Source organism: Camellia sinensis, chromosome 11, assembly GCF_055761805.1.
Source record: "Camellia sinensis isolate YWXY chromosome 11, ASM5576180v1, whole genome shotgun sequence".
Taxonomy (NCBI): domain Eukaryota; kingdom Viridiplantae; phylum Streptophyta; class Magnoliopsida; order Ericales; family Theaceae; genus Camellia; species Camellia sinensis.
This window is the reverse complement of record NC_138971.1, coordinates 104219445-104291533: the sequence shown is the minus strand read 5'-3', so window position 1 is coordinate 104291533 and position 72089 is coordinate 104219445. Positions and strand designations below refer to the sequence as shown.

The window sequence follows — 72089 nt, the reverse complement described above, 5'->3', positions numbered from 1 at the left end:
ATTAGATAATAGAAGCAAAAAAATATATTTTTCCTAACTTTCAAAGAATTTGATTTTTTTCCAACTTATTTAAGTTAAACTTTCAAATTTAAAATAAGTTATAAACAAATTCATTTAATCTAAGGTAAATTATATATAAGTCTTATTTGGAAGACTTATACAAAATATGGTCATATGAAAAAACATATAACCCAATAGGTCTTATGGTTTTCTTATGAATACATCTACTCCAAATCTTTTAATTAATAACATGATTAATGATAATATCATATATGAGAAATTCAATGTTACCATAGATTGTGATCATATCTATATGGTTAGAAATTTAAAACTCAAAATAACCTAATTAATGACAATACCATATATGGGAAATCCAATATTACCAAAGATTGTGATTATTTCTATACAGTTAAAAGTTTGAAATTCAAAATAACTTAATTAATGACAATACCATATATGAGAAATCTAATGTTGCCATAGATTGTGATCATATCTATATGGTTGGAAATTTGAAATTCATAACATAAATGTAACATGTAATATCTCAAACTCAATGTGACATTCCCAAATCCAACATGACATTTCCATATGCTTATGAAATTCAAAATAACTTGATTAATGGAAATACCATATATGAGAAATCTAATGTTACTATCATATCTATATGGTTGGAAATTTTCAAAACAAAAATGTAACATCCCAATTTCAATGTGACATTCCCAAACCCAACGTGATATTTTCATACGCTTCTCATTCCAAACCCAACGTAAATATAACATGTAACATCCTAAATCCACCGTGACATTCCCATATACTTTTCATCCTAAACCCAACATGATATTCCAATACTCCACCATTGAATTATGAATAATGTAACCTCCTAAATGTAACATGTAACATAACTCAACCCATGTATTGAATCACCATCACTCCAAACCCATCGTAACTTCAACATCAAATGATGAGATTTAATCCACATTCAATTACAACCCCAAACCCTTAATATACTGTGATATGTATGTAAACACTGATTACAATAGAGACACAATACAGATTCAAACACATATACAACCGAACAAATACACAAATGTCATCTACTACATGGTGTATGTGGATTAACGTTACATACTAAATGTAACATGCATCGTAACACAATTATCTAGATCCCAATGTACAATTTCCATTCTACGACGCGGTTCACATTCGACATCCAATTAACAACCAAAACCAAATACCCCTAACCCAACTTTTGAACCCATACACACCACCCCACACATCGAACATATCAAAACACATTAGCTATCACAATGTTAAATACACACATTCAATAAAAACATTGGCCAAAGTGTGCCTATCAATAAGTGTAATAGATTGTCAATGCCCTATTAAAAATGAACAATTTCATCCACACTTCAACAAAAAGCAACACACTTCATCAAAAAAAAAAAAAAAAAAAAACCTCTTCCTCTCAATCGATTAAAGTCGAAATTTGTCGAAAGAATCAACACACAACTCTCAAACTTCATCATATCATCGACCATATCCACATCCATTTAAGTAACATTTTGAAAATGCACTGGAATTCCCGCGATCAAGGTGAAAAAAACTTTCACGGTTGTTGTCTATAGACTTGTCTTTTTTAAAAGTCTTCCCAAACGTGATATGATGAATGAGAAAATAAGGTACAATATAGAAATAAATTAAGGGTATAATAGTACACCAATATCATTCATTTACAACACATAAGACCTTATGAAACACATTGCGATTTAAATAAGATTTCAAACTCTAAAAGAATATTCATAAGGTTTTACATTAAATAAGTCTTCCAAAAAGGACTTATAATTAATTTTCCCTTTAATCTACACTAAATTTTCTCATTAGAATTGTCATTTTAAGTGCTCATGGATCAAATTTTGTCTATTTTATTATTATCACTGTCATTATGTATTATGGATGTGCCTGAGATTGATATTTAAAAAAAAAAATTCAAGAATTATTATTTTTAAGTTCTACTTGACTAGACGAAACAAAAAAGTGAAAAAAAAAAGAAATAAAATAAAATAATTAGAAAAAAAAAGTTAACTAAAGAGAAAAAAATCAAAACAAAGCTAGATTTTTTTTAGTAAATTTTTGTTTTTTGGATTTTTTCAAAGAGAAAAAAAAAATCCTTTAACACTAGAATAGATTTGGAAAAGTAATTTTTTTTTGACAAATTTGATTTTTTTTTTTAATTTATAAAAGAAAAAATAATTTAAAAAGAAATAGGCCTTTTTTTTAAATAAAAAAAATTGGGATCCCAATCAAGCAATGCTAGGGACTATATAAAAAAATAAGTATTATATACAAAATTTGATAATTTTACGTTGTTTATGTAGTGTGAAATAAGTCTTATATTAAATTATCGCGGTATTTAGTCTAACATTCCTTTCAAACTTTTGGTAATGACAGAAACTCACAATATATATATATATATATATATATATATATATTTGTAACTTAAGATCTTTCACCTATTTTTGTACCTCTAATCTACTCAACTCTCTCGCTCTTTGCCTCGTCGATCATTTTCTCTCTCTCTCCCTCTCCATTCCTTGAATCAATTTCTCACTTTACCAATACTTATTGCAACATCATCCTCCTCCAACTCCACCTTCATCGAGTCATCTCCCAACTCCAACTTTCGAGACGAATCCCCAATTTCCCTAATGTTTTCTCTCTTTCTACATATATATATCTACATATATAGTTTAATTGTATGTTGTGTTAAGCTTGGTGTTGTATTCAGGAACACCAAGTTCGGTAAGCACATGATCTCTCCCTTCAATTTCAATGTGTTGAACAGAGGGAATGAAAGTTTGGGTTAGGATTTCAATGGGTTTTTGTTTTTCAATCTTAATTCTTGGTTTGAATTAAAGCTTTGTTGAATTGAAAGGGGATTGATCAATCTAGGATTTATTAATGGCATCATTTGGTTTCTTTCTTATCTGTATGCTCCATTCTTTGGTTGAGTCAAAACATAATTTTCTCTAATTTGGTCAAAACACAGAAAAAGTTGCAAGCAAACTAGAGAAAATTATTCAAAACACAGAGAAAATTTTGAGTAAACCACAGAGAAATTTGTGAGCAAATCAAACAAAATTCAAACTAGAGAAATTTCAAAACACTGAGAAATTTGTATGTGTTTTGAAATTTCTCTAGATCAAAATTTCTCTGGAAAAATATTGAGGCACCCCAACTACTATGAAAATATTGCATGTCATTTATCCTTGAAAATTTTAATATTAGGGACTTAAAAAAATTTTTCCTAAATTATTAGGATGTTATCTAACACAAATTTTAGAGATATTATTTTTTTTAAGTATTTTATCAATGAAAATTAATTTTTTTCCCCATTAAATGTTTTAGTAATGTCTTAGCAATTTAAGGTTTTTATTTAATATTGCATGAAATTAAAGATTTTTTTTTAAATAATGCTAAAATATGGATGGTTTTTGATAATATATATGCAAAACCTTGGGGGAAGTAAGTGTAATTTACCTATGTTGATAATGAATGAGTTGGTTTATGGGTATTTTTATTTTTTCACGTGCAAATTAATAGTCATTTTCACACCCAACTAACGTCGTTTGTACAAATTTAACAGATTGAGCGAATCTTGATAATAGTTTCAAAAATAAGGAAGGTTAGTGTAATTATTAAAACCATATGAGAGGTCTCTGTAATTGTCAGAATCTTCAAGGGAGGCAAATATAATTTAAGGAGACTTACGTGTAGGTTCTAATAGATAGACTTATTGTCCAATAGGTCCTATGATAATTAATAGCATTTTTCATCAAACCCTACTAAAAAAGTCACTAATTGTTAATTTTCAACGACAATTTAAAAATTTTGTCACAAAAAATGTTATTAAATTATAAGTTTTAGTGATAATTTTTTAAAAAATATAACAAAAAAAGTCACTAATTTTCAATTGTTAGAGACAATTTAAAAAATGTCACAGAAAAATGTCACTAATTATTTTAACTAGACATATTCTAATTGTTAACTGTGGAAGATTCTATTTATATCTAAAAAATGTTTAAGTAAGCCAAGATTTTTAGTACACCTTATTAAATTATTTAGAATTACAATTTATTCTTAGTACACCCTATGTTTTACCCAAATTACCCTTTTGAGGTACACCCAAATAAAACAAATTAAAAAAAATCCAAATTACTTTTGAAAAATCTTTCTTTTGTTTACGTACGTACATGGGATACGATCAGGAAACCTGGCATCGATGAAGGTGACACCAGCGAAACAGGACGGCGAAGTAGAAAGAGAACAACAAAGGAGGACGATGAATATTCAGTATGGTCTTCATCATTATTATTCGGACTTTTAGAATCGAACAAAGTGAATTTGTTTGGACTTTCAAAACTAAACAATTTCACTTTATTCGGCAATCTACCGAACAAAGTGAAATTGTTTGATTTTGAAAGTTTGAATGATAATAACAAAAAATAGGCTGAATATTCACTTTTATGTGCAAAAAAACATAGATTTCAATAATTATAATTTGATATTTATATGACTACTTACCTCATCTTTGATGAGTTGTTTCAAAAAATTATTTTGATTATTACTCTCATTCATTGTTTACTTTTATTCAAATTTTCTTCTATTTACAAGTAACAATATAATAAAAAATAATTAGTCTGTTTTGTTTCAATTTTCTGGATTCAATTTTTTAAAAATTGAATTTTTTTCTTTTTCATATTTTTTTTTGTATTTCGTGAATATTTTTAAAATTTTAAGCAATTTTTTTATTTTTATTTTTTATTTTTAGATGCACCTTACTTAGATGTATCTGTGATGATCGGGCACGTATCCCTTCTTGTTTTTTATTTTATATTTTATTTTGATTAACTTGTGTTAGAGGTGTCAGGGATTAATTTGAGGTCTTGTCGACCGTTTAGGTTCATCGTTCTTGAAACCTTCTTCAGATTATCGTCTTTATTTTATTCTAGAGTTGAAGTTTTCTTGTTTCGGAAGGCGTGAGGTTGGATTAGGGGTGTCTCGGGTTCAGCTAGTAAAATTTATGGTAGGGAGATAGGACTACACGTGCGAAAGAGGGACCACACATACGGGAGGTAAGGCCGCACGTGTAGTGATGATAGGTTGTCAAGGGTGCAGTACTGCTTTTATTGCATGAGCAAGGACAAGTGTGGGAAGTGGACCGCACATGCGGGGAAGGAGGCCGTACGTGAGGTGAAGGATTTGCCGCACGTGCGGAAGAAGGCCCGCACGCATAGAAAATGCTGAGTCCGAATTTTCTTTTCCTTTTCTCCTACTTGGGCTGAGTGTATCTTACTTTTTTCTCATCTCTCTCTGTCTCTCTAGAGCATATTTCTCCCCATTCTCTCTACTTTTCCCTCACCAAACTACATTAAATCCTTGATTTCTCAAAATCAATTAAAGTTTTGACCCCAGTTCCTTCATCAAAGTTGGAGAACTTTTCGAGGGCTACGTTGTGTGCAGTGGAGATCGGGTTTCAACACCGTTGATTTTGGGGGTTTCTTCCCTCTTTCTTTCAAGAACTTGAGGTAGGAATTTTCTTGGAGTTATATATATATTTTTGCAAGAATATGTTGATTTTGGAACTCCCTCTTGTAGTTTTGAACTTGTTCTTCGTTTATTAGTGTTTGATGATTTAAAAAAAAAAAAGTGCGTTTACCCTTTGTTTTCTAAAAACTCTTGAGGGATTGAGCTATATTGTTAAGGAGGGTTGTTGTTTTGGAAAACCCTTTTCGAAAATGAGGGAAATATCTAATTTTGGTGAAAACCTAGAAATTGGTGATTTTGGGAAAAAGGTTGAGTTCTCTTGAGATTTTGTTTTGATAAGGTATTATAGTGATGAATGATTGAGGATTGTTATTATTTTTTCATATAATGAGAAATCCCATGGAATATGAGAAATGGTTGGTTTTAAGGTTACTGTATAGCATACTATTGATTGGTCTCGAAATGACCAAGTTGAAAATATTGATTAACATGTGGAGAATATATGTAATGTGGAAATGTGATTTATTCCTTGATAGACATGTGTGTGTGTGTGTGTATATATATATATATATTGTGAAATTACATTGAGAAAAGAGGTGGAAACTTGATCACAATAGAAGATTGTGTGGTGGAACTAAATATGGAAACATTTTGTAATGCATCGATACATGTTGCATTGGCATTCCTTTTCATTTGATTATTATGAATTTCAAATTGAGATTTGAAAGCTATTACATTGAGAAAGAAATTGTTTATGAAACAAGATCATATTGAATTGTTGTTGGGGTAAATATGTTTGGTAAGTCCGGATAGGGGGTCTAGATTGATATTGTTTAAGTTGGGTTGAGTGTCCAGGGTGAAAGACCAAAAACACGCGTGGAGGAGGTACTATGTGCCTTCCGATTAGCTACTGGTAAAGTGGGGATTTGGTAGTCTGGTTATGCCTACTTGTAGACAACAACCCAAGGATTACCTGAGTCTTATTTACCGCCCTTTGAACTTTATTGAAACCATTGAGTTGTTGAATTTTCAAGATTTCATGGTACAAAAAGGTTTTCAAAGGATAAAGATATGTGTTTCTGAACATGGTATGGCATATGCATTCATCCCATGAGATTGTATAAAATGTATATACTTTGTTAAGATTTTTCCTACTGGGCTTTATGCTCACCCTATGGGATTTGGTGCATGAAAGGATGTGGTGATTCTGCCGAATTAAAGGCGTGGGATATATTTTGAGAGCACAAGGCTCTTTGTTTTGTTGTAATTATTTTGCCAAGCCGAGGGCTATATGTGTATGGGTTCAAAAAAAACCACTTTTGTGTAACTGGACAAAAGCCTTGGAAACTGTAGCCCTTGAGGGAATTTAATTGTTTTTGAACTTCCATACCACATGCTATAGATTCACATACTAGGGATGTTGAATGTATATTTTCATGCAAAGTATCTTTTGTAAATCTCTTATTGATTAATGAATACAAACGATGGAGATTTGTAGATGATGTTAACATTGAGCACTTACTCTTATTAATGTCTAATAATGGGAGTTGGTGAATATTTATCGAGAAATTTTTTGAGGTGTAACAACTTGGTATTAGGGTTACCAGTTTTGAATACTTGGGGCTCATGGGAAGTGATTGTTTTTCCACAATGGGTTCATTTCATTAAACTAGGGGATGTTTCATGCTTTAAGCGTTATGTGATAACATGTTTATATGACTAGATGGGTATGTGATTGAACTTTTGGGATGTTGTTTGCGCCTATTAAATCCCTTGAAGTCTTATTAAAAGGGCACTTGATCAATACTCATTCTGATAAGAACTCTCGGTATTTCGTGGGACAAATCTCATCGGAAAGGAGTAATCTGTATGTGCTTACATGATTATGTGCATACATGGAGTGAAACTAAGTGATTTTGGAAATTATGAAATTAATATGATGTGATGTGTGAGACGAAGTTGTGAGCACATATGTGTTGTTGTGCTAAGTTGTCTATTGATGTCTTTATTTAGGATGTCAGAAGGAGGTCGTGTGCGTGGTAGTAGAGGCAGGAGGTGTGTTAGGCCTCGTCGAGGTGTTCATGAGGTACTGGTTCATGAGGTTCCGGTGCAAGAGGAGGGGTTCGGTCAAGCTAATGTTGCCAAACAAGCAGGCCAGCTAACGTGGCCGAGCAAAGAGGGCAAGCAAGAGTCCCCAACCAAACGGGTCAAGTTGCTATTGGTGCCTTAGCTAGAGAGAGGGTGGAGGCTTTGAGGGGATCTATGAACATGTTGAGGACGGAGAATCAAGCCCGGGAAAATGTCGAAGAGACGAGAGCGGCTATCTTTACTTAGGAATTTTTGCGGGTTAAACCGGATGAGTTTCATGGGGGTCCGGAGCCCAAGAAAGCGGATGAATGGTTGGAGCAAACAGTGAAGATATTTGAGATGCTTCACATTGATGATAACGAATTGATGGTGACTCTAGTGAGTTACTATCTCAAAGGAGATGCGGACCAATGGTGGAAATACGCCAAAGGTAGAGTAGGACCGACATGGGAAGCTTTTGTTACTACTTTCCAAGACAAATACCTACCTCCCACTGTTAGGGAGAGATTGATGCAAGAATTTCAAAACCTCAAACCACTAAACCTATTTGTGGCAGAGTTTGAAGCGGCTTTCACTAGCTTGTCCCGATTTGCACCGGAGTTAGTAGCAACGGAGGAGCTCCGTTGCATAGAGTTGGAGAAGAGGTTGAGAATTAAGATTTTATTCAAGGTTGATGGAAACATTGTAGCTTGCTTTTCATGCTTTTCGAAGGGGTTTAGTCTCCTTGGATATGATAGCCCTACAGTTCGAACTCCCGCGGTTCTGAATCTGATTTCACTAGTGCAATGTGAAATAGATAAACACAAATGAGTCCAAATTCAGCAAATCTTTTGGAAAATTGATTTTTGATCAAAACTTCCAAAAATGGACTACATTGCCAGATTTTAGAGTCGCAACCTAAATATTTTTAGGAAATTTAGAAAAACCATGACTCGTGCCAAAGGCCACTTATCCGTCATCACCAAAGTATCTTAACTTGGGAACTTAGGTATGAGAAGGGAAGGCCATGAATTGAGCACCCCACTCACTCGATCAAAGATCGGCCTCTACTAATCATGATGTGATTCTTATTTATATTATATGATCTTGTTCTGATTATTATGCTATCTTTATTATGTGATGCACACAAGTATAAACTATGTCACAAAATTTGGGACGCTTTGATTTCATGTTTGTTTGAAAATTGTTTTGAATATGTACCATTTGAAAAAGTGATCACGTACATACACTAATCAAATCATCCCAACTTAAGCAATTAGCTTTCATCCACGGGCATTCAAACAGGTATATCACTTAAGCACTCAGCCTCATGGTATTTATGCTTGATATGGAAACTATCAAACGTATGCAACATGCTAAAGTGAAAATGCTCACCTAGTACTCAACCGAGGCAAGCCAAAAGAAATAAATTAGTTAGAAAAAATGCATGACCCTAACGATGTAAAATGACTAATGTAATGCATACAACATGTAACTAATGGGCTCGACAACTAGTATGGCATGTGAATCAATTCAAGATATGCGACGAAGCACATATTCAAGTAAGAATTTGAAATTTGACATTGGTTAGTATGATGAGCCGAACCCTTATGCATGCAAGACAAATGGATGCAATCATGGAAAATTTTAAGTAAAACATGACACTATATGCTATCCATCATAAGCACGTAAATAAAGGGGAGAAAGAAATAGGGGTTGGAAGACACGCAATATTACATATTTGCCTTCGTGTAGGAGGGTCCGAATGAATGTCCTAATTAGCTAACTATTACAACACCAAAATTTAACTAGCTATTCTAACTAATTATTACAACACCAAAATTTAACTAGCTATTCTAACTAATTATTACAAACTGAATGAATCTAATTACTTAATTACAACACGAGACAAATTTAATTAACTAAGTAATTAGCTATTACAAGTTCAAAGGGATTAACTAATTTAAGTACGACATACTACTATTTAATTAATGAACGACAGGAAGCGTGGAATCGCCTATGCATGAACAAGAATTTCCACTTGAAAACCCTTCTGTTTTGCTCCCAGAATTGCTCTGTTATGTAGTCAGAAAATTGAACTATTTTTTACCCCAGCCTCTGCTCTGTTCTGCCATGAAAATGGCATTGCTGGTCTAAAATGAGGTGGCCGGTCGGCTGGCTGGACGGCTAGGTGGTCGGCCGGCCACTATTTTTGGGCTTTGCCTTGCTGCAATAGAAAAGAAACAAGGCACAAACAGAGTATTTTTAGGGGATGTTTTTCCACTCTACCTCTCCTTATCATCAAACAGATAAAAAGAGGGGTAGTCTCAATTCATAAACCATCTATGCATCGAAGGACAAAGTCTTAATAAATGACAATGAAAGACCAACAAAACCTCCTTCCTATCATGGAATTGATCAAGGGAAGTGGTAGACCTTGAATCTTGAACCATTATCATCACTAAAGAGTATGAAATGATTCAAGACTCAATGAGTTTAATTAACGTCTGATTGAACCCAAACCATTTTTATTACTCTTGTTACCTCTTTTGGTCCATTTTATTAGTCCTTTTTTTTTAATTACTTTTCCATTCTTTAGTCATTTTAGTCCAAAAATGAGAATTAAGTCTACTAATGGAGAGAAGTGTCAAATAAGGAGTTGTTCTTAGCATGAGAGAGATGTAATGCCTTGGTAATAAACCTCTGAAGAGATTAAACCATTAAGCATGGAAGGGTCTCTTTCTCAAGCTTTGAGTAACACTCACTTGAAACGACTCTCAAATAACGAAAAAAACAAGAAAGGAGGGAGGTTGTAGAGGTAATTATGCAAAGTGTGAACATATGTAAGAAAGCTATGAAAATAAAGGCTATCAACTCAAATAGGTTGGTGTTTAAGGCCTAAACCACAAAACCTATGAGGACTATAACACTACAAGCATACTATACAAAGCATAAATGACATAAACACCCCTAAAATAGTCCTAAAAACAGCTAAAATAGTGTTGTTTTGCCTAAGAAGGGTGGCTAACCCCTCCACTTTTTGAACCTCAAAACCACTTTTTTAGCCTCTGGAAAACTCTGAAAAATAGTAGGAAAAAGTTGAAAAATAGATGGGAAACGCAAGGGCAAAAGCTTGGAAAATAAGGTTCAAAGAGGGGTGGTTAACTCCTCTACCTTTGATAGTTTTAAGCCACAACTTTCAACCCATAAAAATAAGATAAAAATAGTGTAAAAATTGCAAGTAAAGCTAGGGAAGAAGTAGTGTAAAGAAGCTAGAAGTTATACCTCTTGAAGAGAAGTAACACTTTGATTCACAAACCAACAAATTCTCACTTTCAAGTGCTGAAATTTAAGCTCAAGAACCTCAGCAAGGAGCCCTAAAAAATTGGTTTAGGGAGTATAGGTAGGGTGTATATAGGTTGCGAGAGAGAGAGAGAGAGAGAGAGAGAGAGAGAGAGAGAGATATTTTCAAGAATTTGAGCTTTTGGAATTTTTTCTAACGTAAAAACATAAGGTATGGCTCTTTATATATAGAACAACTGGTTGATATCTCGAAAATATCTATATTGAGCCAGCTGGTGCAGTATATGCACATGGAAAGACAATTGGCAACAAATATTTGCTCTACTGGGAAACTTGGTCGGCCGGCCAAGTGAGGGACAACCGACCACCAATTTCTGGGCAACCAGCCACCTTTTGGCCTGCAGGCTTTTGGGTGGTCAGGCTTTAATTTTTTTTTTTGTTTTGGTCCAAAAGTGGTGCAAGGTTTTAGGCTTCTGACACTCAAAACCGAGGCTTTCTGCTGAAGAAATCGAATGTTTTTCCAGTGTAACTTTTCATTATCGAGTGATCAACCTAAGGCGCCCAAGTCTTAAGAGCGATCAAAAATGGGGTGTCTACAATTGCCCATCTTACAGAGCTCAAAGTCATGAAATGAAGTGAGTGAATGTCAAAGCCCAGAGATGACCCATTTTGACAAGGCTGTAAGACTTGGGAAAGCAATCAAGACATAAAAGTAAATTGGTTGAACTCAAAAGTTGCCTACGTATCCTTTTGCAAGGAATCAAACCAGCGTAGTTCAGGAGCAAAATACAACATGAGAAATGATGCAATGTAACATGAGAAATGATGCGATGCAACAGTGGAGAACACAAACGAACATACCGCCTTAAAAATAAGAAAATGAGATTCAAGGCAATGCAACAATGAAATTAACAAATGAGAATTGTTACCAAGAAATAATCTTAACTACACTTCCGCGTAGAAAGATTAACAAGAAACAGTCCAAGCGACACTACCGTGTAGAGAGGTGATCCTAACTACACTTTCGCATAGAGAGGACACAAGAAAAACCAAACTACGTTACCGCGTAGAGAGGTGATCCTAACTATACTTTCGCGTAGAGAGGACACAAGAACAACCAAACTACACTTCGTGTAGCAAGGTACAAGAACAGACCAAGCTACACTTCCGCGTAGCAAGGTACAAGAACAAACCAAGCTACATTCCCACGTAGCAAGGTACAAGAACAAACCAAACTACACTCCTGCGTAGCGAGGTGATCCTAACTACACTTTCGCGTAGAGAGGACAAGAACAAACCAAGCCATACTTCCATGTAGCAAAGTACAAGAACAAACCAAGCTATACTTCCGCATAGCAAGGTACAAGAACAAACCAAGCTACACTTCTGCGTAGTGAGGTACCAGAACAACCAAGCTACATTTTCGCGTAGCGAGGTACAAGAACAAACCAGGCTACACTTCTGCGTAACAAGGTACAAGAACAAACCAAGCTACACTTCTGCATAGCAAGGTTAAAGAACAAACCAAGCTACACTTCCGCATAGCAAGGCACAAGAACAAACCAAGCTATACTTCCGCGTAGTGAGGTTAAAGGGGAAAAGCCCAAATCACACTCATGTGACAAGGGTGGATACAAGAATTGAAAAGCACGACGCACATGAATGCAACATAATGCGATATAACTGATACGAAGCATAATATAATGTATGTTCAGTGCAACGAAATAGGTATGCGAAATAAGATGCAATTCATGTTCTATGCAATATAATAGACATGTGAATTGAAAAGACAGACAGAAAGTGGTGTTCAAAGACACCTTGCAACAATATCTGATCTACCGCTCGGAGGTTCCTCAAAATTCTCAAAAAGGATACAATTTGCTCAAATTTGGAATTGGGACATGTTCTCATCTTGTAGTGACAACGGGGCTTGAAACAACGCCATCGGAATCACATTTCAGGATTTTCTACGGCGAAAACAAACCCAACTTCTGTAATTCTCCACTCTAGGAAGAATACAGGACTCTTCATGCTTAGAATAGGCAAAACCTTAGCAAAATCAGCTTTGGGCCAACTTTTTGGCTGGCCGGCCACAAAAACTAGACGGCCGGCCACTAACTAGCCGGCCGGCCAACCGTGGTTGTTTCGGGGGTAAACTCGACATTTTGGCTCATGGTCTCATTAAAAAGGGCTTCATTTTACACACACACATCCGAAATCACTCCCCTCTCTCTTTAGGCACTCCCCCTCTCTCTAGAATCGCGCTTTATACACGTTTCCCAACGCCCCATGCAAACTTTATTTGAAACGCCTTTAGCCCTCTTCATTTTGAACCGACTGGAATTTGTTTTCGTTGATTTTTTTTTTTGGGTTTTCATCACTTTGGGCTTATTTCCATCGTGTTTTTCTTGGGTTTCACACATTTTCTAGGATTTTGACTTTTTCTCTCTCATTTCTCTCTCCTAGGGTTGACTTTTTTGGGTTTTCCCTATTTTTTTTTCATTTTCCCCATTTTCCACTACCTTTTCTCCCACTTTCCACATGGCGGATGATATCCCACACGACGACGTGCCTCCTGGAGGTACCGGCACTTCCATTTGCTGTTGAGGTTGAGGAGCCTATAGCTGATGAGGTTGACAGCGCGGTGGAGGACATTGCTGCAGACTTTAAGGCAGGTGAGGTCTTTCCTCCAAGACTTGAGCTCGAGTTACTACCATTGAGGTTGAGGCCATTCGACTCGGCCACTTACCACCCTCGGATCCATGCGATGGCCCCCGGTAGGATATTGCAGTTCAAGGACTTTGTTGGTGGCATGCTTGAGGATGTTTTGTTGAGAGAGCGGACCTCTCATCTTTCTTACGACGCTGTTGAGGTACAAACTTGCTCTCATGCACTTTACCTGTTTTGTCATTCCATTACTGCCTTTTATTACTTTATTTCATTCTGTTACACAGATGCTTGTTACACAACTGATGTTTTCTTTCTTTGCCAATACAGGGTGATGCCCGCTCTTGGAGTGGATATGGGGCGGTGATAGCAAGGGACTGGTATCATGAGCTCCGCGCTCGGGTTCACGATCTTGTTAATGAGGCGTGCTTCGGCTGCTTCTACTCTGGACTTCCACGGAGCCTTAGTGGAGAGGTGGTGGGACACCACCCACTCTTTCCACTTCTCCTCCACCGGGGAGATGGCGATGACCCCTTACAATTTTTTTATGATCACTGGCTTAAGAGTAGGGGGTGATCTGATCCCTTTTGACATGGACATGGGCCGATGAGAGGTTGTATGGATTCACCTACTTGGGGCACGCCCTCCGCTGGACAGACCTTCCATGGTTCGATACAATTGGTTCTACGATGGCTTCCATAGGAGCTAGTTAGAGACACAAGAGGAGGTGAAGCAGTACACGCGGGGCTTTCTGATCTATCTCCTTAGCGGAATACCGTAGGGCTGTACCTGTTGAGTGCCCTTGTGACATTGCCCCGGGTCTGGTTCTATGACTAGGGTGGCGCTGGCCTCGCCACCTTGCACGGGTATATGAGCTCCGGTTCCCCTAAGAAGGGGAACAAGGTTGAAGGCTATTGGAGAGCCTGGGAGGTACACACTGCATTTTCTTTTAATTTCTACTTGCTTATTATGCTTTTTGCTTTGCACTTTTTGCCTTTATTTTTGCCCATGTATTTTGCTTTTTGCTTTGCACGTTCTGTATTTATCACTGTTCATACATTGTGCCTTCTGTTTTTCACTTTCTGTTATGTTCACACATTGTGCCTTCTACTTTGCACTTTCTGTTTTAATATCTATTCACACATGTTGATTCAAAAATTATCTTTGCCTTACAGCTTTGGGTCTATGCCTATTTCCCGGCCCTTGCTGCAGTGTCGAAGGATGAGATAGCGCCGGTTGTGCCCTATTCTTGGTGTTATGACGACAGGTGCCACCCTAGGTATCGCGATGACATGGCTTTTGCTTACTACCGCCGATACTTTGATACGGTGGCAGTCCATGAGGTAGTTCGCGGCCCGTATTCTCTTCTGCTTTGTTTCCATTGCTACTGCTCTAATCTATACCTTGACAACTGATAGTAACTAACAACACATTCTCCATTTATAGATTGCATGACAGCCATGGGCAATGATGCCTGCTGGGCTACGGGACCAGTATGCCGAATCTTGGGTTACCTCCTAATAACAGATCTTGCTGGAGGGTCTATTCTGCCAATCCTGGTATCTAGGAGAGAGGTTTGTGCACCAGACCCTAGGCCTGCGTGCTCCATTCGTTCCTGCTCCTTCTCCGGCATCCATGAGGACAGCGGATAGCCTCCCAGTTGAGGCTATAGTTCAGTACATGGCGGGGTTAGACGTCGATTTCTTCAGAGGGGTCGGGGATTACACGACCTTCATCCAGACACACCTCATGCCGCCCTTGACCGGAGTTTGCGCGGGCTATGCTGCAGGTGCTGCTTTGGCCGGAGAGACTGCTCATGCCGCCAAGGCTGATATTGGAGGGGCCCCTCCTACTGTGCATGTAGCTGGTTGGCCAGCGATTCCTACCACGATTCCCTGCTGGTGGCCGAACGGGATGGTCTATCAGATCCTGATAGAGCCGCCGGAGGTGGAACATGGGTATGTCATGGCTCTGGGCACACTACAAGTATGGACCGCGCTTTACATCTTACATCTCACATTTTTCTTTTTTGGATACTGATTGTTCAACTTCACTTGCAGGCGCCTACAGAGTACATGGACAGTCTCCTCCAGTTGATTGCCTCTCTGGTTCACATGGTACAGAGGAGAGAGAAACTGTTTGCACTCCACGATATCCAGGTATCCTCCCTTCTTCTCATGCATTTCTTTACATACCCATACTGTTGTGCACCACACTGTATCGACATGCCATACTCACACTGATGTACGATACTTATTCTTACTCATACTGACATGCTTTTTGATACTGCCTCACATTGTACTGACACATTACACTTATGCTGAATTTGCCTTCTGTATCATACTTATATTGGATATTAAACTTTGCCTAATACTCTGATGCTTGTTTTCAGATTCCACCTGTACCGATGGCACTAGCGGCATCGACAACACCGGCGGTATCGATGGCACCTCCTCCAGTGGCTGAGAGGAGAGGTAGCCAGGCCCCAGCAAGTGGCCGGGATGATCGTCGAGGTCGGAGTAGAGGTACGGGTACCTAGGGTCAAAGCAACGAGTCCCAAACAGATGAGACCTTCTCTTCTTCGAAGCCAATTTTGAGTAGAGATAACACTGAGACTAACGGCACCGAAAGGTTGTGAGCATGCACTCTGAGTCTGAGAGCGAGGACCATGATGCTGACTTGGGGTCAGGGAGTGAGGAGGATGCCAAGACCGGTTTTGAGTTAGGTAGTGGAGATGGCGATGCCAGCTCTGGCTCAAAGTCCCAGTCTTCTGGTGATAGCGGCACCGACAGAGGCAGTGCCCCCAAGTCCCTTTCGAGGAAGAGGACGAAGAGAGCCTATCGGGCTTGATGCGACTGCTGTAGATTTTTGTACTCTTTTGTTTATTTTCTCTTGTTTTGGTAGCTTAGCACTTGTATAGCTTCAGATAGGTCTTTACTTTTGCTTTTGAAAAACTTGTATTCCCTTTTTTGTAAAAACTATGATCAGGGTAAAACTCCTGCAGTTTTATAAAAAGAGCTTTGTTTTGCATCGTGAGCATAACACCACACTTGCGTAAAAACAAAAATAGAACCACATTCCAAACTGAAAACACTTGTGTTGGAATGATGTTCTTAATCGGATATTGAGCCGACAAATGACCAAAATATAGAATACAAGACCAAAATACAGAATACAACTCGATAAATGAAAAAAACAAAGTAAAAACAATCTAAACACAGCTATTCACATTCGCTGAAAACAAAAGACTCAAAATAAGACCTCAAAGCACAAGGACCAGAACAAAACCAAATTGCCTAACTGCCAGGCCAACAAAAGTGGTCGGCCGGCCAGGTATTGTGGCTAAATAGCTAACTGATAGCTAGTATCCACTCACACAACCTTATCCTTTATAAAAGGTCTTCCTCCACTGTTTCTTCGATAGAACTTCATTTGTGTTGCTGTTTCCTTTGAAAATGGAGACATTCCTTGCCGAGAAGCTCAAGGATTGGATAGCTACTTTGGATGGCACGAAAAAGGTAGATTTTTGAGGTTTTGGCATAAGTGTGCTTTTTCCGTTGAGCCATACTTCACTTTGTTTTTCGTTCCTCCATGTCGTCGTGCAATGTTTGAACCTGGTTACACATGTATTTCGCTTCGGAGTGAAAGGAATGTGTCCAACTCTTGATGAATTTCAAGCATTGATGGAGACCCGGTGTGACGAGGAGATTATGTCCCAACCCCGTTTTGGCCATGCACGGGCTTTGGAACGGATGTGTGGGCTCACTTTGCACGAGGCTTGATCCTTGGCTTATGACGGGGAGCTAGATATACCCGGCTTGATTCATGGGTTTTCCGACATTGGGGACAAAGGTGATCTTCTTTGGCGAGGTCATCGGCAACATGCCCTCTGTTTATTTATGCTTGCGCACTTTCTTCTTGCCCCTAGTTGTGGTAGAGCCAATATTAGGTTGATTAAGGTGGCCCAATGCGTGAAAGAGGGTAAAAGCTGTATTGGTTTGGCATTGGCTGAGACCCTAGTGGGTTTAGATGTTTTTCATCAGCGAGAGACTACTTGGTTCGCAGGGAGTCCGCTGCTTCTTCAGGTATTGTTTCCCACCCTTTCTTATTCATGCTTTCTCATATCCCTCGGCACTCATTCTCTATTCTTATCTCAAGCCCCTCTCTTACTTTTTCTCTCCACGCACATCTTTCTATTTTTTAATCTCTCTTATTTTTCATTCCTTCCCAAGTGTGGCTAATGGATAAGCTGAAAGTGGTGGACCCTTGCCTCGAGTATTCAGCCCGAGCCTACTTCTTCTGCCAGCGGCTAGTGGACTTTCCCTTAGAGGGATGGTGGTGCGACTGGATGTGCAGCAGATTTGCAACTGACATTACCTAGCGTTGCCCCTGGCTTAATTTGGCTAAGATGAGCTACAGAATGTCCTGACAACTGCGTATACAATTGATTGGCCTCATGCACTGTGTGTTTTATTTTTCGTTCCAGTTCAAAAGCCAGTGCGAACATGATCAGACCCATCTAGAAGAGGGAGTGGAATACCTAGCACCATTCTCAGTTCGTGCTTTGCACTTGGTCCGATAGCTTGCTGCTTGGAGGACAAAAGAGCTTCTGGCCCCTGCCCCTAGTTTTCGCTACGCCCTTTCCGACGAGTGTTTGGCTTGGCTTGAGGACGAGGCACAGGTTAGGCCAACTTTGGCTGCAGAGACTTCTATAAGCACGAGCAGAGGACGCAGGACCACCAGGCTTGCCCCTAGTTTATTGTTTTGACTTTTCTTTTCAAGTTTTATGATGTAAAAGTAACTTTGATAATCAGAGAGTTGGAGAATGTACTTGTGTTGAAAACAATGGCATTAAAGTTGTAAGCACTAAATTTTTTTCTTTTGATCCAAAAAATGGTCTAAGTTGTAAAAGATAAAATTTTGAGAAAAATCAACTTTATTAAAAATTTTCAAAACAATTTTCGGTAATGGTCACTACCTGACACACATGGAATCAGTCCTCAAGATGTACAACCCTCGAGATGTACAACCCCGAATCAGAAGATCATAACTGCTCGTAATTGCATTCACCATCACTGCTCTTCATTGCAACTAGCCCTTTTGCCAAAATGAAGATAACACAATGAAGCACTGACGATGGACAAAGATGGCCCGATCAGATAAATGGATAGGACAGTGAAACTGGAGATGGTTATGGCCGAACTTCGGGATGAAGTTGCCTACGTATCCCAAAGATAGGAATCAGGCCTTATGTAGTTCGGTTCGGGTTCACTCGAGTATTAACACTCTCATTTTACGCTCTAACTTTTGCCAAAGCCGCCCTTTCGGGTTTTCAACCTTGCAAGCTTTATTTTTCTTTATTTCTAGTTTTTCCATGCTCTAACTTTTACCTAGGTCGCCCTTCTGGGTTTTCGGCCTAGCGAGCCTCTTAGGGATAGTATTTCTTCAACTTGTCCATATTGATCGACTATGAAAACTCCAGGCCATCTAGGTCCATAAGGATAATCACCCCTTCTGACCAGATAGATTTGATGATATAAGGACCAGTCCAATTAGGTCAGAACTTGCCCCTAGGGTCATGGATGGGAGCTCGGTTGTCTTTGAGCACCATATCTCCTTCTTTGAGATTTCGAGATTTGACTTTCTTGTTAAAAGCCCTAGCAATTTTGTGCTGGTACCCCTGGTTGTGATATAATGCCTTCAACCTTCTCTCGTTAAATAACATCAATTCTTTGAATCTGCTCTGCTGCCAATCCGCCTCTGCTACCTAACACTTGGCCATAATTCTCAGCAATGGTACTTTGATCTCAATTAGTAGAACAGCTTCCATTCTATACACTAGAGAATAGGGGGTCGCCCTTGTGGATGTTTGAATTGACGTTCGATAACCCCATAAAGCAAATGGCAGTTTATCCGACCAGTCCTTGTAGGTCTCCACCATCTTTCGCAGGATGTTCTCAACATTCTTGTTAGTGGCCTCAACAACTCCGTTGGTTTGTGGTCTATATGTTGATGACTTGTGAAAAGCCACGTTGTATTTCTCAAGAAGATCCACCACCTCTTTCTTGAAGTGCGAGCCATTGTCTGAAACGATCTGGTTCGGAACCCCATACTGGCAGATAATGTTGTTTATGATAAACTTGGCCATATGTAATGCCTTCAACACAGAGTAAGATTGAGCTTCCACCCACTTAGTAAAATAATCAATCGCCACCAAGATGAACTCATGTCCATTTGAACACTTTGGCGAGACTACGCTAATAACGTCAATTCCCAAGACTGAGAAAGGCCACGGCAAAGTCATGTTATAGAGCTTCGACGGTGGAATATTCATGCAATTGGCATGGATTTGACACTTGTGGCATCGCCGAACGAAACTAATATAATCCTCCTCTATAGTTGACTAATAATAGTCTTGTCTAAGGATCTTTCGGGCTAGCATCACGCCATTCATGTGTGGTCCATATTCCCCTCCATGGATGGCCTCCATAAGACGTTTCGACTCTTCTTCCTCAACACAAAGCTTGTACATTCCTAGATGGCCTCTCTTGTACAACTTATCCCTAAAAATGATGAACTGGATGGCCAAATGCCGTATTCCCCATTTCTCTTTGACATTTGCCCCTGGTAGATACGTATCTTTATTTAGAAAATTCCAAATGTCGTAATACCAGGGGTTTTTGTCTTGAACCTCATCTATCACAGCAATGGTCTCATAAGCAAGCTTATATTTCTGTTCAATGATGATCGGACGCATCTTGACTCCAAGCGGGATGTCTACCATGGAAGATAGAGTTGCCAGCGCATCAGCGAACCGGTTATTCTCTCTTAGTAGATGTGTGAACGTTAGTTTTTTAAACTTTGGAATCAGAACATCCAAGGTTAGATGATAAACCTTTATTTTTTCTTCTTTGACTTTCTAGTCTTCGTTCACTTGAGAAACAACCAAGTTTGAGTCCCCGATGACGTCCAACCTTATTGCCCCTAGTTCTAGAGCAGCTTCCAAACCAGAAATACACGTCTCGTATTCTGCTTCGTTGTTGGACATTTTGAACCGGAGTTTGAAAGCTAGGGGTATATGGGACTCATCGGGTGCTATGAGGAACACACCTATCCCATAACCATATTGATTACACGCTTCGTCAAAGTACATTGTCCATGTTTCCTTTTCAACCTGTAGAATGTCTTCATTTCGGAACAGGTACTCCACTGCTTCATCTCCTTCCACTAGGTGGTTTGCCAAGAATTTCACTACCACTCTCCCTTTAATTGATTTGTGCGTGACATACTTAAGGTCAAATTCGAAGAGAAGAAGCAACCAATGAGCTAGCCTACTTGTAAGTGCCTGTTTCTCAAAGAGATATTTGATGAGATCTAATCTCAAAACCAGAATTATGGAGCGAGCTAAGAGGTAGTGTCTCAACTTCCTTGTTGCCCATACTAAAGCTAAACAAGCTTTCTCCAGGGAAGTGTAACAGGTCTCATAATCTAGTATCTTCTTGCTCAAATATTAGATGGCCTTCTCCACTTTGTCTTCAGATTCTTAAGCTAGCATGCACCCCATGGTCAAATCTGTTATCGACAAATACAGAGGCTTTCCCAGCTCTAGTAGCAACAACATATGCAGATTCTGGAGGTACTGCTTGACCTGCTCAAAGGCAAACTGACATCGATCATCCCATCGAAACTTCTTCCATTTCTTCAACAGACCAAACAGTGGTTCACAACTCAAGGTTAATTTTGAAATAAACCGTCTTATGAATTACATTTTTCCTAGAAAGCCACGTCCCTCCTTTTCAGTCCTCGGTGGTAGAATTTCTAAGATGACCTTGATTTTGGAAGCATCTACTTTGATTCCCCTCTGTGTGATTAGAAATCCCAGCATTTTTCCTGCGGTCACCCAAAAGTGCATTTCTGTGGGTTCAACCTCAGTCGGTACTCCCTAATCCGTTGGAAGAATTTTTCCAGTGCAGTGTATTGGCCTTCTCATTCTTTGGACTTGACAATCATGTCATCCACATACATCTCAACTTCTCTGTGGATCATGTCGTGCAAGATCGTGCTCGCGGCCCTCTGATATGTAACCCTAACATTCTTCAACCCAAAAGGTATAACTCAGTAGCAGTAGGTACCCCATGGTGTGGTGAATGCAGTTTTCTTCCTGTTCACCAGTGCCATCAGAATCTGGATATACCCGGAGAACCCATCCATAAATGAAAGCAAGGCATGTCCAGCAGTGAAATCTACCAATTCATCAATGTGCGGTAACGGGAAGTTGTCTTTTGGGCTAGCTCTGTTCAGATCCCGAAAGTCAACATAAACACTAATTTTGTCATCCTTCTTCGGAACTGGGATGATATTGGCCAACCAAGTTGGATACTCAGACACCATCAAGAATCTTGCATCAATCTGCTTGGTGACCTCTTCTTTGATTTTCAATGCCCAATCTGGACGAATTCTGCGTAATTTCTGTTTGACTAGTCGGGTCTTAGGTCAAAAGGGATCCGGTGCTGTACAATCCCATGATCGATTCTAGGCATGTCTTTGTAGGGCCACGCGAAAACATCTTTAAAATCTTTTAATAAAGTGATTAAAAGCTCGCGTTCCTCCGAAGACAACATGGACCCCAATCTAGACTAAGTGGGGATCCTTCTCAATACCCATATTAATGGCAATGATTTCATCAATACAGGGCTTAGCACACCTCTTCTCTTCTCTATCAATCAAGTTTTTCAAAGCTAGAGGAATTGCTTCCTCTCCGTTTTTGTTAAAATTCTAAAAATCTTGGTCAATGTAATAAATCAGAGGCACAAAGAAGTACATAGAATCTATAGTATTTTCATTCATAAGTTCTAGCTTTTTGGTTACAACAAACTCAAAAGAGAAAGCAAACGAGGACCTAGACAAGACCTTGGCATCCGGGTTACTACCCTTGGAAATACCAGACTCAGACTCCCTGGACTGACTTGAATTTGATTCTGACTCCACAGACTCAGTGGAATCAGATTCTGGCTCATCATTTGATTCAAAACTGGAAAGAAAGCCCTTCTCCAGTTGCCAAGTAAGGCATGGTGCCCCCGATGCATCCAGAATACCACTAGTGGGATCCACACCTAGTTCCTCTCCGATTATAGAGATAGCAAAGTTATCCCACAAGTTTTCTATGTCGGTCGTGGGATCTATCAAGAGATAGGCTAGTGTTGCCCTTACGTCAACCTCATTGTTGTCTGAGTCATCTTTTTTGCTCCGGCCAGTGTTGATGCTTGGTTAAGCACTTTCTTCATCACTGTATTGTAACTGATGGTCAAAGAAGATCTCGAATCCGGGGACACGTTTCTTTGAGGAATCCAACCAAGGCTCAAGAAGGCCACAAAAGGGGAAATCCTCTAATTTTCTAATAAAACGCCCATCAATGCCCCCCAGATTGGCCCGTGGACAAGCTCATAGTGCTTCCCAACTTTTTTGGTCTTGGCTCTGTCCCTCATTTCTTTCCTTTTTCTTCTCAGTCCTCTTTGGTGGGCACATAGCCCAATCCAAAGGCATACGGGTTGTGTGGCACCTCTGCTAGTGCTAGAACACCTTTTCGCTCACTCCTTCCGAGCCCCATTCTTGGAATATACCACAACTTGTTCATGAAGTAGATGGACTGGGCACTGACATACATGCCTTCATCCGCGGCTAGGATTGTTTGCAATACTCAGGCTTCTGCCAGAGTAAATCCTAAAAGGAATACATCCTCCTTGCCGTGATTGATTTCTAGCAATGGTGTGGTCACCTCTGGCGATGAATGTATGGATGAGTTTCCAAAAACGGTCACTACTCCTCTCTTATGAGGATACTTCAACATTTGATGGAGGGTGGAGGACACAACTTTCATGTGATGTAACCAAGACCTCCCTAGCAGTAGGTTAAAGGTAGTTGGCACATTAAGTACGTGGAACTCAATCTCATGCTTAGATGGGCCCACCTGGACTCGCACTTTCACTGTCTTCATGACTTCTTTGCTTGTGTTGTCATATGCCCGTATCACCTGGGCCATGGGGATGAAGTTTGTGGATTTGAGGCCTATTGCATAGGCAGTATGGGAAGGGCAAACATTAATGGCAGAACCGGTGTCTACTAACACCACTGGTACCCACTTCTCTCTACACTCCACAGATATGTATAATGGCTCGTTGTGAGCCGATCCTTCCTACGACAGTTCGTTGTCAGAGAAAGTGAGCATTGACTTGGCGCCACTTTGGAAGACCAGGCCCATAAGTTGCTCAGGCATAGTATCAATGGACAATTTAGCCTTATCCATCGCCGATAATGCTGCCTGTCGGTGTACCCATGAAGCCATAAGTAGTCCCCAGATAGAGATATCAGCTTGGATATTCTTGAGTTGCTTCAGAACTAGCTCATCTTCTAACTTCTTTTCCTTTTCCTTCTCGACCTCCTGGTCCTTTCCTGATAGCTCTGCCTGATCTAGGTGTGGAGGTTTGAAATATCGTCCACTTCTAGTGAGATGGCCTATTTCCTCAAAATACCATGTATTATCCAAGATGCAGTCTCCCTAGTCTTTGTCAGTATGGGCTAGATACAGATCGCTATCGTCCCACCACTCGCCATTAGCTGCCGACAAACAGTTATCCGGCTCCAGTTGAATCATTTTTACAGTACAAGTGTTCCCCTCAGGGCGACACGCTGTTACGATTTTTTGGCTGCCTTCAATTCTCTCTTTTTCAAACTGCCTCAGTGCAGCTTCTGGTTTAGTATCTATAGTTTTCATAACACCCACTTCTTGGGTTGGTTTTTCTACACTTGTGCTCTCTGGCAGTTTTCCTTTCTTTTTAGCCTTTTCAGCTACCACAGCTATTCCGGCTTGCTGCCCCTCTGGTTTAACCCTCGTTTCTTATTTCTTGTCTGACTCATCACTTAGCCACTTGGCATTATCAGTCGACCTCTTCAGATAGAACTAATCGATCTGCACACTGCCTTGATCATGTTCGTCGAAGAACTGCATGTTGTCCAAATCTTCTTTGAGGTTAGCCAGATCATCCAACCCTTGGTTCGGGACATTCTCTCTAACCACATTAATGTACCCCGAGGTTGGTGGAACCACCTCAGGCTTGAGTTGAGTGGTATGAACAATGTAATGGCTAGGGTCGTACTCTCTCTTTGATGAGTCTCCAGGACACTCTAGTAACAGCCCGGCACATCCTGCTATGGTCAAAACCTTTGCTACTACTGGTGTTGTCACCACTGATCTGTGAGGCTCAATTTGTAGATTAGCTATGTCCATCATGCACAAGTCTGTGCCCTTAGGAATGAACAACATCAGTTTTGGTAGGTGAGAGGGGGTAATATAAACACTCGGGTCATAGGAGGTGGATAGTGTATGGATAAAGTGGAGATTTCTAGGTGAAGGGACTTGGTTATGGGCAGGTAGTGGGTTGGTGGTTATATTTGCTTTTTGGGGTGGAGTGATGGCCTTGTTGTCAATGAGATCTTGAATTTCATGACGCAAGTAGAAGCATTGGCGGGTTTCATGACCATGCTGCTGGTGGAAAGCATAATATTTTGTGGGATCTGTAGACGTCCCCTGAACGCCCCGGGAGGATGAATCCCCCGTTTTGTTCGTTGGGGTTCACTACAGTTCGGACTCAAATTGTCACGGTTCTTAATCTGAACCAAAGAGTCCAAATCCGGCAAATCGTTTTGAAAAATAGATTTTTGTAAAGAAGTGCCAAACATGGACTGCTTTTCCAGATACAGAGTCGCCACCTAAATATTTTATTTTGGGAGAATTTAAGAAATCCTGACTCGTTTGCCTAAGGCCACGTGTTCGTCATCACCAGAGTTGCCTCTGCTCGGGAACTTGGGTATGATTGGGGAAGGTCAGCTATGAGCACCCCCTCTCGCCCGATCCGAAGATTAGCCTCTACTAACCATGATATCTTGTTTTGAAAACATTATACGTTCTTATTCCGGTTATTAGCCTAGATTTACTATGTGATGCGCACAACATACAAGTATAGACTGAATTGCCTGAGGTAGAACAAAACATTTCATGTTTGTTTTTGAAAGCAGTTTGCTACTCGTAAGTAGGCTAAAATGCAGGTTTTGCCACCCTCAAGTGGGCTTTAGAAAAGATGATTTTTGCCACTATCAAGTGGGCTTAAAACTCACGGTTTTAATGCATTATTCCAATTCAGGTAATTCAACCTCCATCCACAGACATTCAAGCAGTTATATCACATAAGCAAATAGCCTCATGGTAATCATGCTGGCATGGCAACACTCACACGCATGCAAGGATGCTAAAGCGTAAAAGCTTACCGAGTACTCCAAGCCAAAACAAAAGCTATGTTAGAAATCCACGCATGATCCTAACTATACAGAAATGCCTAATGCAACACATGCAGGAATGCGAATACAATAGGCTCGGTTATTATAAAATGACATGCGAAATGCTACAACTAACACGTATTCAATTTGGAATTGAAACACAAATGCAGTTAGTATGATGCGCTGAGCTCGGTGCATGCAAGACAAATGTATGAATGCACGCATGCATAACATGAGGTATGCTAATTTAAATATGTCCTGATACTAACCATCGAAAGTTAGTAAATAAAAGGGAAAAAAGAAGTGGGGTTGGAAGACATACACACACTCACACACACTTATTACACAATTGCCCTCGCTCGGAGGGTCCAAATAATATTACACAACCAAATGAATACTGCTAAATTAATTATTACAGAACTTCTAATTAATTAATGAATTAAATATAGAAGGAAGATGGCCGCAGCCCTGCCTCGGAATGCGCGAATGGTGCATGCTTGACTCGTCTCGCCCGGAAACCCATACCATGCCACTGTTGCCTCTGTTTACACTACCTTGCTCCTCTGAAAATTTTCACGAGTCCCAAGGATGCTTCTCTGAACACTGAGGAGCATCACCGACCAAGTGGGAACATCACCGGCCAAAGGGAATAGTCACCGACCATTGGTTTAACTATCGGCTAATTGTATTTGGTCGGTCGGCACAATAAGTAGTCGGTCGGCCAAATGTTCCTGTAGAAATCTGTTTTGACAACAGCAGAGGACAGATAGTGTATGGTATGGGATTTTCAAGCAAATGTGTGCGTGGCTGCACTCCCTATCATGCAATGGACTCAAGGGAGCGTGGCTCTCGACCCTCGGGCCATCAATTATGCATTTTGATGCATGATGGCCTAAGAGGCCAAGCTTGCCATTCAATGTAAAATGCATGCAACAAAAGAGATGAGTGCCTTACACCCTATCATGCTTGAGATCAAGGGCATTGTCAATCGAGGAGTGAGACTTGTTTCGTCAGTTTGAGTACGAACACACCTCACCCCTCATGCTTAGTTTGACACCCCAAACCAAGCAATGCAATGCATGTATACAAACATGGCCCGAATGTGCGAAATGACTAAGGCACAAAACATGCCAAATGCAATGTAACCTATGCATGCAAATGTGATGTATTAAGCATGCGAGATGCAATGCAATGCAACCTATCATGTAATGCAAACATGGTATATTGCAAGCATGCAACTAGAGGCAATAAATCAAACATACTACTATACACAAGGATGGACTTAGACTGAAATGAGAGGCCTCAGCCACACTTCAAAACAGTGGCCAAAAGAGCCAGAAATGGCACAAATTATGCATGCAAGCATGCACACACCAAGGCCTATCACCTAAGCATGGGAGGGGGAGCCCTCAAGGACACTTAAGGGTGACAAACAAAGACATCAAACACTCATGTTAAACTCTGAAAAACATACGAAGGATGATGTCGAAATATGCTAGGAAATGGATGTAAAAAAAAAGGAGCGTTCAAGGCCTCTAATGAGGGCATTACTCAACACCTACCCCAATCAAATAAGGCATGGATTTTTCAATGCAAAACAGAGTTTTAGCATGCAAAAGGGACCCCTAAAACCCAATGTCATGGCAACTCAAAGCCTCAAACACATAAGCATGCACAATGCTCATTTTAAGGCTCAACAAGGCAACTCTTCGAGGCATGAAAGGGATGATGAATGCAATCATGCAAGCATGGATTAGGGACTGAGACGACATGTAAAATGACCCCAAATCATTGAAACAATCCAACTAAAGCATGCTCATAACTCACACCCTCAAGGCTCACAAGCTAAAATGCAAAGAGGCTATACCAAACATGGCGAATATGATCAAAACAGCACCCCACAGACCTCAAGCATGGTAAGACATGGCAAAGAACTTCACAAAGTTAGGCCAAAATATGAGAGCATGGTAGGCTAGATGCAAGATACACTTCTAGGCAAAATGGGGGAATACAAGACAAGTATATTAGGCATGAAAGGGGTCATTAATCCGACCAAAAATAGAGGCATATTGTGACCTAACAACATCTAAAAACCTCTGAAATGGCACCAAAGACAACTACTCATGCATGCTACCATTAAGAGCCAAAAATGCAAAAAAAAAAAAAGAGAGACAAAGGGAGAGGGGTGTCCCTCCCCTATGCAAGACCTCAAAACCCCGTCTTCACGAGAAGGCCAATACACAAGAGGTTCCAAAACTTATCAAAGAGAGCACAAAGGGGGCCAAACAAGGCCTAAGAGGGGGAGGTCGACCCCCAACACCAAAAGGACCTTAATGAAAAATCTTAAGCATGTAAATACAAGACTTTTTTCAGTTATACACGAAGCTCAAATTAGTATGCAAAGTAGGTCAAAAGCTAGTGCAAGATTGGGGAATCTAAAGCAAAAGTGTTACCCTTGAAGAACACCTCAAGAACAGCAAGCTCAGGCCTCTTCTTCTGATCAAAACCAACCCAAAGCTCCAAGAACAAACCCTCAAGACCTCTAAAGTCGAAGTATGGTGTAATAGTAGGTGACTTAGTGCAAAACTAAGAACTAAATACACTTTTAGGCCCTCAAACACACACAAATGAAGAGAGAGAGAGAGGGAGATATAGAAAGAGAGAGTGATATATATCAAATATATATCATATATGGTCTGGTTTTGCTGAACCTCTCTAATGGAGAAGAGAGGTCTCCTTATATAGACAAGGGGAAAGGCTAAGCTTCCAAAAGAAGCTATCCTAAAGGGGTCAAGTCTTCCAAGGGAAGCTAAGCTAAGGGTGCAAGCTTCTTGAGGAAGCTAAGACAAAGGGTCAAGCTTCCTCAAGAAGCTTGAGCAAAGGGTGCAATCTTCTCTAGGAAGCTTGGACCTAAAAGGGTGCAAAGGTTCAAGACAGCCACACCCGTGCATGGGGGGCAAGGTCCGTGCATTCCAGTTAGTACAGCTGGCATGCACCATGCCTGCAAGAGGCAAAAAAAGTGGTATCGGCCAGAAAAGGAGGCCATCGGCCAACTAAATGGTCGGTCGACCACACAAAGTGCCGACCGGCCATCACCAATGGTCGGTGGCAAGAATACACGGCCCGTGGCCTCAAGCCATGGCCGGTGAGGAGTGGGGATGGCCAACAAGCCATTTCCTGCCCTCCAAACAAAAACACAAGTGTTTGGTGCAAAACCAAACACAACACAGTCGAGTCGAGAGGTCTTAAGGCAAGGCGCGTAGCCGAGACCTCCGGGAACTCAAGACGAACACAAACGTGGATGATCACCGAGTGTTCAAACGATGACGTCCAAGTCTTGAGGACGGTCAAAAATGGTGTGTCTACAGTTGCCCCTTTTTGACAGAACTCGAAAGTCATAACAATGACAGGAGTGAATGTCAAAACCCAGAGACGACCCATTTTTGACAAGGCCGAAGACTTAGACAAAGCATACAAGCTACAGACAAAGATATGCGCCCGAGGACAGGGGCGAAATGCAAGAACAATGCACAAAGCCGAGAATAACTTATGATCATGCAAAGAAAGCTGTAACGAAGCATAACAATGCAACAGTTTTAAGCAAGTAGAAACCAAGCTACATTACAATGCAGAAAGGGTGTAAGAGGATTACTACAATTCTCACTGCGAATACAGTGTGCATGTGTGATAGATACACAAAGCGAACGTGTGATAGATACACAAAGTGAGCATGCGTGGTAGATACATAGAGCGGATGTAGTGTGATGGATACACAAAAAAGGTGAACACAAAGTGTGATAGATGCACTAAGTGAACAAGGTATGATAGATACACAAAGCGAGAGTGTGTGATTGATACACAAAGCGAATGTGGTGAGCATAGTGTGATGGACACAAAAAGCGAATGTGTGATAGATACACAAAGTGAGCATGTGATAGATACACTATATGAAGCAAAATGTGATAGATACAGTAGCTGAGCGCGTGATAGATACACTAAGCGAGTGTGGTGAACACAGTGTGATAGATACACAAAGGGTGAACACAAAGTGTGATAGATGCACTAAGTGAACAAAGTGTGATGGATACACAAAAGGTGAACACAGAGTGTGATAGATGCGCTTAGTGAATAAGGTGTGGTGGATACACAAAGGTGAACACAAAGTGTGATAGATGCACTAAGTGAATAAGTGTGATGGATACACTAAAGGTGAACACAGAGTGTGATAGATGCACTTAGTGAACAAAGTATGATTGATATACTAAATGTGAACACAAAGTGTGATAGATGCACTTAGTGAACAAGTATGATGGATATACTAAAGGTGAACACGAAGTGTGATAGATGCACTTAGTGAACAAAGTATGATTGATATACTAAAGGTGAACACAAAGTGTGATAGATGCACTTAGTGAACAAGTATGATGGATATACTAAAGGTGAACACGAAGTGTGATAGATGCACTTAGTGAACAAGTATGATGGATATACTAAATAAATAAAGTGTGATTGATACACTAAATGAATGAAGTGTGATAGATACAGAAAATGAGAAGGTGTGTGATAGATACACAAAAGTGAATATGTGCGTGATAGATACACAAAATGAGAAAGTGTGTAATAGATACACAAAATGAATGAAGTGTGATTGATACACTAAATGAGTGAGAGTGTAATAGATACACAAAGTGAATGAAGTGTGATTGATACACTAAATAAATGAGAGTGTAATTGATACACTGAATGAAGTGTGATTAATACACTAAATAAATGATCTTAAACGAAACTTCTTTGAATGAACCGTACATTCAATATTGTGCATGACTGAGAAAGAAATTTGATAGGTACAATGCATTACAATGCATGATGCTTAAGGAAAACAATAAATGGACAAAGCGGCACTTTAGAAAGCACCTCATGAAGTGAGTGGCGGTGAACCGCTCTTCTCCGACGGGGATCTCCCCTTGTGCTCTTTGAACACTTACCTTCAACTTACAGTACAAAGGCTCTGAAATACTGGCAAGGGTTCTTCACGTAGAAAACTTTGGATGCTGCCTTTCTTCTTGATCATATTCACAACTTTCCCTATTCTCCAACGGGGTGACAGACTAGGTTGGTTCAGTATCTAGAATTGAGGTGCATACACGCTATCTTAACCTATGAGGCTTCCATACAGATTTCAAGCTGGGGATACACCCCTGGGTATTTAAACCAGACTTTAGTCCCGGAAATCTCGAACCTTTACGTTCTAGGCATCAGCCATTCGAACTCTAGTTTCCACCATTGCAGTTGGTCTCCTAGGAACTCATTGCAAACACGGCCAAGATGTCCCTAGCACGAAACGGTACTCGAGGAGAGCACTTCTGATCGCCATTCTGGCTTGAAACAGACTTGATCTTGAGCTTGAGGTAGAGGCACACTCAAACTTCGGAGCATTGGCAAGACCTGAAGAGGTACACACGGAATGTAGTCTCGGAACTTACTGAAGTTGAAACAAACTCAGATATTCGACATTTTCCCTCTTTTCTTTTGCTTTGTAGTCTGGAACCCATATAGCTTCAAATAGGTCTTGGTTTTACTATTCTAACATGACCTGGGTTGAACCCTGCGGTTTTACGAAAGAACGAATCTCGTTTTACACAGATGTGGAGAATGACACGGCAGTTGGAGCGCAAAATGATTTTATTTTTTGAAATTGAGAGATGAGTTCTCGACCAGGTATTGAGCCTACGACTGACTATAGCAAAAACAACTCAACAACGGAAAGCAAAAGATAAAACAGCCTAAACACATCCGTTGACACTCAAAACGACTCAAAACAAGAATCGAGACAAACAAAGACACAAACACAACACTCGGATGTGTTACAAAGGCAAGAGACCTCTCGGTGCACGAGGAGCCAGTTTCTCCGGGTATTGTTTCCCGCCTTTCCTCATTTGTAATTCTCACATCACTCGGCCCTCAGGCTCTGTTTTTTGAAAAAGAAGCCCTTTTTTTCTCACTTTTTCTCTCAGCGCACATCTTTCTATTCTTCAATCTCTCATTTTTAATCCCTTCCCTGGGTGGTTGATGGATAAATAGAAAGTTGCGGGGTCTTTCCCCTAGCATTTCGCTAGATTCTTCTTCTTGTTCACAACAGTGAGTTTCTCCCACAGAGGGGCTGTGCTACAACTGGGTGTATAGCAAATTTGCAGCTGACATCGGTTGACGATGCTCTGCTGGGGAGTTTGGACATGATCAGATTTGTCCAGATGAGGGAGTGGAATACCTTGCTCCATTCCAGTTCGTGCTTCGCACTTGACTTGATACCTCGTTGCTCGGAGGGTGTGAGAGCTTTCTGCCCTTTTGCGGTTGGCTTCAGTGGTCCCCTTTTCCGGCAGGTATGATGCCATTTCTGGTAAGTGCGTTGATAAAGGGGGAAAAGACAGAAAACCTGACTCAACTGTGCCCCTTGTTCATTATTTTCACTATTTTTGTTTTTGGCTTTCTACTAAAACAATTTTGACCAATATGAGAGTTAGATTAACATGCTTGTTCAATTTTTCTGATTTAAAATCATGCAAGTCAGGCTATGAGCACTGAAAATTTTCCTTTTTTTGGGTCCAAGAAAATGGTCCAGTTTTGGAAAATGAAATAATTTTCGAGAAATTAGTCAACCTCAATAAAAATTCTCAAAAATCGTTTTGGCAAACAGCCAGTACTCAACGAGCACAGAACTTACTCTCGAGATGCACAACCTTAGATCCGAAGGATAATTGCCCCTTGCTTGAAAAGATCTGCATGGTAACGGAAAGTTGCCCCTTGTTTGAACGGCACCGCAGCGCATTAAATGGCAACGGAAAGTTGTCCCTTGTTTGAATGGCACCACAGCGCATTGTAGTCAGTCCTCAGAGTGACGAACACAACAAAATTCTCGGATACAGAGAAGACAAAGATGACCATCACCATCACATGGACATAGTCGAATTCGAAGTGTTTGTGGCTGGACTTCAAGATGAAGTTGCCTACGTATCCCAAACATGAGAATCAAGCCATACGTAGTTCAGGTTAAGGTACACTCGTGTATTAACCCTCACTTTTTTACGCTCTAACTTTTTCCAAGGCCGTCCTTCTGGGTTTTCAACCTTGCGAGTTTTGTTTTTCTTTTCTTTTCAATTCTTCTCTTTTTCTTTTTTTTTCTTTTCATTTTTTTTGTCTTTTCTTTTTCAAATCTTTTCATCTTTTCTCTTCTCTTTTCTTTTGCATTTTTTCTCTTTTTTTTTTTGTATTTTTCTCTTGCTCTAACTTTTGCCTGGGTCGCCCTTCCAGGTTTTCAGCCCAGCGAGCCTCTCAAAGGGTAAAAGTGTAACAAGTCCATGCCAAATGGTTTTAGGGTTTTGAAGCCATCCGTATTCAGGAGAGTGGCTGTTGTATTGATTTACAGAAAGATCCATCTTCGACTCTTCGAGCACATCGGACATTTTTGCTACTAGTTCGAGGGGCACTTCTGTTTTAGCTTCGCAAGCTTCTTCTGATGACATCTGATCTTCTTGATCTGACTTTGGTGCCTCTTGTTCGAGGGCTGCTTTAAATCTGGCCACACAAGCCCCACATTGATGGTTGGCCATTGATAATTCTGATCCGAAGTTCAAGGTTTTGAGAGGAAAGGGGTTGAATCTTGAGGCTGAGAGCGATCCTAGGCTGCACAATCTCAAGAGCGATTCCGCACAAGTCTTCGCAGGACCGTGCAAAATATTTTTTGAAATTTTTTAAGAAAGCGACAAATCGCTCGCGCTGAAGACAGTGTAGAACCAATCTGGATCAAGCTAGGATTCTTCTCAGTACTCACATTAACAAACATGATTTCATTCATTAAGGGCTTAGCATGCCTCTCTTTCTCTCAATTGATCAAACTTTGCAAAACCCGAGAAATTCCTCCCTTTTTGTTTTCACCGCAGTGTTCAAAAAGTTTGAAAAACTTAGGTCAATGTAATGGCTTCAAGGCACAGAAAAGACACAATTTTTAGTCAGATACTACCGTCTCATTCAGAATTTCTGGTACAACTAGCACAAGGCAGAAGCAAACACAAGAGTGTGAAAATCACTATTGTTCATTCAAATCTTCTAGTGTAACTGGCTCCAAGGCAGAAACAGACTCAAAAGAAAACGAAAAGACAAACACAAAACAAAGCAAGTGATGTCCGAGGTAACACCCCTGAAATCACCCGACTCCAACAAAACAAGACTGACTTAGTACAACAAGACAGACCCAACTAACTCAGGACAAAGAGACAGACTCAAAACAACAGAACTGACTCAACACCCAAGTCAGAAACTACAAAACTAGCATTCGCAAATGCTCAAACCAGTGCGTGCCAAATGCTACATCCGGAGTAAATTGAGCACCATCCGCAGGTGGTTCATCCCCTGATCACATAATCACATTATCCCCCACAAGTTCACTGATCCAATGACGATAGACTTTGCTAGACTGGTGCGGCAATGACCTTGTTGTCAAACAAATCTTGTACATCATGGCGTAGATGAAAGCAACTATCGGTCTCATGACCGGTTTGTTGATGGTACGCACAGTACTTAGTCTGGTCATGTTTTGGAGGGAGAGGATCAGGTAAAGGCCGTTGTTCCAATGGTTTCAGATGTCCTTTCCGGATTAAGACCTCTAGAGCCTTTGACAAAGGCAATAAAGTGGGGTAAAAACCCTCTTGACTTGAGGTGGATATTTGGTTTTCTGTGAGCTACTTCCGGACGCACCGGTGAATGTAGTAGCTCTTTTTGAGGTGGTGGCAGTAACCATGCCCACTTCAGAAGATCTTGCAGCTGCATCACCGCTGGTGGTCGCATTCAAACTGCGGGAAAATGCCCGCCTAGGCTGCTCCTTCTTTTGGTCAATAAGCCCCTGCTTCATGGCATCCTCGATCTGTACCCCCATCTCATGCAAATCTAAAAAGGTAGGGAAGGGGAGCACGATCATTTTCTGCATTAGTTTGGGCTGGAGGTTGCGCACAACCATCCGTATTTGATCCTTATCCGTTGGCCTAATGGTCATCATTGAGGCTTTGGCCCTCCAGCGGGCCACGAATTCTGAGAAGCTCTCCTTAGGCTCCTGCCTTGTCGTCTCAAGATCACAGGTTGTAATCTCGATTTGCGTGTTATACGAGTATTGTGCAACGAAGGCCTCGGCCATCTCATCCCAATTCCTCTTGACATCATCTGCCAATTTTGCATACCAGATGGCCGCCACACCTGACAGGGTCCGACCAAATAATGAAATCTTCTGTAGTCTGGTGAGGCCCATCGGCCGTAGTATGTTTGAGAACAACCGTAGATGTACCATGGGATCCCCGGATCCGTCAAAGCGGTCAATTTGTGGCATCTTGAACCTATCTGGCAGTGTCACAACTGCGTCGGTGTATCCGTCCTCAATGTCTGGAATGGACTTTACTCCTTGAGATTTCATGAACATCTTTTCCAGCTTGCTCACCTTCAGCGCTGTAGGGTCTAACTCGAACTCAAAGGGTGAATCCGGCAGATTAATTGGTGCTTTAGATAGCTGAGGTAGGATCGGGGGCGGAGGTGGCCCTGTCGGAATGTCTGTATCTTCCTGAACATTAGCTGTCTCCCCGAGTGTTGGAACTCTGGGTGGGGGAGGAGCCTGATGTGAAACAGATGCTCATGTTTGCTGCTGCAGCCGGGCAATTAAGTCTGCCTGTTGGGCCATGATCTCAGTCTGCTGTTTGGCAAATTCTGCTTGACGAGTAGCATCCTGCTGCGTGGTTTTCATGCTCTCTTGGAGTTGACGCATCATTTCCTCCATTCCTGCCATATTGCCCTGATCTGACTGAACTACCGGTATATCTGTCTCTGCAGTAGGCTCGGAAATCTCAACCCGACTGCTCTAAGACCACTGATCTGGTAGCTGCTGCACTGGTGGTCTGCACCTGACTAGCCTTCTCTGGCTCTGATTGCCCTTGAACTGAGTCTCTGACCTGACAAAGTCTATCAACACAAGTCCGGTGTACTCGGAGGAGGTACCATGTGCTTTCTAGCTAGCTACCGGTAAAGTGGGGATTTGGTAGTGCTAGTTATGCCTACTTGCAGACACCAACCTAGGAATTACTTGAGTCGTATTTACCGCTCCTTTGAACTTTATTGAAACTATTGAGTTGTAGAATTCTCAAGATTTCATGGTACAAAAAGGTTTTCAGAGGATAAAGATATGTGTTTTTGAACATGACATGGCATATGCATTCATCCCATGAGATTGTATAAAATGTATATACTTTGTTAAGATTTTTCCTATTGGGCTTTGTGCTCACCCTATGGGATTTGGTGCATTAAAGGATGTGGTGATTCTGCCGAATTAAATATATTTTGAGAGCACAAGACTCTTTGTTTTGTTGTAATTATTTTGCCAAGCCAAGGGTATATGTGTATGGGTTCGAAAAAACCACTTTTATGTAACCGGGTATAAGCCTTGGAAACTGTAGCCCTTGAGAGCATTTAATTGTTTTTGAACTGCCATGCGACATGCTATAAATTCATATACTAGGGATGTTGAATGTATATTTGCATGTGAAGTATCTTTTGTAAATCTCATATTGATTAATGAATACAAATGATGGACATTTATAGATGAAGTTAACATTGAGCACTTACTCTTGTTTATGTCTAATAATGGGATTTGTTGACTGTTTATTGACGAACGTTTTGAAGCATGACAGTATCTAAAAAGTAAAATATTTGTAAAAAAATATTTTCAAAAATTAATAAATACACAAGAATACGAAAAATGTACTAAATTCTCGTATTTTTCTGTATTTCTGGTATTTAGTGAATTTTCTAAATATTTTTTTTTCACAAATATTATATTTTTTAAGTTTATTTATTTTAGGTGTCTCTAAAAAATTTTAAAAAAAATGTTTAGAATATTAAAAAAATCCAGTGAAAACAAAAAAATACGAAAAATAAAAAATTTCAATTTTCTGAAAAGTGAATCCTAAAAATAGGAACCAAAAAAGCTAAAATGATGTTGATGATAATTGTGAGTTGTAGTGAGGTGGATTGGAGTTTTGGAGTGATAAAGAAGAAGAAGAGAAAATAATTGAAATTTGGGAAAGAAGATGAAGAAATTTAAATAAGAAGAATACGCATAATTGATTATGGTGTATCATGAATTTATTTTTATTTTAATGTTTAATATGTGTTGCCCTTATTAGTAAATTAATATTAGAGTATAATAGAAATTAGAAATTAAAATTTGAATTGGGCGTATTGAGATAATTTTTGGGTTCAAATAGAATGGCCCGTTAACCGTTAACTGTAAGTATCGGAAGATGGGTTGTTGTTGTGCGGCCTGATGGTGGGCTGTCCTCGGTCTATTAGAAAGGTAGCGTAATTTTGACAATTTTTAAAACAATTAAGACTTGATCATGTTATTATAGATGTTTGGTTTAACCTGATTTTATTTCATAAATGATATAGTCAATGAATTTTACAATATGAATGATTTATATTATCAAAATAAGTACAAGACAAATCCCCACTACACTCACAACAGCAGCAACCCATGTTCTGTAAGTATTTGAAATAATTAGTAATTTAACATAATTATTGAATGGGTTTAGTTTCTTTGAAATTGTCATCTCAACTTGAGAGCATTTGGGCTTGCTAGGCCTATTTTGGGACCGATTTAGGTGATTTAAACTGTTCACTTTTTAGGATTCGTTAGGAAGAATATTTATGTAAAAAATCAAAGTGACTGGATATCGATAACTATATATTTAAATCATATTTGTTTTTTAGATGACAAATATAATTTTAAAAATAGCCATCTATTTTTTTGTAATACAAATTTGTTTAAAACATATAGTCAGCGATATCCGATCATCTTGATTTTTTACATGAATATTTTACTCAACAAGTCTTAAAAAATAAAATGTTCAGATCACCAAAATTGGTCTAAAAATGAGCTTACCAAGTCCAAATATTTTCTCAAGTTAAGATGATCAATTTGAGAAAAGCCAAATCGTTATTGAAAAAAGCTCAAGTTGGTTGCTTACCAACTTTATGTGATGCTCGTAAATGATCGGGTAAACTCTATGGTACTCATCTAGTTGGGATCATGTTGTTTTGCTTTAATACTTGTATATCTATCCAATTTATTGATGCACCACTTGTTTCATTTTTATCAATATGAAACTTTTTTTTTTCAGTAAAAAACATAATTATTGAATTATGCTTTAAATTTTGTTTCGACATTAAAACAAAACACAGAGAATCTTTTCCACTCAAATCATGTAGATTTTAAAAGAGAGAGAGAGAGAGAGAGAGAGAGAGAGAAGACATGGAAGAATCATTTGCGCTCGGCCACCCATACGTTAATATTATTATATGTATATGTTTAGTGAAGAAGAGTGAGGTAAGGTTTGTCATATGGTCAAAGTGGTCACCGAAACAGATTTCTTTTCTCTTCCTATAATAAATAGAAGTTTTGGTTACTAAATTTTTGATCCTTAAAAGTTAATTATTAGTAGTCAAAATTTTGTAGCGGCTAAAATTTTTGGTCATTTCATTAGTCAGTGACCAATTGTCGGAAAAGGTTTTAGCAACCAAAATGAGTTTAGTCGCAAAAGTAATCAATTGTCAACTAATTTTTTAGTCACTAAAATCTTTTCAAAAAAATTAATATCATATTTTCAGCAATTAAAAAATTTTGTTGTCAAAAACTAAAATTATTTAGAACAACTAAAGTTTTAGTCGCCAAGATTTTTTTGTTGTTCATCCTATTTTCTTTAGCTACTAAATATTCTAGTCTCTTAAAAGTCTGATTTTGTTTTTGGCTTTTAAAGTTTTAGTCGCCAAATTTTTTTTTTTCATTTTTTTGGGATAAATTACAAATATACCTCCTGAAGTTTACTTAAATTACAAATTACCCATTGTGGTTTTAAAAATTACATTACGCCCTATAAAGTTTCTAATTTCATAACAAATAAGTATTTTTTTAAAATAAATCATCAAATTAATTAACAGCTTTTGATAATGTTAAAATTTTATTTCAATTAATAATTCAAATATTTTTATTATTATATAGGTGAACAGTTAGAAATTTCACTTTTTCAATTAATTTTGTTAAATAAAAAATTCTAACAGGTAGGCAGTTGTTTTCCAAACCACATGGAGCAATTCGTATTTTAAGCAAACCTTAGGGAGTGTATTTGTAATTTATCTTATTTTTTTTAAGCTAAAAAGTTTTTTTTTTTTCAATTTTTTTTAAATTTTTTTAGCTACTAACTATTTAGTCGCTAAAAATATTTATTTCTTTTTTGGCTACCAATTGTTTAGTTGTCAAAAACTTGATTTTATTTATTTTTAATTATTTTGTCCACAACTTGTACGGATTCCATGCAACCTGTACCATGAATATAAATAAAACAATATATATATATATATATATATATATTAACAACCTGTACGTATTCCATGCAGCTTGTACCATATATATATATTTTTTTGCCGTGAATAAGTCATAAATAAAATGATAAAACATACAAATTTACAAGAGGCATATCCCAGGCCTTACATCACCAATAAATAACACCTAAACAAACAAAACCTAAACACTGAACAAAACTAAAACCAAGGAAACTAACAAAATACAAACTATAGAAGATCAATGTCCAGCCCAAATAGGAACAAAATAAAATAAGTAACGTATAATTGTAGATGTAAGAGCATCTCCAATGGTAGTAGGCATTTTACCTATCTAAATATTACTATAAAGTATATATTTTATTTTGCCTATCAACTGTTTTATGTTTTTACTCCAACCATGCTCTTTATTTTAGCTATTAATCCAAATACTATTAATTTTATAGAATGCCACGTCAACAACAAAGATGGAGGGAAATGATCCTAATGATTGAATACATTTTGCCTAGCGTTGAAGGCTAGCTACATGTAGCTAGTGAATATGAGTTGAGCTAAAATGCCTAATCATATGCCTAGTGCGTTGGAATTGAAAAAAGTGAATCACACTAGGCATTTTAACTAACAAATATTATATGCCTAGTGCATTGGAGATGCTCTAAATGACGGACCAAAACCAAACTAGGGCCTTATCATTAGTTGCAACCACAACCATATCAGCAATTGCAGCCTAGCTCAAGCTAGGACAGAGCCAGGAAAAGCAGTAGCTGCAGCCATTAGGAAATGCACAGCACAGCAATAGCCAGCTCCAGCCACAACCTCACAACAGCACTGCAACAGCATCAAACCAACAAGCAACAATAGCGATAGTAACCCAACTTCAACTAGCAACACCAGCTGCCAAGCTACACTACCATCTTCCAGCAGCATGCAACCATAGAAATAAAGAAACAAGCCTCTTGGACCAGGATGCAGATCAAATTTAACAAAAGGAGTATATATCCCAATGGAGCCAACAACAACCAATTGATAGGCAAACACAAACAGCACCAAGAATAGAACAAAGAGAGGGTAATCTATTCAAGCAACCACATAACAGAGGCCATGGGGAGGTTGAACAGATGCAATCCTCTCAATAAGAACCAAACATGACTACCAACTGAAAACATGTTTATAACCAAACAAATATAGAGATAACATATGACACACAATATAGTCCTTAGTTACTCAACCCACAACTCTATTTAAGCTGAGAAACTTAACAAGAATATGTGCTCACTAATCACTTAACCCACAAACAAGAACTTCCTCACCAGATGTACCAGCTGGCCACCCTGTAGAATAGACCATTAGAAATATATATGAATTGCTTTCACTCGGCCCACAATTCTCTCCCACTCCTCACAAAGATTGTAATCTAGCAATATTTGACTTACATCACTCAACACACAACCATCCCTAATAAAGGGCCTACTAACAACTTGCATAACAAACACATTAATCAAAGAATACATCATCTACTGAGTTGCTAAAGAAATGAGAATTGAAGTAACTTATTATGACTCCTGAGTTCATTTGGAACACACCCAACAAAATATACATCTTCATTTTAAGAGAGTTCAAGAAAGGAAGTTCTATACGACTTCCACGCCAGCTGGGATCGGCACCAAATGGAGAGGAAATGCATGTATGCATTATTATGTGTAGGAGATGCCACATAATTAGTCAGAATGATTCAGATATGATCAGATGTGCACAGTTGATATGGGTAATCGGAGAGGAAATGCATGTTTGCATTTTTATATATGTTTTCACCAATTTATACATTGTGCATTTTTACACCAAGGCAACACACACCAACAGCACTAAAAGGATAAGAAAATTTATTTGGAGGCCAAAAGTAGTGATAAAATGTAATCAAACATTGTATCTCCTCTTTAACAATTCTAAGGCCTGGAGCTTATACTGACAGAGAAGAAGGATTTGGAAATCTAACACACAACAAAACTGAGAAAAATATTAGTTTTCTTTCTTCTATCATCATCATACTTCAGCATTGAATCATAACTAAATCCTCCATAGCCAGAGAAATGACATGCCAACCCTAGTAATATGAATTGTCTTCCCTACATTAGGAAGCAACTCGAAGCACATAAATACAAGAATTCAGACACTACAATGAACAATTACTACAGTAATATGAAACCCAAGTAGTGAACAAAGTACCTCAATATGTAATGAAGACTCCCTCCAACTCTCTTTTTGTGCCTTTTGAATCCTATTAATTCATTCTTGCCAGATTTAACTTATAAGGACATTCAACCAATTTTCTTAATGTGAATGCAGTTAATTTCCCCTTAAAGTAATTTGTAACTTGAGTAATTTTCACATCCCAACTCAATCTATTTTGTTCAATAAGTACCCTTTCCCCACAGGCAAAAAGTTTAAAAAAATCTGAATTGTTTACTTTTGTGCTTTTCTTAACAATCACCAAGGCAGGGCAACAATCTGATTATTCTGGAGATCAAAAATTGAGCTTCAGATTCTGGCATTTGTTTAGCCAATATTGTTTACCATAACTATGTCCATCTTGCTAAATGTGTATCCTTGCAAATTTTTATTGGCGCAACCAAATAAAAAATAAAAAATAAAAATAAAAATAAAAACACATACACACACGCACACACACCCTAGTAATGGAAATTCATAATATTCAAATCTCAACATTGCTGTCAAATCACAATTTGGGGGTGGGTCGATTTAGGGCTAGGTTTGTGTCAAAGTGTGCGAATGGAAGAAGATGCAGAGAGAGAGAGAGAGAGACAGAGAGAGAGGGCGAAATAACGACACACCTAGGGTAAAGTCAATCGTGGAATGATAGAGGTGCGACAGTGGTGCTGTGTGCGATGAAGGTGATGGTCCTGCACCCAACGCTGATGGACACAAAGCGAGAGAAACAGAGGCGAGCAGAGGGGTAAAAGAGAGGGAGAGGCAGTGAGTCACAGTGAATCGGTGCTCCAGTTGTAGGCGAACGCGAGGAGGAGCGGCGAAAGAAAGCTGTTCCGTGGCTGGTAGAGCAGCGGCGAGAGAGGAAGGGGAGAGGAGCAGCGAAGAGGGGGCGGGAAAGGGAGAGAGGGACAGAGATGTTGAAGAGAGAGAGAGGAGCTGGTTTGTTTAGGGTTAGGTTTGGAAACAAAATATATAAATCCCTCCAATTCGCGACTAAAGATTTTAGTCGCTAAATAATTTTATAAATCACTCCAAAATTTGAAATGTGTCCCTACAAATATTTTAGTTCTTTGGCCACTAAAAATTTTTTTAGTCACTGAAAATAAATTTTTGGTGACCAAACTTTTGATCGCCAAAGATAAAAATTAAATTTTTATTTTTCATTTGGCGACTAAAGAATTTTAGTAGCCAAAATTAACTATACAACGACTAAAATATTTTTTTAGTTGTTGAAAATAAATTTTTGGATAAAAATTAATTTTTTATTTTTTATTCGGCAACTAAATAATTTTAGTCTCCAAAACTGTTTTTAGTCGTTGAAAATAAATTTTTGACGGTCAAAAAGATAAAAAGTAAATTTTTGTTTTTCATTCAGTGACTAAAAAATTTTAGTAGTCAAAACAAACTATACAGTGAGTAAAATTTTTTTCAGTCGCCAATTGTGACATTTTTAGTGACTAAATTGTTTTTTAGTCGTCAATAATCAATATACGGAGACTAAAAAAAGTTAGTAATTAAATATTGTACTTTTGTCAACCAATATAATTTTTGATCGTCAGTTCCAAAATTTTTGATGGCTAATTTTTTTTTTTAATCTCCAAATTTAATTGCTAAAAGTATAATTTATTGTCGTGTCTCTTGCATTGCATAGTTTCATGTTGAACTTCACTGTTATTATTTTAGATTACATCACTTATAGATAACTATGGGTGTGTTTGATTGGACGGACTGGATAAGGGGATTAGAATCTGTCGGACTTGAGTTTTGGGATTATGAATCTCCCGGACTATTTGGTTGTATTGGATATGTATCCTGTGTTTATTTTTTGAGATTATATGTTTGGAAAAGACTATTTTTAGTGAATCCTTTTTACATGGGATTAGATGTCTGGAAATGATTATTTTTAGTGAATCCAATGTTTGGTTGGACGGACTGGATAGGATAAATGAACAGAAGACTATTTTACCCCTTTTCAATTGTTTACTAAGTAATAGCAATATTAAACACATCTTTAATATTTTAATTATTTTTAGCTAGATTAAATAAAATTTTATTTTATTTTATTTTTTAAACAATCAAATAAATTTATTTTTTAAAAAATAAATAAATAAAATATCAATAAAAATATATTTTATTTTTTAATTAAAATTTTAAATAAATTTGTTTTTAAAAATAATAATAATTAAACAATAAAATTAAATAAAACATCTATTAAATTTAAATAATGAAATTAAATAAAATATAAAATAAAATTTAAAATAAAACATCAATAAAATATCTATAAAAAAATTAAAAAAAATTAAGTAAATAAAACATCAATAAAAAGTTAAATAAAATTATTTTATTTTTAAATTGAGACATTTAAATTTTATTGAATTTTATTAAATATAATAAATAATTAAATAATAGATGGTCAAAATGGTCATTTTACCACCTAATCTCAACAGTGAATAGTCTCTCAAAAATTGTCTCATACCCCCTAGATATAATAGTCCTTCGTATGGGGAATAAAGAGTCCAGTCAAAATTCATATCCGACGGACTAAAAAAAAGACCTACGACAGATTAAATATTTCTTTCGAATTATAATTCGCACAATAAATAATCCCCTTGTTATCCCCCAATCAAACATAGATATAAAAGAAGGGTTGATTTTTGTTTGGTAGCAAAAGAATGTTTTTTATTTTCTTGAAATCTACACTGATAACACTGCGATATGTGTGTATTGCGTGGGAGACGTTGCATGGCCGCACGTGATAGAGATATGTCGCACATTTTTCCTGGCGAGATTCCTGGTGGACGTTTCCAACATATAGTGCCATTTTGGCAACTTAACAAAAAGCCAGCGTTTTGAGCATTGCAACAAAAACGCCAGTCATGCAAAAACGCCAAGAAGCCCATTTGGAAAGATCAAAAACGCAACACTCAAATTTACCAAACTACCCTTAGAATATTTTAATTAATTAATTTAAAAATCAAAAAGTGAGGATATTTTGGTCATTTTGGAGTGATGTGACACTTTTAAAAAATATTAAATCAAAAATAAAAAAAATCAGCTTTTTACTAACTTCTCAAATCACTTTTAAAAAAGTCAAAAAATTTGATAAAAAGTCAAAAGCTAATTTTTTACCAATTTCTCAAGACAACTCATAGTGGACGCTTTACATTTTTGGGTGAGATTATGGATTCAATTTTTATCTAGTTGAGTTTGATATTATTTATTTATTTCTTTGTTTGAAGAAATTACCTAATAAGTCAGCTTTATATCCGATATGGAGTGCTCTTGCAATTGTATAGAATTACTTAACTAATGTTTTTATAATTTTGCCTACTGTGATGCTTTATCAATTGATTCAAAAGTAATTGTTTGCTCACCAATCTGGTGGTGTGCTAATAAATGATAGAGCGTGTAATTTGGTGTCAGTGTCGTTAGAATGATTTTGCACACTGGCATGTTTCTTCACTGGCCGTCTTTATTGTTGCTTTTGTATTGTACTTTATACTTTCCTTCTTATCAATAATTTTTTTTTTACTGATAAAAGAAATAAAATAAAATTGTAAGTAATGTTTCCATATGGTAAGGCAACCTACCAAATAACTTGTCGTTTGTGAGAGTGTTATTGAGTGGTTGTTGGGCTCGTGGACTCTTTGTAGTCATTGTTATGTTAGGTCGCTGTGATAATTGTTGGACTTGTGGAATGTTATTTAAATTGTGAAATTAAATAAATAGATTTATGAATAAATTAAAAAAAATACTAAGAACATATGTTGAGAATTATAACTAAATTATAACAAAAAATACACAATACAATAAAATGGTAAAGAAAGCGAACCGAAACCTGCACGGTAGCAGTTTTCTTAAAACAGATTTCACCGCCTCACGGGTCGAGTACTTAAGGAATTCTGGCGTCTATCTCCCAGGATACGACGGTCAAAAACCAGCTACGGCAGAAGCACTTTCTGTCTAGCTTAGCGAACAAAACCATGGCAACACTCTCTCACTGTAGGAACTTTCTAGCAAACTGACTTATAAAAAGGAAGTAAAAATTTTTGTGTTTGAGACTTGACAAAAGAGTCTCAATTTATACATGTATAGGGGAGAGAGGAGAAGCCTCCAGCCTTTATGACTGGTCACTAATGCACCATTAACCTCTGTAATAAAGGTAGGAGTTACAAACCCCATTAATGCACTATTAAACTCTGTAATAAAGGCATAAGTTACAAATCCCATTAATGCACTATTAAACTCTGCAATAAAGGCAGAAGTTACAAATCCTATTAACTCTTTCATGAAGCTAACTTCATGGGGCAATTTCTCATTCAATTCTCAATAGTTTTTGGCCATTCTATTTGTGGTGTAAACATCTCATTGCAAAGTATCTAGACCCACTTAGGCCCAACACAACAGACGATTGGGACCCACTTTAATATTTAATTAAAGTCACCAAAAAACTATTTTTTCCAACATAGAAATGTAGTATGTATTAGATTATAATTGTTTAGTTTAATGTAATTATTATTATATTTATAATTGATCTTCTCTTGATTAGCCAAAAATAAATAAATAATTATAATGATTAATTGTTAAATTGTGACTTTTGAATCAATTATAAAGTAATAAATGAAAAAAAGAAAGTGTTGGTGAAGATTCAAATTTACTTGATAATAGATTCGAGGGATTGTGATATTCTCCATTCCAAAATTGTAATGGAAGATTTTCATTATATTATCTAAGGATTTGTAATATTTCTTTCTAAATTTAAAATATTAATAAATTCTTATGATTATTTCACAGTTCTTAAATAGTGTAATAAACATTGGAATGTTCATTACAATCATAAAATTAAGAGAATCTTAATCCAGATTCAAGTGTTCCATTTTGTTCACACTTGATTGGTTTAAGGGAGAATTGCAAAAAAAAATGATCTTAACACAAAATAATTACAATGACATAGAAATACAAAAAATTTATGCATTAGATTTTACAACTAAATCTAATATTTCCATCTCTTTGTAATTATTTTAAATTTATATTATTATTATTATTATTATTATTATTATTATTATTATTATTATTATTATTTTGTAATTATCACTTGGTTTAAAATAGTAAAATTCATAATTTTGATAAGAGTAATATATATATATTTTAAATATAAGATGCAGTGTTCTAAACTAATCATAATTTTAGGGGTGTAAATTTGGCCCGGCCCGGCCCACTTGGGCCCAGCCAGGCCCATGTCGGGCCTTGCGGTCTCTTGCTAAAATTTCGGCTGGGCCAAGCCGATCCACGGCCAAAAAATTAGACTCAGGCCCTGGCCCTGGGGTATTTTGGGCTTTGAGTGGGTTAGTAGGTCGGGCCTGGGGTTGGCCCAGTGGGCCTGGCCTCAGGATTAGGCGGGCCTGGCTATTTTTTTTTATTTCTTTTAATTTGTTTTATCAAAATTTTATTATTTTCTATTAAAAAAGACACTGGGCCTGGTCTTGGGCGGGCCGAGCTTTAAGTGGGCCTTACGCAGGCTGATGGGCCGGGCCGGGCTCCAAAATGATGGCCCAAGGTCTCGGGCTAGGCTCGAACTTGTGCCCAAACGGGCCTAGACGGGCCAGGCTCTCCCCAGGCCCCGGGCAAGCTTCGGGCCCCCCACAGGCCGCGGGTCAATTTTACATTCTTACATAATTTGTATTTTGGACACATAAAAGTCTTTTCATTTTGAATTAGGGGTGGGTATGGGTGTAGTGGCCCATATAACCCCCACCTTAGCTTTTAAAAATGTTAATTATATATTTTTATTAATCACTGGTACATTTTAAATATTGAGGGCTAAATTAAAATTTTTTATATATTGAAAATTAAATTAGTATAATTAAAATATTAGAGACTAAAATGATACGAGATTCATATTTTGAGAACAAAAAGTGTAATAAATCCTTTTAAAAATTTCAATAAATATTTGATTTATAAGATTGGGTTAGATTGAGGATTTGAGTCTGTTTAATTTTTTAACTGAATTCGGCATGAGAAATTCTAATCCAACCTTATCAGTCCACTTATAAAATTAATATTAATTTTTATATTATTAAATAAAATAATAAAATATAAGAAAACTATACCCCCACACACATATATATACACTTCTTTCTATTTCTTAAATTCAAACAATTGTTAAATGATCAGAATTAATTTTACTATTGGATTTTGTTAATAGCTTAAATTCAAATAATCACTAAAAGGGCTAATTCATTTAGAACTCTCCAACACCCCCCCTCAAAAAAAAAAAAAAAAAAAAAAGAAAAGAAAAAAAAAAGAAAAGAAAAAAAAAAGAAGTAAAAGATAAAGATAAATAGCTCATATTGAGGTGAATGTGTAATTTAAAAGTTGTTTCAAATGGAATTTGAAATTGGTATCAAACTTAAAATGACACATAAATTCTTATTAAAGAAAATTCGTAAAAGGTCCATTTTAAAGAGAGTGTAAGGCATGAGGTCCTATAAATATTGTGATGAGAAGTACATTTTGTTATTTTGGAAGATATTTTGTTTCCAATTTTACCCCTTAACCTATCTGTTATTTTTTTTATTTGTTCAATTTTTTCGTACCTATCTGTTTAAATTTATATCTATCTGTTCAATTTTTTCCCTTATCTGTTGAAATGTGTTAATTTTTATTATCTATCCAACTTTTTTCCCGTATTTGTTCAAGTTTTTGATCTTTTATGTTCAAATTTTGATCATATCTGTTAAAGTATTTTTCATTTGTTGAAATTCACCATGCTTCTATTTGTTGAAATTCACTAAACTCCCATCTGTTCAAATTTGTATTGTTTTGCATCTATCTATTGAACTTATTAGTTCAAAAAATAAATCTTCTTATCTATTGGATTTTTTCAACCCAAAAATTAATTTATTTTATTTTGTTTCTGTTTTTGTAGTATTCATGATTAAGAGTAGAATCTGGAGAGAAAAAAAGAAAAGAAAAGAAGTCATCTAGGCTCATTGTATTCCATGAGCAAAAGTTCATTCGGATATTTCAGCGAACAACTTCCTTCAAATGTTAAGTTGGCCTTCACATTCAATTTCAATCCCTAACCTTCTTCTTCTTTAATACTTCCACAGAATGAGTAAAAATAATCTGGGCAAAAGAACAATAAAAACTCAAAAAAACCCAATGAATGTCCAGAAAATAGAGAAAACAAAAGAAAAAGAAAAAAAATAGAGTATTTTCATACTTTCTCCTCTTTCTCTCTCTCTCTCCCTCTCTCTCTACAATGTCGATCATCGATGACAGCGATCAGGTTAGAGGACTATAAACACAACCTAGTCCACTATGGCGTTGCACTCTACAATTTCACCACCCTTTTGAATCGTCTCATCCTTATCTGGACTCATCGATCCAACACAGATTCACTCACAATCGGACTCACTAGCCTAGGAGCAAGTCTCTAACCAGATCTCCGCCGTGCTCAATGACTGCGACAATCCTCACCTTGAAACTCATCTCTACCTTATCGTTCGTTTTAATGACGTATTTTCCCGTACTCTCATCGGCTCCTGCACCGATTTCTCACTTCAAAACACTACCGATTTGAATGCCTTGAAAATTTAAATACCATTTTATAGGTTACCAATCTATTATTATGATTCAATTTCATAACCTTAATGAGATCTAGAGAAGTAAAGATAACAAATTTATAAATCCATAAACCATTTATTTCTCGTAAATGGGCCATCTTATACACTACGCCAATGTACAATATAAGGAACTATAAAACATACATCAAATCGCCCTAGGGGCTTACACATTTCAAGGCTAAGAGCCTGGATCTCAAATGAAATAAAATACTATCTCGGCAAGTAAGCTGGCTAGCTGAAAACAAAAAACATCAAAGGAGCTTCAGTGCTCCATCTAGAACTCCATGTGCTTCTCGACAATTGAAGTCACACCTTGGTCACCTAGAATTTGGGAATATCTAGCCCATAAAATGAGAGTGAGCATTGGCGCCCAGTGGGAAATAAATGTAACACAATATATATAAATGTTCATGCAATGCCTCATAATGTACAAGTCCTATAACTTTGTTTGAAATTCAATGCTCAACATAAACTTTAAACCCATGATTTAGTCAACACTTGGGCTTTAATTCTTTATGAGAAAAACCTCTTTTTCCATTTTATAAAATCATAATACCCTTATATTTACTGGCCACCAAGTACAAAAGGGCAATCACGTACCTTTTACATTTCTGAAAACACTTCCACATTTACTGGCCATCAAGTATAGAGGGGCAATTGGACACCCATTACATTTAAAAAATACCTCCATATTTACCGGCCATCTAGCATAGAGGGGTAATTGGACACCCAGTATATTTATTTAACTATATCCCCCATATTTACTAGTGCTAAGCATGGAAGGGTAATTGGGCACCTTAACCATATACCAATTACATTTCCACATTCTCCGGCCTCCGAGCGTGGAAGGGCATTTGGGCACCTTAATACACGCAACACGTACTAAGATTACACACACACAATTACACAACCCAACACTTAATCCATCACCCTGTAGATGTAATGCAATGCAATAGTACACAATCTTGTAACTTAACTGAAGTCCAATTCAATCACACACAAAATTAACAAATAAATACAATATGAAATACATATATATATTTCCATATCTCCAAGTCATTCCTGTTATCAATTTTAATTATATACCAATTCACACATTGAATCTTTCAACATTTTCAAATTTCCACCCAAACCAACTTCCTTTAATCCTTCATTAACATAATCATAACACAAATTTCATTCCACATACGGATACTCAAGAAGATTAATTTAAATTTCAACATAAAGTACCAATTTAATTCAAACCCTCATTTAAAACAAAATCCCAAACATAAGGTTTCAAGAAAATTGGGGATTTTCCTCATCAAATATTTCTCATCAAAATCTCAAAGCATTCTAAATATTTCAAAAATTGTAGTGAAAACCCCATTTTTGAATATAAACATCTTTTAATCAAAGATTTCAAACTCAAATCAACCCATACTTCCCACAATATAGTATAATCAGATGAAATCATAAATAATTAGAGTTAAGAGAACTCCTTACCTTAAGGATGAGAGCTACCAAGGAAAACCCAAACAAAACCTTTACGAAACGGCGATTCAATGGGTCAAAAGAAAGATCTTCACTCCTCCTTCACTGATCTTGCATGATCTATGGTGGATTCTTGGTGTAATGAGGTGAAATCAAAGGTTTTGTGGCTAGGGTTTTCGGACATGAAGAGGCGAGGAAGAGAAAAAAGAGAAAAGTGAGAGAAAATAAACAAAAAGTAGGTTTTATACTTGTTGATCTCGAATAGACTGCTTGAGCGACCACTCTTGCACTCGAGCTAACTTCAACATCTCCCAGAATCTCAGACCTACAAAAGTACTGGATGGCTTGCTAGACTGCTCGAGCGAAGAAGAAGAAGAAGAAACAAAAATTTTTTCCAGAGTACTACATGTTAAAGGCGATGTGTCGCTGGTGCTCCTCCATTACTAGTACCATGCCTCTTGGTTAAAGTTGCACTGTCTCATCATCATCATCATCAACACAATTGTATACAGATTCAATCTCATCTCTACAACATCCTTACTTTACCATTATCACTCTCGTTCTACCTTTTTCACAATGATGCAACCCATTGTTGTGTAGTTTCAATTCAAAGAACATTGGAACCAACTTAGAGAAAGAGAAGAGAGAAATAGAGATGAGTAGTATGCAGGTGTAGCTGTCAAATCAAGCGATTGTGAAGTTGTTCGTTAGAGGCGGAATTATGCTTGAAACAGAGGCAATGAGATTGGAGTCAATGTTGGACTATCACGATCTCAGATCTAATGTAGGGTTTTGCTCAATGCAAGAAGAGAAGAAGGAAGAAGAGACATTGTCGATGGCGGCGATAAGGGAAGCGACAGAAATTGAAGATAAGATGAGGAGATAGATGGTGATATGAGGAGAAAGAGAAGGTTTAAAGAAATCAGGTTTAAGGGAAGACATATGTGTATAACGGTAGGATAGGTATGTATATGGGTAATTAGGTCATTTCGCTAAAACATGTCCTTATAAATATAGTAATTTAACGTATCAACTTTTAGACTGAAAAAATTCAAGTTTGGATTTCTGAACAGAGTATATAGTGCAAGTCTTTTATGCCTTGTCCTATGCCCACTCTTGTTACTGTAGACACCCCATTTTTGACCGCCCTTAAGACTTGGGCGCCACTGATTGATCACTCGATGATGAAAGTTATGCTGTGCAAATGTTTGATTTCTTCAGCAAGAAGAGCTTCTAAATCCCAACCTTATATCCCATTTTAACCAAAACTATTTTGACCAAAATTATTTTAGACCTTAAAACTCTCTCTTTTAAAATATTTTTGAAAATGTTTTTGTGATGTTTTGAGGCTCGCATTTCGTTAAAAATTGCACTTTTTGGTAAACCGAGAAAGGACAAAGTAGAAATAAATGAAATGGAGGTGTACCCTTGAAAAAATCTTTAAAACATCTTATTTAAAGATTTGGAGTTGAAGAAAATATAAGGGGAGGGAAGAAAATTAGTTGGGGAAGAAGTTAGGCATCAATCCGTTAGGACAGAAATGAGCATCCTTTACTAAAATAGGAATATCTCGTTGCACACTTAGAATTTAGATGTGTGGCCACCTCCATTGGAAAGTTGACTTCTGAGGCTTCAATTTAAATTCAAGAATGACCTAAAACCAAGTTCGGATGAGGGAGATATGCCTACTTGAAATCGGGCCTAGAAGTAGATTTTTGTGGCCGGCCACTGATGGTGACCTACCGGCCAGTTGTGCAAAATTTGGTCATTTTGAGTGTTTTGGCCTTCCAAGTGTCCCCCACTAGTGGCCTACCTACCACTAATAGTAGCCTGCCTACCGGCCACTTGTGTCAAAAAGCAGATTTTTTGCAGATATTTTCTCCAAACTGTTTCTACACCACACCAGCTGTTTGAATATAGATATTTTCGACCTACGCTCATGTTTTCTATATATACTTGACCTTCTCTCTTGGTTTCAAGGTTAGAAAAATTTAGGAGTGAGAAAACATTTTTGAAGAGCAAATTTTGGAAAATTCCTCTCTATAATTCTCTTTTTCTCTCTTGCAACTTGCATAGCCTTTGCATAAACACTCTAAACCAAACCTAGAGAGCTTATTGTTGAGATTATTTGAGCTTGAATTTGAGCTCTTAAGGCACTTGGGAGTTTGAATTTAGTGGTTTGTAACTCAAAGAAGCATTTATCTTTTAGAGGTATACCTTCTAGTGTTTTTGTACCATCTCTACACCACTTGTTCCCTATCTTTTCTTGCTGTTTTTAAGCTGTTTATTACTTGTATTTTTGGGCTAAAACTTGTGGTTTAAGGCCATTAGGGGTGGAGGGGTGGATCACCCTTCTTTGTATCTCATTTCTTAGGCTTTTGCCCTTATGTTTCCCACCTTTTTGTCAACTTTTTTTGAGCTTTTAAATAATGAATCTTAGAGCTTTTTCAGTGGCTAAAATCATGTTTTGAAATCCCAAAAATGGAGCGGATAGCCTTACCTCCTTGTGCTTGCTTACTAGTTTAACATGCTCCTTGTTTTAGCATATTATTCTAGCTTTTTTTTTGTCTTAATTCCAGCATGTTTTAGGATGTTTTAGAACTATTTGTTGTTCATTGCATTTGAGCTTTGTATAGCATGCTTGTAGTGCAATTGTCCTCATAGGCTTGGTGGTTTAGGCCTTAGCCACCAACCTATTTGAGTTGATAGTGTTTATTTCTTGCTTTCCATACTTGTCATCACCTTTAATCACCTCTACAACCTTCCTCCTTTCTTGGCTTTTTCTTTTCTTTGAAAGTTGTTTCAAGCTACTTGTTTGTTTAAGCTTGAGATTGAGGTATTGTGCTTAATGGTTTAATCCCTTTGTGGGTTCATTACCAACGGCATGACACTTCTCTCATGTCTCAAACAACTCTTGGTTTGGTACTCCTTTCCATTAGAGGACTTAAAGCTCACTTTTGGACTTAATTAACTAAGGAATGGTTGGTAATTAAAATGAATTAATAAAATTGGGACTAAAAGTGATACATGATAATAAAAACAACTTGGGTTCAATCGGATGTTAATTGAACCCATTGAGTCTTGAGTTGTTTCATACTTGTTAGTGATGTAAACGGTTCAAGAGTCAATGTCAACCACTTCTCTTGGTCAATCCATGATAGGGAGGAGGTTTGAGAGTCTTTTATTGTTGCATTTATTGAACTTGTACACCTTGGTTCATAGGCCATCATGCAATGAAATTGCATCGATTCATGACTTATGAATTAAGCTTGCCAGTCCTTTGAGCTGTTTTGATGATAAGGAGGGGTAAGGTGTACAAACATACCTTAAGAATACCCTGTTTTCTGCTCTGTATGCTTTCTGTTGCAGAAGGGGAAACCCAGCTTCAGTGGCTGGCAGGCCACTATTTCTGGACGGCAGGCTACTTGTTGTGGTCGGCTAGCTACCACTTTTGTCAAATTGAGCAGCAACCTTTTTGGAACAGAACAGAGTAGAGGCTGAGGTGAAAAGATGTTCTAACTGTGTAACAGAGGCATTCTGGTAGCAGAATAGTGGGCTTTTTGGGTGGAAATCCGTGCATGCATGAGCATTCCTCACTTCCCGGGGCTGAGTAGTTAGAGTAATTAGCTTAGTTACTTCTTTCGTGTGGTATTCATGTTGTAATTAATTAGATTCTAATTTGTAATTAATTAATTAGTGTAATTAATTAGTTAGTTCCATAGAAGAATTAATTAATTATTGGTTTTGTAATAACTAGCTAGAATAGTTAGTTCATTTAGTTTGTAATAATTAGTTAATTCATTTTGTAATAGCTAGTTAATTAGTCTAGTTAGCTTATTCGGACCCTCCTGTCTGAGGGCGCAATTGTAATAATGTGTATGTCTTATAACCCCACGTCTTTCTCCCTTTTATTTACTTGCTTATGATGGTTAGTTTAGGGTATCATGTTTTGTTTAGCATTTCTCATGCCTTGCATCCATTGTCTTGCATCATTCTAACTTGCATTGTTAGTTAATACTTCTTTGAATACGTGCTTAGACCGCATACTATCAAATTGATTCACACGCCATATTAGTAGATGAGCCTAGTAATTGCATATCACATGTGTTGCATTAGTCATATTGCATGGTTAGAATCATGCATTATTCTAACTCTATCATCTTTTTTGGCTTGGAGTACTAGGTAAGCTTTTGTTTGTTTTAGCATATTGAATTGTACGTTAGTGTTGCCATGTCAAAACATGTCCACCATGAGGCTAAGTGCTTAATTGATAAACTGTTTGAATGCCTGTGGATGAAGGCTAGTTGCTTGAATTGGGATAGTTTGATTAATGTACATTTGAGCCCACTTCTTCAAATGGCACATTCACAAACTCTTTTCAAAAACAAACATGAAATCAAATGTTTCAATTTTTGCAAATTAATCTATGCTTGTGTGTGCATCACATAGTAAGTTAGCCTAATAATCGGAACAAGAGCATATAATGTAAATAAGAATCACATCATGATTAGTAGAGGCCAATCTTTGATTGAGCTTTGATTGGGCGCCCGGAGGTGCTCAATTCACAACCTTCTCCTCTCGTACCTAAGTTCTTGAGCTGAGACAATCTTGGTGATGATGGACACGTGGCCTTTGGCACAAGTCATGGGTTTCCTAAATTTCTCAAAAATATTTAGGCGGCGACTCTGTATCTTGCAAAATAGTCAATTTTTGGCATTTTTGATTCAAAATCGATTTTCTAAAAGATTTGCTGGATTTGGACTCTTTGGTGTTTATCTATTTCACATTGCACTTGTGAGATCAGATTCAGAACCATGGGAGTTCGATACTGTAGGGCTTATTCGTCTTCCGAAAGGAGTGCGAAATGTCGAGCAACAATTACGAAAATTGTTTACTTGAAATCTACCACATTTTCACACTTATATATATAATTTTTTTTAGGATAAGGAAAGAAAAATTGTTATTCATGTGAATGAAATGAGTGCACATAAACATCCCCAATACATCAATAATAAACGAAGAAAAAACTATCAAGTTTTTGACAATACACTCACCTTTAGTGAATTCCTAATAGAGAGATTTATTTATAAATCCCATTTAGAGGACTTATAGTCCAATAAATCCATAAAATTCTCTTATGTTCCACCTAGTGTCATATATTTAGACTTGTATATTAGGTGATCCTTTTTTTCCTTATTTATAATTTTTTGGTAATAATATACGCTTTGTTTTATTTTTGATAGTAAGTATTACACACAATTGCAATCTTTACGTTTCCTTTTGAAAATTGGGGGAAATCACAAAATAACAAAAAGTTGGAGAGATAAATTGGGTGATGATCATCAAAGAAAGAAACAAAACAGAACAAACCCAGAAAGAAACGCCATGAGAGCTCATTATCATCATCATGATTCTTCCATTGTTGTGGTTCGAAGCTCTATGTTCTTCCATTATTGTGGTTTGAAACTCTATGTTCTTTCATTATTGTAGTTCAGAACTCTGTGTTATTCCATTATTGCAGTTCGAAGCTTTATTTTCTTCCATTTAGAGATTGTAAGGGCAAGATTGGCACCGTTTTTTTGCGTGTTCGGAAAGTTGGCTATTTTAGTAGGCTATTTTAGTTTGATTATTTTAGTAGGCCAAAACTTAAGTGTTTGGGAAGATGATTGGATTTTTTGTAGTTAGATGTGATATTTATGAGAGAAAAAGTGAAATGATTATAGGTTTGATGTGATTTTATCTTATTGGCTATTTTAGCATATTTTGTCTTTTTGTAAATTTTAGCCAAAAAATAGCCCAAACCCAACTTGCCAAACACCTCCTTTGCTTTCCAACTGCATGTAGATATGCGTTTGGTAGGGATTCATGTTCAGTAATGTTTGGTGGGATGTATGTTCAAAATTGTTCAATAATTGATTAAAGTTTGATTAAACTTTTTGTTTCAAGATGGATTGATATGATATTTTGTATTCATGTGTATGTATGCTTATTGGTTAGGTATTTTAGTAAATGTGAACATTCACATCTACTGAAGTCATTGTTTGTCGTGAATTATCAGATTTTAATATTTTACATTTGGTGATATGAATTTCTACATAAGAAGAATGTGATGGTTGCATATAATGTGCAATGTAGACTGATAATTGCATAATTATTGCATAATGCGAATGTTCACATATCACTTATTATTGTAAGAGTTCTGCAGGATTTTTACACGATTATTGCATGGCGAGAATGTTCACATTGGTGTTGTGATCATCACATCATTAATTAATGCTAATATTTACATTCAGAAATAATCATACAAACCTAAACAACAATGTATTATTTTGGTCACACAATATTGTGTATCTTAACAGTACAACAATTGGTAGCCAAAAAAGAAGTAAATATATTTAGCGACTAAATAGTTGGTAGAAATAATAATAATAATAATAAAATGAAAAAGAAATTTTGGCGACTAAATATTTAGTAGCCATAAAAAAAAAAAAAACCAGACTTTAGGTGACTTCTATTAACCCCCCAAATTTCATGTGATTTTGAGCACGGCCTGTTTTTGGCTTTTGCATTGCCTGTCCATTGGATTCGAGAATTGTATGGCCATGCATGCTACATCATCATGGATCCGTCCTAAAATTATGTTTTCTATTGATCCCAAGTTTTACACGATTTCAAGCTCGGCTCGTTTTTGGATTTTGCATTACCGGTCTGTTTGATTTGAGAATTGTATGGCTATGCATGTTACATCATCATGGATCCGTCCTAAAATCACGTTTTCTATTGACCCACCAAATTTCACGCAATTCCGAGCCTGACCCATTTTTGGCTTTTGCATTGTCTGTCCATTTGATCTGAAATTTGTATGGCCATGCATGCTACATTATCATGGATCATTCCTAAAATTACGTTTTCTATTGACCCACCAAATTTCACGCGATTCCGAGCTCGGTCTGTTTTCAACTTTTGCATTGCCTCTCAATTTGATCTGAGAATTGTATGGTCATGCGTGCTACATCGACATGGATCCTTCCTAAAATCACGTTTTCTATTGACCCACCAATTATATGCGATTCTGAGCCCAACCCATTTCTAGCTTTTGCATTGCCTGTCCATTTCATTCGAGAATTGTATGGCTGTGCATGTTACATCATCATGGATCCTTTCTAAAATCACATTTTTTATTAACCCACAAAATTTCACCCGATTCTAAGCCTGGCTAGTTTTTGGCTTTTCCATTGCCTCTCCATTTGATCTGAGAATTGTATGGCCATACATGTTACATCATCATGGATCCATCACAAAATCACGTTTTCTATTGACCCCCCAAATTTCACAAGATTCCAAGCCTTTCCCTTTTGGCTTTTGCATTGCATGTTTGTTTGATCCGAATGCATGCTACGTCATCATGGATTCATTCTAAAATAATGTTTTCTATTAACCCACCAAATTTTACACGATTCCGAGTCCGGCTCGATTTTGCCTTTTGCATTCCTTGTCCATTTGATCCGAGAATTATATAGCATTCGTGCTATATCATCATGGATCCATCCTAAAACCATGTTTTCTATTCACCCATCAAATTTCACGCGATTCCGAACCCGAACAATTTTTGGCTTTCACATTACTTGTCTGTTTGATCCAAGAATTGGATGCCCATGCATGTTACATCATCACGGATCCATCCAAAAATCACGTTTTCTATTGACACACCAACTTTCACCGGATTCTAAGCCCGGACTAATTTCGACTTTTGCATTGCCTACCCGTTTGATCCGAGAATTATATGGCCATGCATGCTACATCATGAAGGACCCGTCCTAAAATCATGTATTATATTGACCAGCAAAATTTCATGCAATTCTTAGCCCAGCCTGTTCTTGGCTTTTGCATTACGTGCCCATTTGATCCGATAATTGTATGGCTATGCATGCTACATCATTATGGATCCGTCCTAAAATCAAGTTTTCTATTAATCCACCAAATTTCACGCAATTCAAAGCCCGACCCATTTTAGGCTTTTGTATTGCTTGTCCGTTTGATCTGAGAATTGTTTGGCCATGCATGCTACATCATCGTGGATCCAACCTGGAATCACGATATCTATTGACCCACCAAATTTCACGTGACTTCGAGCACAACCCATTTTCAGCTTTGGCATTGCCTGTTTGTTTGATCTGAGAATTGTATGGCCATGCATGCTACATTTTCTTGGATTCGTCAAAAAATCACGTTTTGTATTGACCAACCAAATTTCACGCGATTCCCAGCCCAGACTGTTTTCGACTTTTGTATTGCCTATCCGTCATTTTTCAGCTTTTGCATTGCCTGATACTTTGATCCTAGAATTGTTTGGGCAAGCATGCTACATTTTCGTGGATTCGTCCAAAAATCATGTTTTGTATTAGCCTACAAAATTTCATGCGATTCCGAGCCCAACATATTTTTGGTTTTTGCATTGCCTGTTCGTTTGATTCGAGAATTGTATGGCCATGCATGCTACATCATCATGGATCCGTCCTAAAATCACGTTTTCTATTGACCCATGAAATTTCACGCGATTTTGAGTCTGGCCCATTTTTGGCATTTGCATTGCCTGCCCGTTTGATCTGAGAATTCTATGGCCATGCATGCTACATCATATTGGATCCTTCTTAAAATCAGATTTTTTATTGACCCGCCAAATTTCACGCGATTCCGATCTCGATCCGTTTTAGGCTTTTGCATTACCAATCCGTCTGATCCGAGATTTGTTTGGCCCTGTATGCTACATCATCATTGATCCTTCCTAAAATTACGTTTTCTATTGAACCACCAAATTTCACGCGATTTCGACCCCAGCCCGATTTTGGCTTTTGCATTGCATGTCCGTTTGATATGAGAATTGGATGGCCATGCATGCTACATCATCATGGATGCTTCCAAAAATTATGTTTTCTATTGGCCCAACAAATTTTGCGTGATTCTAAATCCGAGCCTTTTTGGTATTTGTCTTGGCTGTCCGTTTGATCCGAGAATTGAATGCCCATGCATGCTACATCATCATGGATCCTTCTTAAAATCACGTATTCTATTGAGCCACCAAATTTCAAGCTATTTAGAGATCGGCCCGTTTTAGGTTTTTGCATTAACTATTCGTTTTATTCAAGAAATGCACAACCATGCATGCTACATCATCGTGGATCCTTCTTAAAATCACGTTTTCTATTGTCCCACTAAATTTCACGTGATTCAGAGCCTGGCTTGTTTTTGGCTTTTGCATTACCTGTCTATTTGATCCGAGAATTGTATGGCCATGCATACTACATGATCATGGATATTTCCTAAAATTAAGTTTTCTTTTGACCCACTATATTTCACGCGATTCCGAGCCCGATCCATTTCTGGCTTTTGCATTGCCTGTACGTTTGATTCAAGAATTGAATGGCCATGCATGTTACATCTTCATGGATCTGTTCTAAAATCACGTTTTCTATTGACCCACCAAATTTCACATGATTCTGAGCCCAGCCCGTTTTAGGCTTTTGCATTGCAAGTCCGTCTGATTCGAGAATTGCACATCCATGAACGTTACATCATCTTGGATCCGTCCTAAAATCACGTATTCTATTGACCCACCAAATTACACACGATTCTGAGCCCGACGTTTTTGGCTTTTCCATTGCTTGTCCGTTTGATCCGAGAATGGTTTGGACATGCATGCTACATCATTATGGATCCATCCTAAAATCATGATATCTATTGACTGGCCAAATTTCACGTAATTCTGAGCCCTTCCCGTTTTTGGCTTTTGTATTGCCTATCCATTTGATTTGAGAATTGTATGGCCATGAATACTACATCATCTTAGATCTGTCCTAAAATTACGTTTTCTTTTGACCCACCAAATTACACGAGATTCCAAGCCTAGCCTGTTTTTGGCTTTTGCATTGCCTGTCCATTTGATCCGAGAATTGTGTGGTCATGCATGCTACATCATCATGGATCCTTTCCAAAATCATGTTTTGATTAACCCACTAAATTTCAACGATTCTTAGCCTAGCCCGTTTTTCGGCTTTTACATTGCCTGTTCGTTTGATCTGACAATTGTATGGCCATGCATGCTACGTCATCATGGATGCTTCCAAAAATCAAGTTTTCTATTGACCAACCAAATTTCACGCAATTCAGAGCCCTACCCGTTTTTGGATTTTGCATTACCTGTCTGTTTGATCTGAGAGTTATATCGCCATGCATGCTACATTATCATGGATTCGTCCTAAAATCACATTTTCTATTGACCTACCCAATTCCATGCAATTCCGACCATGACTTGTTTTTGGCTTTTGCATTGCCTGTCCATTTGATCCGAGAATTATATGATCATGCATGCTACATCTTCGTTGATTTGTCTAAAAATCACATTTTCTATTGACCCACCAAATTTCACACAATTCCGAGCCCAACCTGTTTTTTGGCTTTTGCATTGCCTGTCCATTTGATCCGAGAATTGTATGGCCATGCATGCTAGATCAACATGGATCTGTCCTAAAATCACGTTTTCTATTGACCTACCAAATTACACGCGATTCCGACCCCGACTTATTTTTGGCTTTTGCAGTGCCTGTCCATTTGATCTGAGAATTGTATGGCCATGCAATCTGCATCATCAAAGATCCGTCCCAAAATCCCGTTTTCTATTGACCGACCAAATTTTAGACGATTCTAAGCCCGACCCATTTTTGGCTTTTGCATTGCCTATCTGTTTGATCCAAGAGTGATACAGCCATGCATGCTACATCATCATGGATCTTGCCCAAAATCTCGTCTTTAACAATCCATCAAATTCCACGCGATTCCCAGCCTGGCCCTTTTTTGGCTTTTGCATTGCTTGTACGTCTGATCTGAGAGTTGTATAGCCATGCATGCTACATCATCGTGGATTCTTTCTAAACTCACATTTTCTATTGACCCACCAAATTTCACACGATTCCGAGCCGAGGCCATTTTTGGTTGTTGCATTGCCTGTCCATTTGATCCTAAAATTGTTTGGCCACGCATGCTACATCATCATAGATCCGTCCTAAAACCACGTTTTCTATTGACCCATCCAAATTTCACGCGACTACGAGCCCCGCCCATTTTTTGATTTTGGCATTGCTTGTCCGTTTGATCAGAGAATATTATGGCTATGCATGCTACATCAACAAGGATCCTTCCTAAAATCATGTTTTCTATTGACCGACCAAATTTCATGTGTTTTCGAGCCCGACCTATTTTTGGCTTCTGCATTACTTGTCTGTTTGATTCAAGAATTATATGGTCATGCAAGCTACATCATCATGGATTCATCCTCAAATCACGATTTCTATTGACCCACCAAATTTCACGCAATTCCGAAACTTGCCCCTTTTTAGCTTTTGCATTGCCTGTCCGTTTCATCCTAGAATTGTATGGCCATGCATGCTACATCATCATGGATCCGTCCTAAAACCACATTTTCTATTGACCCATCCAACTTTCAGGCGGTTCTGGGCATGACCTGTTTTTTTGCTTATTCATTGCGTATACGTTTGATCCAAGAATTGTTTGGTTATGCATGCTACATCAACAAGGATACTTCCTAAAATCACGTTTTCTATTGACCGACCAAATTTCCCACATTTTCGAGCCCGACCCAATTTTGGCTTTTACATTACCAGTTCGTTTGATCCAAGAATTGTATGGTCATGCATGCTACATCATCATGGATCCGTCCTAAAATCAAATTTTCTATTGACCCACTAAATTTCACACGATTCCGAGCCTGGCCCTTTTTTACCTTTTGCATTGCCTGTCCGTTTGATCCTAGAATTGTATGGCCACGCATGCAACATCATCATGGATCCATCCTAAAACCACGTTTTCTGTTGACCCATCCAAATTCCACGTGATTCCTGACATGGCTCGTTTTTTGACTTTTGCATTGCATATCCATTTGATCCAAGAATTGTATTTCCATGCATCCTAAAACATCATGGATCTATCCTAAAATCACGTTTTCTATTCACCCACCAAATTTAACGCGATTCCGACCCCGACCTGTTTTTTGTTTTCGCATTGACTGTCCATTTGATCCGAGAATTATATAGCCATGCATGCTACATCTTCATGGATTCGTACAAAAATCACTTTTTCTATTGACCTACCAAATTTCACGTGATTTTGAGCCTAACCTGTTTTTGATTTTTGCATTGCCTACCCGTTTGATCCGAGAATTGTATGGCTATGCATGCTACATCCTCATGGATTCGTCCTAAAATCACGTTTTCTACGGATCCACAAAATTACACGAGATTCTGACCCCGACCTGTTTTTGGCTTTTGCATTGCCTGTCCATTTGATCTGAGAATTGTATGGCCATGTAAGCTACATCATCATGGATCCGTCCCAAAATCACATTTTCTATTGACCGACCAAGTTTCACGCGATTCCGAGCTCGACCCATTTTTGGCTTTTGCATTGCTTGTCTATTTGATTAGAGAATTGTATGGCCATGCATGCTACATCATCGTGGATCCTTCCCAAAATCACATATTTAATGAACCACCAAATTTCCCTCGATTCTGAACTTGGCCCTCTTTTGGCTTTTGTATTGTCATCCCGTTTGATCCAAGAATTGTATGGCCATGCATGCTCCATCATCATGGATCCTTCCTAAAATCACGTTTTCTATTGACCCACCAAATTTCATGCGAATCCGAGCCCAACCCGTTTTTCGTATTCGCATTGCCAGTCTGTTCGATCCAAGAAATGTATGGCCATGCATGTTACATCATCATGGATCCATCCTAAAATCACAGTTTCTGTTGACCCACCAAATTTCATGCGATTCCGAGCTCGGTCCCCTATTGGCTTTTGCATTGCCTGATCGTTTGATCCTAGAATTGTACGGCCATGCATGGTACATGATCATGGATCTATCCTAAAGCCACGTTTCTATTGACCTATTCAAATTTCACGCGATTTCGAGCTTGGCACATTTTTTGGCTTTTGCATTGCCTGTCTGTTTGATCCGAGAATTGTACGGCCATGCATGCTGTATCAATATGGATCCTTGCTAAAATCATGTTTTCTATTGACCAACCAAATTTCACGCGATTCCGAGCCCAGCCTGTTTTTGGCTTTTGAATTGCTTGTCTGTTTGATTTGAGAATTGTATGGTCTTGCATGCTATATCATCATGGATCTATCCTGAAATAACATTTTCTATTGACCCAGCAAATTTCATGTGATTCCAAGCCTGGCTTGTTTTTTGCTTTTGCATTGCTTGCTCGTTTGATCCAAGAATTGTATGGCCATGCATGCAACATCATCGTGGATTCGTCCTAAGATCACGTTATCTATTGATCCACCAAATTTAATGCGATTTCAAGCCTTGCTTATTTTTGGCTTTTGCATTGCCTGTCCATTTGATCCCAGAATTGTATGGCCACGCATGCTACATCACCATGGAACCTACTTAAAATCACGTTTTCTATGTCCCACCAAATTTCATGCGATTTCGAGGTAGGCCTGTTTTTGGCTTTTGTATTGCCTGTCCGTTTGATCTGAGAGTTCTATGAGCATGCATGCTACATCATCATGGATCCATCCAAAAATAAGTTTTCTATTGAAGCACCAAATTTCACGTGATTTCGAGCCCGATCCATCTTTGGATTTTGTATTGCCTGTCTTTTTCATCCGAGAATTGTATGGCCATGCATGCGACATCATCATGGATCCTTCCTAAAATTACGTTTTCTACTAACTGACCAAATTTCACGCGATTTTGAGACTAACCTGTTTTTGGCTTTTGCATTGCCTGCTCGCTTGATCCGAGAATTTTATGGCCAAGCATGCTACATCATCACAGATTCGTCCTAAAATCACATTTTCTATTGACCCACCGAATTTCACGTGATTTTGAGTCGGGCCAGTTTTTGGCATTTATGTTACCTGTCTTTTGATCTGAGAATTGTATGGTTATGCTTGATACATCATCATAGATCCTTCCTAAAATTGCATTTTTTATTGACTCGCCAAATTTTACGCGATTCCAAGCTCGGCCCGTTTTTGGCTTTTGCATTGCCTATACATTTTATCCGACAATTGTATGGCCATGAATGCTATATCATTATGGATCCTACCTAGAATCACGTTTTCTATTAACCCACCAAATTTCACGCGATTCCGAGGCTGGTCCATTTTTGGCTTTTTCATTGCCTGTCCGTTTGATCCGAGAATCGGATGGTGATGCATGCTACATCATCCCGGATCCTTTATAAAATCACGTTTGCTATTGACCCACCAAATTTCTCCCGATTCTGAGCCCAACCCTTTTTGGCTTTTGCATTGGCTGTCCGTTCGATTCGAGAATTGAATGGCCATACATGCTACATCATCATGGACCCGTCCTAAAATCACGTTTTCTATTAACCCATCAAATTACAACCGATTCTGACCCCGACCCCGACCCCGACCCCGACCCCGACCCCGACCCGTTATTAGCTTTTGCATTGCTTGTCCATGTGATCTGAGAATTGTATAAGCTACATCATCATGGATCCATCCCAAAATCACGTTTTATATTGACTGACAAAATTTCACGCAATTCTAAGCCCGGCCCGTTTTTGGCTTTTGCACTGCTTGTCCGTTTGATCCGAGAATTGTATTACCATGCATTCTACCTCATCGTGGATCCTCCCCAAAATCTCATCTTTAATGAACCACCAAATTTCACTCGATTTCGAGCGTGGCCCTTTTTTGGCTTTTGCATTGCCTGTCCGTTTGATTCGAGAATTGTATAGCCATGAATGGTACAACATCATGGATCCTTCCTAAAATCACGTTTTCTATTGACCCATCAAATTTCACGCGAATTTGAGCCGAGGCCATTTTTGGTTTTTGCATTGATTGCCTATTTGATCTGAGAATTGCATAGCCATGCATGCTACATCATCATGGATCCGTCCTAAAATCATGTTTTCTATTGACCCACCAAATTTCACGCAATTTCGAGCTAGGTCCCTTTTTGGCATTTGCATTGCTTGATCATTTGATCCTAGAATTGTATGGCCATGCATGCTATTTTATCATAGATTCATCCTAAAGGCACGTTTTATATTGACCCATCCAAATTTCACGCGATTCTGATCTTGGCCCATTTTTTTGACTTTTGCATTACCTGTCCGTTTGATCCAAGAATTGTACAGCCATGCATGCTATATCATCATGGATCTGTCCTAAAATTATGTTTTCTATTGATCCAACAAATTTCACATGATTCTAAGCTCGACCAGTTTTTGGCATTTGCATTGCCTGCCTGTTTGATCCGAGAATCGTATCGCCATGCATGCTACATCATTATGGATTCGTCCTAAAATGACATTATCTATTGACTTGCCAAATTTTATGCGATTTTAAGCCTTGCCTGTTTTTAACTTTTGCATTGCCTGTCCGTTTGATCTGAGAATTCTACGGCCACGCATGTTACATCATCATGGAACCTTCTCAAAATCATGTTTTCTATTATCCCACCATATTTCATGCTATTTCGTGGTGGGACGATTTTTGGCTTTTGTGTTGCCTGTCCATTTGATCTGAGAGTTGTATGGCCATGCATGCTATGTCATCTTAAATCCGTCCCAAAATACGTTTTCTATTAACCCACCAAATTTCTTGCGATTTCGAACTCGACCCATTTTTGAATTTTGTATTGCCTGTCTTTTTGATCTGAGAATTGTATGGCCATGCATGTGACATCATCATGGATCCGTCTTAAATTACATTTTCTATTGGCCGGCCAAATTTCACGCGATTCTGAGACTGACCTGTTTTTGGCTTTTGCATTGCCTGCCCTTTTGATCCGAGAATTGTATAGCCAAGTATGTTACATCATCATGGATCCTTCCTAAAATCACATTTTCTATTGACCCACCAAATTTCACGCGATTCCAAGTCGGGTCCCTTTTTGTCATATACGTTGCTCGTACATTTGATCCGAGAATCGGATGTTGATGTATGCTACATCATCTCGGACCCTTCATAAAATCAGGTTTTCCATTGACTTACCAAATTTCATGCTATTCCGAGCTTGACCGTTTTCAGCTTTTGCATTGGCTGTCCGTTTGATTCGAGAATTGAATGGCCATGCATGTTACATCATCATGGATCCTTCTTAAAATCACGTTTTCTATTGACCTACAAAATTTCACACAATTTTGAGCCTGACCTGTTTTTGGCTTTTGCATTGTCTATATGTTTCATCTGAGAATTATATAGTCATGCATGCTGCATCATCATGAATTCTTCTTAAAATCACATTTCCTGTTGACCCATCAAATTTCACGCGATTCTGAGCCCGACCTGTTTTTGGGTTTTTTTTTATTGCCTGTACATTTTATTTGAGAATTGTATGACCATGTATGCCACATCATCATGGATCCTTCTTAAATCACGTTTTCTATTGTCCCACTAAATTTCAGGCAATTTTGAGCTCGTCCCATTTTTGGCTATTGAGTTGCCTATCTGTTTGATCCGTGAATTGTACGGCCATGCATACAACATGATCATGGATCCTTCCTAAAATTACGTTTTCTATTAACCCACTATTTTTCACCCAATTTCGAGCCTAACCAATTTCTAGCTTTTGCATTGCTTGTCCATTTGATCTGAGAATTGAATGGCCATGCATGCTACATCTTTATGGATCTGTCCTAAAATCATGTTTTCTATTGACCTACAAAATTTTACGTGATTCTGAGCACAACCCTTTTTTGGCTTTTGCATTGCTTGTACGTTTCATCCGAGAATTGTATGGTCGTACATGCTACATCATCATGGATCCGTTTTAAAATCACGTTTTCAATTGAACCACCAAATTACACACAATTTTGAGCCCGACCAGTTTTTTTCTTTTGCATTGCTTGTCCATTTGATCCGAGAATTGTATGGCCATGCAAGCTACATCATCATGGATCCATCCTAAAATCACGTTTTCTATAGATCCACCAAATTTCACGCGATTCCAAGCCCAACATGATTTTGACATTTGCATTGCCTGTCCATTTGATCTGAGAATTGAATAGCCATGCAAGCTACATCATCATGGATCCTTCTTAAAATCACGTTTTTTATTGACCTCCCAAATTTCATACGATTCCGAGCCTGGCCCGATTTTGGCTTTCGCATTACTAGCCTGTTCAATCTAAGAATTGTATGGCCATTTATGGTACATTATCACGAATCCTTCTTTAAATCACGTTTTCTATTGACAAACCAAATTTGATGTCATTCCGAGCCTAACCCATTTTTGGCTTTTGCATTACCTGTACGTTTGATCCAAGAATCGTATGGCCATCCATGCTACATCATCATGGATCCATCCTAAAATCACATTTTCTATTGACCAACCAAATTTCACTTGATTCTGAAGTCGACCTGTTTTGGGATTTTGCATTGCCTGCCCATTTGATCCGGGAATTGTATCGCCATGCAGGCTATATCACCATGGATCCTTATTAAAATCAAATTTTCTATTGACTCACCAAATTTCACACGATTTCAAGCTCGGCTCATTTTGGTTTTTATATTGCCTGTCCATTTGATTCGAGAATTGTATGGCCATGTATGCTACATCATGATGGATTCTTCTTAAAATTACGTTTTTTATTGTCCCACCAAATTTCACGAGATTACGAGCCTGGCCTGTTTTTGGCTTTTGCATTGCCTGTACGTTTGATCTGAGAATTGTATGGCCATGCATATTACATCGTCATAGATCGTTCTTCAAATCACATTTTCTATTGAACCACCAAATTTCACGTGATTCCAAACCCAAACCAATTTTTGATTTTGCGTTGTCTGTTTGTTTCATCCGAGAATTGTGTGGCCAAGCATGCTACATCATCTTGGATCCTTCTTAAAATCACGTTTTCTGTTGATCCACCAAATTTCACATGATTCCGGGCTCAGCCCGTTTTTGGCTTTTGCATTGCCTGTTCGTTTGATTCGTGAATTGTGTGGCCACGCATGCTACATCATTATGGCTCAGTCCTAAAATCACGTTTTCTATTGACCTACCAAATTTCACGCGATTCTGAGCCCGACCCGTCTTTGGATTGAGCATTGACTGTTCGTTTGATAGGTGAATTGTATGGCCATGCATTCTAGATCAACATGGATCCTTCCTAAAATCATGTTTCCTATTGACTCACCAAATTTTGCGCAATTATGAGCCTGGCCCGTTTTTGGCTTGTGCATTGCTTATTCGTTTGATCTAAGAATTGAACGGCCATGCATGCTACATCATCATGGATCTTTCTAAATATCACGTTTTTTATTGACCCACAAAATTTCACACGATTCTGAGCTTGTCCAATTTTTGGCTTTCCCATTGCATGTCCGTTTCATTCAAGAATTGTATGGCCATGCATACTACATTATGATGGATCCTTGTTAAAATCACGTTTTCTATTGTCCCACTAAATTTCACCTGATTCTGAGATCGGCCCGTTTTGGGTTTTGCATTGCCTGGCCGTTTGATCTGGGAATTGTATGGCCATGCTCGCTACATTATCATGCATTCGTCCTAAAATCAAGTTTTCTATTGACCCACTAAATTTCATTCAATTCTGAGCCCGACCTGTTTTTGAGTTTTGCATTGCCTTTCCATTTGACCCGAGAATTGAATGTCCATGCATGCTACATCATCACGGATCCTTCTTAAAATAACATTTTCTATTGATCTACCAAATTTCACGCGATTCTGAGCACGACCCCTTTTTAGCTTTTGCATTGGCTGTCTATTCGATCCGAGAATTGTATCTCCATGCATGCTATATCATCCTGGATCTTTATTAAAATCATATTTTCTATTGATCCACCAAATTACATGTCATTTCGAGCCTGACCCGTTTTTGGCTTTTGCATTGCCTGTCTGTTTGATTCGAGAATTGTATGTGCATGCATACTATATCATCAAGGATCCTTCTTAAAGCCACGTTTTCTATTGTCCCACAAATTTCAAGCTATTCCGAAGTCGTCTCCCTTTTTGGTTTTTGCATTGCCTGTCCGTTTGATCCAAGACTTGTATGGCCACGCATGCCACATCATCTTGGATCTTTCTTAACATCACGTTTTCTATTGTCCCATCAAATTTCATGCGATTACGAAGCTGGCCTATTTTTGGCTTTTGCATTGCTTATCTGTTTGATCCGAGAATTGTATGGCCATGCTTGCGACATCATCATGGATCCGTCCTAAAATCACGTTTTCTATTAACCCACTAAATTTCACGCGATTTTGAAATCGACCCGTTTTTTGGTTTTGCATTGCCTATTCGTTTGATTCAAGAATATTATGGCCATGCATGCTACATCATCATGGATCCGTCCAAAAATCACGTTTTCTATTAATTTCATGCAAGTCCAAGCCCGGCATGTTACATCATCATGGATTCGTCCTAAAATCACAGTTTCTATTGACCCACCAAATTTCACGTGATTCCGATCTCGAGCTATTTTGGGCTTTTGCAATGCTTGTCCGTTTGATCTGAGAATTGTATGGCCATGCATGCTACATCTTTATGGATCTATCCTAAAATCACGTTTTTTGTTAACCCACCAAATTTCACTCATTTTTTAGTCAGACCCGTTTTTGGCTTTCGCATTGCCTATTTATTTGATTCCAGAAATGTATGGCCATGCATGCTACATCATCATGGATCTATACTAAACTCACGTTTTATATTGACCCACCAAATTTCACTCGATTCTAAGCTCGGTCCACTTTTGGCTTTCGCATTGCCTATCCGTTTGATCCGAGAATTGTATGGCCATGCATGCTACATCATTGTGGATCCTTCCTAAAATCACATTTTCTATTGACCTACCAAATTTCACGCGATTCCGAGCCTGACCCGTTTTTGTCTGTTGTATTTCATGTCCGTTTGATCCAACAATTGTATGGCCATGCATGCTACATCATCATGGATCCTTCTTATAATCACATTTTCTATAGTCCCACCAAATTTCACGCGATTCCGTGGCCGTTCCGTTTTTGGCTTTTGCAATGCCTGTCCGTTTGATCCGAGAATTATATGGCCAAGCATGTTACATTGTCATGAATCCTTCCTAAAATCACGTTTTTTATTTACCCACCAATTTTTTTTTTGCAATTCGAAGCCCGACCCATTTTTGGCTTGTGCATTGCCTGTCTTTTTGATCTGAGAATTGAATTGCCATGCATGCTACATCATGATGGATACTTATTAAATCACGTTTTCTATTGACCCGCTAAATTTCAAGCGATTTCGAGCCCGTCCTACCTGCCCGTTTCATCCGATACTTGTATGGCCATGCATGCTATATCATCTTGGATCCCCATTAAAATCACTTTTTCATTGACCCAAGAAATTTTGCGCGATTTAAAGCCCATCTCGCTTTTGAATTTCACATTGCCTGTCCGTTTGATCAGAGAATTGTATGGCCATGCATGCTACATCATCATGGATTCGTCCTAAAATCACGTTTTCTATTGACCCACCAGATTTCTTGCGATTCTGAGCTCAGCCCGTTTTTGACTTTTGCATTACTTGTTTGTTTGATCCGAGAATTACATGGCCATGCACGCTATATCATCATGGATCTTTCTTAACATAACGTTTTCTACTGACCCACCAAATTTTACGTGATTTCAAGCCCGACCTGTTTTTGGCTTTTGCATTACCTTTCTATTTGATCCGAGAATTGTATGGCCAAACTTGTTACATCACTGAGGATCCTTCCTAAATTCACGTTTTCTATTGTCTCACTAATTTTTACGTGATTTCGAGCCAGGCCAGTATTTGGCTTTTGCATTGCCTGTCCATTAGATTTGAGAATTGAATGGCCATGCATGCTACATCATCATGGATCCTTGTTAAAATCATATTTTCAATTGACCCACCAAATTTCACACGATTTCAAGCCCTACCCGTTTTTGGCCTTCGCATTGCCTGTCCGCTCGATCCGAGAATTGTATGGCCATGCTTGCTACATAATCAAGGATCCTACTTAAAATCACGTTTTCTATTGTCAAACCAAATTTCACGCGATTCTGAGCCTGGCCCGCTTTTGGCTTTTCAATTGTCTGTCCGTTTGATACGAGAATTGCATGGTCATGCATGCAACATCATTATGGATCCTTCCTAAAATCACGTTTTCTATTGACACACCAAATTTCACTCGATTCCGAGGCCAACCCATTTTTAGCTTTTGCATTGCCTATCCATTTGATCTGAGAATTGTATGTCCAAGCATGCAACGTTATCATGTATCCATTCTGAAGTTACATTTTCTATCGACCCACCAAATTTCACGCGAATCCGAACCTAGTCCATTTTTGGCTTCTGCATTGCCTATTTGTTTGATTCGAGAATTGTAT

General features: G+C 38.1%; 1 long non-coding RNA gene across 1 annotated transcript; it reads right to left on the bottom strand.

The window, feature by feature from the left end:
- Positions 1-39465: 39465 nt before the first annotated feature.
- Positions 39466-42515, bottom strand: LOC145802056 (uncharacterized). Its single transcript, XR_014344281.1, has 2 exons — positions 42192-42515; positions 39466-40170 (listed from the first exon to the last, which is right to left on the bottom strand). It is a non-coding gene; the product is annotated as an uncharacterized LOC145802056 (long non-coding RNA).
- Positions 42516-72089: the final 29574 nt, after the last annotated feature.